Raw genomic sequence first — 53,578 nt, forward strand, 5'->3', positions numbered from 1 at the left:
TTCTCTCCCCCAAAAGCTTACCTGTAATGTTTGATGACTTTGGCTTCCCAGCCAGAGCTTCCAGGTAAAGCACAGATCTGATTATAGAGAAATTGAGCTTCTAGATTTTCACCCATCGCTGTTATTTTTGAAACTCCCACACCTTTAAAGGGTGCCTGTAAGGTATTTACCTTAATCTAGAATGTTTTACTTAAGATCAAATTTCTGTTTTGTGGTTATAGAACTCTATTGGAACAGCTTCACAGAGGAGGAAAAAAATAATAATATGTTATAATTATGGATAAACTCCAAAATCTACAAATCAGAAAATAGTGGCCAGAAACATTGCAGTTTCCCCAGTAGAATAAAAGAACAACCTACAATGCAGTGTGCAGCCTGGTCAGTTTAATCACAAGAACCAATATTATGAAGAATCCTTAAGTTTGCCTGATCTGGGTTGGCATAATTAGTCCCCCACGACTACTGTAAATGAAGCATGACACACAGATTTTGGTATTAGTGTCCAAATAAGCACTGATATTATACCAGGGGCTCACTTATCTTAGGCCCACTACCTAATAGTAATCCCACCTTTATTTGGGCCATTTTTGTCATGGTGAAGAAGGTTGGTCACCAAAAGAAGGCCAGGCCTTTATTTTCAGAATGCTTGAAAACGTTATACTTTATAGTCTTTTTTATTATTTTGTTCTAGCATTGGTAACCATCTTTCGTGTTAGAGCCAGGCTTTTCATTCCTTTTGTTTGATGAGTGTTCATTAGCCCTACAATTTGCCTAAAGTTAATAGTAAGAGTTACACCCTATAGACTTCAAGGAGGTTCACCAAAAATTGCAAACCTCAAGTAAGATTAGCTAAAGTTCAAAGACTTATTCCAGGCATAGTCACTTATCCCTAGTCAAACAAAAGAAGAACTGTGTACCCCAATCGGACCGCAGGCCTCTTTTTTTCACGATTCATTAAAATTTAAGTGTCAACTTATTTTGGCTCCAAGTTTCTCTTCCCCTTGCCCGTCGCATTTCAGTTTGCATGCTTACTACAATGTTGGTCTTAGGGCATTTTAAGGTTATGTTCTACAAAATCCCAGTATTTGGGTTTGCATTTTAACTAAAGTTCAGCTTTTATAAATTTTCGATCAGGCAGGTCAGATCAGTGATTTCCTTTCTGCAATAGTCCCTCCTACCTGCTTGATTGCACCGTGAAACTGCCAAAAATGAGATGAACATGTACAGCTCAGCTTTGGTTGCATAGATACCTGGCAATCCTGGCTTTCCCAGCAGTTGGCGGGACTGAATGAACTCCTGCACACCTGTGGGATGCCCAAAAGATCAAATAGATGAAGAGAAGAAGGAAGAAGATGGCTGCGCCCTGCAATGGAATTTTGGGGCTTAACCATCTTCCCATTTATCATAGATTTAGAGCACAGGGGAGAAGAAGTGTGTGATGCTTCACCCCAGAAATGGCTGTATGTTCTCTTTTCTCACCTTCTATGCTTTGCACCCCTGAATGTCCTCCTTGGGTGAGACGCTGCATCTCCTGGTATGGGGCCACAGGAGAAACATGCCCCGCCATTAGGAACTTTAGACTTACTTTGAGATTTAATTTATTCACTGTAACATAAGTACAGCAGATATGTATTAAGTTGAATGGCATAAAATTGTCCGGTGTTCCACGTTCACTTCTTGTCCCAGAATCCTAAAAGGAAGTTCCCAAATCTCTCAAAAGTGCTTAGCCCACTTCCTGCTCCTCCTCACACCCAGGTGTAGTGCTCTGGTCATTTTTTCATTATATGGCTATTATATGAAATCATTTACATGGAGTTTAGTTAAGTTTGAGACAAGATTAGAGAGAGACTGACCCAGGACAGAGAAAGTGATGAGATGACCCAGAAATGAGATTGGGATTATTGTCATATGTTTAAGGTAGGGCAATAGTTTAGCATTGCTTGCTTGTATTGGTGATTTCTTCATTGTTTCTCATCAGTGCTTGTTTGCTTCTTCATCTTTCTGTATACATATTACACCTTCATATTGTGTATTTGCCTGAACTCCCTTGAAAGCTGCTGGTTCAGTAGTGACATTCACCAGTAACAGATCCTGTAGTAACATGAAGAAAGCCAATTATGGATGTCTGACAGATTTCTGAAACTCAACCTGGATAAAACAGAACTCATCATCTTCCCCCCACGCTCAAATTCCAGATCTCCCCGACACATTCCTAACTGGTAACAACACTGGTATTCATCCCTCCCCTCAGGCACGTTGTCTTGGTGTCACCTTTGATTCTGCCCTCCTATTTACCCCCCAAATTCATAACATTTCCTCTTCTTGTCGCTTTCATCTGCGCAACATCTCCAAAATCCCCCCCTACCTGTACCCAGAGACCACCAAACTCCTTGTACACGCTCCCATCGTCTCTCGCCTGGACTACTGTAACCTCCTCCTCTGTGGTATTCCACTAACCCGACTCTATCCTTTACAAACTATTATGAATGCTGCAGCCAGACTCATCCATCCTTCCCTCCGCTCCACTACTGCTGCATCTCTTTGCAGGTCTCTTCATTGGCTTCCATTTCACCTGGGAATCAAATTCAAACTCCTGAGCTTTGCCTTCAAATCCCTCCACAGTTCTTGTCCCACGTACCTTTCTGACCCAGTAAAAAAAAAAAAATACTCCCCTAACCGATCTCTTCGCTCCTCCAATGACCTACTGCTGACTTCCTCACTAAAAACCTCCTCGCACGTACGGCTCCCAGACTTTTCGAGAGCCGCCCCAAAGCTCTGGAATGGTCGTCCTCGTCCTATTTGTCTTGCCCCCACTTTCTGCTCTTTTGAAAGAGCACCGAAAACCCATTTTTTCACACTTGCCTACCCATCTTCTTCTGTCTTTTGAAACCGTCACTCTTCCCCCCACTACATATCTCCCCTCCAATTGTGTGTTACTTCCCCCACCTCCTAGATTGTAAGCTCTTCGGGGCAGGGTCCTCTCCACCTGTGTCAACGTCTGTATTCGTCTGTCATTTGCAACCCCTAATTATTGTGCAGCGCTGCACAATATGTTGGCGCTATATAAAACCTGTTTATTAATATTAATAATAATAATCAGCAACAAGATCCTTAGTGAGAGTGATAAGCAGATTCACCAGTAACAAGTCTTTCTGTGACAGTAATAGGGAGATTCACCAGTAACAAATCCTTCAGTCCAAGTGATAGTGAGATTCACTAGAAACAAGTCCATTAGTACAGTTATAGGAAGATTTATCAGTAACAGGTAGTTACTTAGTGACAGTGACATTCACCAATAACAAGTCTGATAGTGACAGAAAGATTTAGCAGCAGCCAGACTCTTTGTGACTGTGATAGAGAGATTCACAAGTAAGAGGTGTCTTGTAATAGGTCCCATAGTGACACTTACATTCACCAGCAGCTGTTCCCTTAGTGACAGTGATCCTCAACAGTAACAGGCCCCTCAGTAACAATGATAGGAAGATTCACCAGTAACAGGTTCAGTGTCACAAAGGCAGGGAGATTCACCAGTAACAGGTTAAGTGTCACAATGGCAGGGAGATTCACCAGTAAGAAGTCCCTTAGAAACAGGGATATCAACCTGTAAATAGTCTTGTAGTGACAGGGAGATTCGCTAATAACAAGTCCCTAATGACAATGATTGGAAGATTTATCAATAACAGGTCCCATAGCAACAGTAGGGGGTCTCTTAGTGACAGTGACGTCTATTAATAACAGGTCCAAAATTTATAGTGATCTTCACCATTAACAGGTCCCTTAGTGACAGTAATGGGGAGATTCACCAGTAACAGGTTCCTTATATACAGTGAGAGAGAGATTCACCAGTAACAAGTCCCTTAATGACAATGAAAAGAAGATTTAGAAGTAACAGGTTCCTCAGTGACAAGGAGATTCATCAGTAACATGTATCTTTAGGACAGTGACTTTCACAATTTCCTTATTGACATTGACATTCACCTGTAACAGGTCTTGTAGTGACAGGGAGATTCACTAGTCCCTTGTTGACAATGATAGGAAGATTTACAACTAACATGTCCCTTGCTGACAATGAGATTCACCAGTAACAGGTCTTGTAGTGACAGGAAGATTCATTAGTAACACTTTTTGTAGTGAAAGGGAGATTCACTAGTAACAAATCACTTAGTGACAATGATAGGCAGATTCACCAGTAATATGGCCCGTATTGCCATTGACATTCACATGTACCATGTCTTGTAGTGACAGGGGGATTCACTAGTAACAAGTCCCTTAGTGACAAGGAGATTCATCAGTAACATGTCCCTTTAGGACAGTGACTTTCACAATTTTCTTATTGACATTAACATTTACCTGTAACAGGTCTTGTAGTGACAGGGTGATTCACTAGTAACAAATCCCTTAGTGACAATGATAGGCAGATTCACCAGTAATATGGCCCTTATTGACATTGACATTCACATGTACCATGTCTTGTAGTGACAGGGGGATTCACTAGTAACAAGTCCCCTAGTGACAAGGAGATTCATCAGTAACAAGTCTTGTTGTGACAGGGAGATTCATCAGTAACAGGTCTTGTAATGACAGGGAGATTCACTAGCAACAAGTGACTTAGTGACAAGAAGATTCATCAGTAACATGTCTTGTAATGAAAGGGAGATTCATTAGTAACAAGTCTCTTAGTGACACTGATAGATAGATTTACCAGTAATATGTACCTTATTGACATTGGCATTCACCTGTAACAGGTCTTCTAGTGACTGGGAGATTAACTAGTAACAAGTCCCTTAGTGACCAGGAGATTCATCAGTAACAAGTCTTATAGTGACAGGGAGATTCACCAGTAACACGTCCCTTAGTGACAAAGAGATTAATCATTAACAGGTCTTGTAGTGAAAGGGAGATTCATTAGTACCAAATCACTTAGTGACAATGATAGGCAGATTCACCAGTAAAATGGCCCTTATTGACATTGACATTCACCTGTACCATGTCTTCTAGTGACAGGGGGACTCACTAGTAACAAGTCTCTTAGTGACAAGGAGATTCATCAGTAACAAGTTTTCTAGTGACAGGGAAATTTACTGGCAATAAGTTACGTAGAGACAAGGAGATTCATCAGTAACATGTCTTGTATTGACAGGGAGATTCACCAGTAAGAAGTCTTGTAATGACAGGGAGATTCACAGATAACAAGTACCTTAGTGACAGGGAGATTCATCAGTAACAGGTCTTATAATGACAGGAAGATTCATTAGTAACAAGTCCCTTAGTGCTAATGATAGAGAGATTCAGTGGGAAGAAGTCTTGCAGTGACAAGGAGATTCATCAGTAACAAGTCCTGTAGTGACAGGGGATTCACTAATAACAGGTTACTTAGTGACAAGAAGATTCATCAGTAACAGGTCTTGTAGTGACAGGAAGATTCATTAGTAACAAGTCCCTTAGTGCTAATGATAGGGAGATTCACCAGTAACAAGTCTCTCAGTGACAAGGAGAGTCATCAGTAACAAGTGCTGTAGTGACAGGGAGATTCACCAGTAACAAGTTCTCTGGAGACAATAATATGGAGATTCACCAGTAATATGTGCCTTATTGGAATTGACATTCACCATACACAGGTCTTGTAGCGACAGGGAGATTTACTAGTAACAAGTCCCTTAGTGACAATGATATTCACCAGTAGCCACTTAGTAGACCCCTGTTATACACATCGTCCCCCCTTGCCCTCAGATACCCCAATTGTGTGGCAGGAAAGTGGAGGAGTCACTCCGGCTGCTGAAATAAGACAAAATAGACAGCTGGCATGATCTGCAAAGAGTTAGAGGGGGACCTAATCCAGAGGGCCAACAACCTATTGCCAGGTCGATCCTGGTGATGTTAGAAGCCTCTCCTTCACAAGAAGAATTTCTGCCCCCTTTGCCCCCGAATCTCTACATCCTTTTTATTTCCAATAGCGCTTATATCAGTTGTGTTTACACCTGCCAGCATGGACTGATGGGGCTCCAGTGGGCAGATCTCTGTATTTGGGGTCCCATCCAGTTACTTGATGCACATTGGGGGTGCAGAGGAAAGTAGTGGCATTGTTTATCAATACCAAATATAAAAACAAGACATTCAAACAGATTTAATGCACACAAACAAATATAATCCCTGATTTGTCGTAACATATAAAAGATGAGGTTGTGTTGAGAAAGTAAACTTTAAATATGTCAATCCTCAATATAGCATGGGTCCACAGGTACCCCAAACCCAAATTTATTATAGGTGACACTTAGCTCATCTATAGCACACTATAGCTCATCAATTGTGGGATAACCATAATAGCCCAGGAATCAGTTGTGTGTGGGTACCTAATATCTGTGAACAATTGTCATTTTTACACCCAGCACATTTGTATTGGTTTGTGCATGGGGTCAGGGGAACCTTTATTTATTTTGTTATTTGCTTAGGTTCAGTGCATTTTTTGTTTATTTATTTATTTTTATCACAATGTTTGTTATAGTGTAAATGTAAAAATAAAAAAAAATGTGGCTTTCTTTCCATCTTCTTCAAATTACTGTATGTTGAATTTCCATTTGTTGAATCGTGTCCGTCATTCTCTTATTCGTCCACCAGGTGGTGCTGTTTGACCTATTTTACATTCATAAATACAGAAGAAAAGAAGTCAAACTCAATATAGACAAGGAAACAATGTAACAATTTTTAAATTGAAAACGTTGAAAAACAAATTTTGTAAATTCTTCTTAATTTTAAACATTTTTTGCTGCCCAGTTTATTTAGCATAACACTTTAAAACTGCTTGCAAAACCTGGTAATGTAAATTAAGTTACAATTTTTTGGGTTTTAAATGTATTTTTGATACAGTGAAAGCAATGTAAGTCCTGTTTTTTGTTAGGGCTTATTCACACTGGCATTGAGGTTGTGGTGTGCTTACGGCTTCCTCATGCTAGAAGACGCTTGCGCAACAGCCACATAGCATATTAATGGGATAGGTATTACAAAAACTCATGGCTGCCAGCTGTCACATGTGCAGACATTGCTTCTTTTTGAACTAGCACTTCCATGAAAATGTTTAAGTAGTTGGCATTGTAGAATGGGCGTGTGATCCTGCCCTAATGTTCCTTCCTTTTTGATAGATCCTAACCCACACATAGGTCCATAGATAAGGTCATACAATGCAGGGGCAATAGTTGGCTGCTTGTTTTGACTCTCACACAGGACAGAACATATGTATAGTAAAGCATTCCAATAAGCCTTTTTTAAGGTTGGGCTGTAAATATAGCTGCAAAATATAGCTGTAATGAGCTACATGTGAGTAACATTATTTCTAAATACTTATAAACTCCAAAGTCACCTATGAACATGTTTGCAGGTGTTTGGAAGAAGAAGAAGTTTGCTAGAAGTGTTTGTAAAGGTGGGTTCAGAACTGCCTTGGCATTGAGCAATCCTGCATGGCTCCCAATTGCTGGCACCTTGTTCTCTCCATTGGCTACTTCTCCATTCTTTCCACTTACCACCACACTAATGTACTGTAAGGTATGGATATAATATTTATTGTAGGGTTTCCAGAAGACCTGAGTTATATCAAGGGTTCCCCTATGTTAAAAATGTTGAGAAACTCTGCTTTGTACTGACTATCTAATTCATTATACTGGCACAAAAACTGGTATTCTTCTTTGTTTTGGTACCTTACCGTGGCTGGCCTTACCCTATTTAAAAACACCTGTCCCAATTCTTTATACTAGCAATGAAAACTGGCCTCTTTATTTAATCTGTTGCCAAAAGCTGGTTTAAGCTTATTTAATATGATCAAGAACAGCCCTAAATCTTCATAATGGCACCAATGGCCGGCCAAAGGTTAGCTCCTTTCTTAATTGGGCACTATTGGTGGCCTCATTCTGTAGATAAGAAAAAATAGAGTTTTTTTTTAGGTGAGATATATTATTGTATTGTATCAATGATAATTTTCTCATACACATATCTTGCCTAAAAAACTCTCTTTTCCTTATCCATTACTATCTGGGATTGGCAAAATGCCCTATTAAAGAGCATTAAATTTGAATCTATTTATACGCATTTCCACCACTCCAAAAATAAATACCTGTTCTGTTTTGGCCTCATTCTCTAAACTGAAAGCTGAGGTTGTCCTCTTCCATTATACTGGTACCATGGCCTTGCTTATCATATATATTATCATAAAGGATGTTCCTATGCCGAGTGTCTTTTTGAAAACAAAGGTAGGGTTGGGTTATTTAAGGCCACCCTGGCAGATATCATTGTTTACCCTTGAAGCACACTTGTCAGGTGGGTTCAACTTCTCCCTACCATTAGGGATGAGCGAGAATGCCTCTGACATTCTCGCGAAAATTTCCCAGAACTTCCGATGGGTCAGCGAAATTTCAAGGTAATGATTTCGTGAATTTCACTAAAGTGCAGGTTCCTTGGGTTGATAAGTACAGCCCGGGGAGCCTAGGAAACTGCGGTCACAGTGAATTGTGGACACGCGAGTGCCTCCAATCAGCTGTGACTGCAGGAGAACTCTCAATAGAGTTTCTCCATTGAGAGTTCATCTTCAGTTTGGCGAGAACAGGACCTTGTGGCGAATCACTAGGCCGTTCTCGCTTATTTATTCTGCGAGAAAGGACTAATTCGCTGCAAGATTGAAATTAAAAATTTTGCTCGCTCATTCCTACCTTTTGGCTGGCCACACCACCAGGAGAGCTCTTTTGTTCTTTACCTCTTTGTCAATATTGAATGGCCCTTCAATGATGCAGAGTGCCATTGATATATTGCAATATTTTGCTGCAAGTAAGGAAATCATGGTGATGCCTTCCTTGGGGTGAGCCCATGATACTCTGCACCCACAAAAAGTGGGTCAGTTGATAATGGGCCCTATTCAACCCTAAAGAGAACCAGTTTTGGATCAGAGATTAGTGCACAACATAAGAGATGGATAGTATTGCAGCCAGAGATGTTTTTTTAAATGCTGGGGTACTTAAAAATACTTTGGAATAGGGCTTAGAGACAGAAATATTATGCAGTGCCATCTGTATTGTATCTCAGTTTAGTACCAAAAATTGTTAACATGTTTTCAGGATACATAAGGCACAATAAGTTCATTTTACAATAAGTCCAGCCACGGGATGTTATGTGGGCTGAAACGTTTCCTCTTCCTTAGAGCAACGGTGTTTTGTTGATTGAAGATTAATCATTCAGTACAAATGGGAAATAAACATACCCTAAGACTGAAAATGGATTAAATGACTTTAGAAATGTCATTATAACAGCTATGAAAACATTTTCTTCCAATTAGAGTTTCCTAAAAACGAAACAAATGACTTTCTTATCTAAAGGGAGTGTGTAGAACTTTATTAACTATGTTTTTTTATTTGTTTATCACGGTCAGAAAACATTTTCAAAAATATATATTTTATATTTGCTTTGCCAGGCAGCAGATGGTGCTGTGAGCTTCTTTTTACATGTTTTCCAACTACTTATAACATGTTCATACACAAGTGAACAGATATATCCTTCTATCCCAAACCTTAAAGGCAAATGTTTGTAGTGGTGAAGTTAGCAATGTACACAGACGCAGTGGCTATCTGCTGTCTACAGGTAAAGAGCTCACAGATACTGTATACCTTTCCAACTAAAAAAAATGAGTTGTAACCACATTTTTAGATTGTATTTCTACAATGTATTTGTAGCCAACAGTGTTTGTTTTCTGGGAATTGTTCATATGTAAGCTTCTGTAAGAGAACAAGACCCAGCTGTCATTTTGACAGCTGGCTCAGGGTCTATTTTTGCAGGAGTTGGAATCATTTATAATAATACAGGAGCACCAACAGGTTGAGCCCCCAAAGTATGCAGCGCCGGCTTCTTTTGTATATCAGCTGCCCCTGCATAAATATGAACAATTTAGCAGGCTCTTTTATCACACCTGAAACACAAACCAGAACCAGGCTGTCAATATGACAGCTGCCCCTGGAGGGAGCCAAAAGGAAAATAAAGTCAATGTACCGTATATTTTTGGTAGCAAATCCTTCTATTATTATAGTATAGTATAGTAGTAGTATAGTAGACAAAGCCCATCAATAATGCAGTGTATTGAGATCAAGGCTTCACCAAAGAAAGTCTTATGGACCAACACAATGGTACAACCACACAGGTCATGGTGGTAAGGGATAAAATGAACCAAAAAACCTACTTACCTAGCATACATTCAGATTCTGGAGTGAGCATTCAGAAAACTTGTTATAAAAGTCCATGCATAGTTGCAATATCCTGTGCACGAACATTACCATAAATTATGGATAAGTATTACATTTTGAAATGTGATTATTCTGCATGTCAATCAATCCATTGGGTCCATTGACCTTTGAAATCTATCATTATGTGTTCTGCAAGTTTTCACGGCTGTTTGGCATTCTCTTCTGCACAGATTCCACTGCTGTCTGTATGTAAAATAAGCGTCCTCGGTGTGGGTGTCCTGTTTTTAAAAAATAACCTCTGGTAATCAAAATACATCCAAACAATAATACAATAATTGTATAATAATTACATATCTGCAATCATTACAGACACATAGGCATGTACACACCTGAGCAAAGCATGTGCCAATTCAACTCAATGCAAAGCAATTGAATGAAAAAGATCCAGAAAAAGATCACTCCAAACCTCATTGATGATCAAATACTGTACCTTGCGGTGAAAAAGAAATTATATTTATGATTCATTCTGACCTCAACAGTCTTCCTTATGGTAAAAAAATCTGTTGATCCTGACAATAGGTCCATTATTTTTCACACTCCTTGTTAAAAGGTGGCCATGTGGATATAAGATTTGCTTCAGAATGAATAGCATTGTCCATCTGTGGGAATCTTAGGGCTCTATTTATAAATGATTCCCCTGTCAATTCACTCTAGATTCATTCATTATTTTTGCTTACACCAATGGCCTTTCCTATTTTGACAGCTGAGTCATTTTGAGCTTGTCCACTAGATGGCAGAATAAGTAATTATTCTTAATAGGAATCGGAACCATATCTCCAAAGCCTGCAAACATGGGCTGTGGCCCCCATTCATTCCTATAGGGAATTGAACTTTGCAAAGCTACTGCAGGGTAATATTTTTAATGAATTATATACCATAGAAATGAATGGGATTCAAAAGAAAAGGCAAACATTCACACAATGAAAAAACTTGTGACTCAGATTCATGCATAATTTTCATTGAATAGATAATTGTATATGCATATGTTCTGGGGAATAAAAAACAATTTACACATCTGCAGATTTCATCAGAATTTAAAAAGGAGACATTGCCTGAATCATTAATCTGGCTAAGGCCTTAACCCTAAATTTGGTGCAGTCCAATGTGATAGATTGGAATTGACCATCCAAAGAATAACATCACACAAATCCCTTGGTATGGCCCTGGGGCCCCATTACTGTGGTCCCAGTGATTTTTGGCCCTCTTATTCTTTGGATGACAGCTTACAGAATATGGCTATGGTTTCCATGTAGATGATACCTCCATTGGTTGGATCACGCAGTGCATCTACTTGGGGTAAGAGCAGCTCAAATAGGACAACTTGCATTAACAAAAATATATTGGATCTGTACTATATTCTCCTATTGATGCATATTCCTTTGGAGATGCAATCATAAAATCAGGATTCATATTGGTATTTATATTTATTTGCCTGACTGTCTGCTTTAATATACTCTTGTGCGGCTGCTTTGGGAGCCTAATACATTTATTCATTCACAACACTCAGCATCTTGGATTTTCATTATTTATATTATATGCAATGGTGACATGGATACAACATGGATATAAATTCCCCATTGCAAGTCACATGGATATATCAAATCTTTACAATGCATGCACTTTGAATTGTCAAATGTAATTATTTATTGATGTAAGCTATTTATAAGCTGGAGAAGATACCGGCACTGGTTTGGCTTTTGGCCACCAATATATATACATTTACTATTTATGTATTTTTATATTGATGATTTTTATTTTAATAAGGATGAATGATATACCTGTTTTTTAGATATTGTCCCATTAAGTGCCTCAACATTTTGATTTGATTTTCTGCGTTTTATTGGGAGTGGTGCACTCAATTAATATGTCGTTTTGTAGGAATTTGAGGACATTGAGTTCACAATTTGACCTGTGTATAATATATTATATTAATATTCTTCAACACAACTGCAATCTCAGAGCCTTTACATTCTTTTCTTCACTGTTACATTCCATCTATTTGCAAAATGGTGCCCTAGAATAATGAGAGGAGATATAGTATATGTATACAATAAGGGGAACAAGAAACCTTTGTGTAAGGTCAGTACATTGGAACACAAAAATGTTTGAATACTTGGAGGTGCACAAACATTATAGAATATATCATCTGACAGCTAGGATAATGCAGAGCATGAATACAGAATAATACAGAGCATATATACTCTGGAAGAGTGACATTTCTAGTATGCTAGATATTATTTTAAAAGAATTTTGCGTTTTTTACTATCACAATTGTTAAAACAAACACACACAAAGACCACAAAGTTCAAATGGTAAAAAATTCAACACACATTTTTCATAACAGCTGATCATCAAACTCAACAAAAAGGTGAAATGGAGAGTTTACAATGATACAATAATAAAATATCAACCTGATCTTCAATGCAATTTGTGCATAAAATGTTGTCAAAAGAATGTTTGCAAAATGCTGTGTAATCAGTTCTTTTATCTTGATATATCCAGGGGGTGTTAGGACTGCAGGATTCTACCTACTAAGCCTACCTAAGAAAGGTTAACACTCTTGTTGTTTCTGTATCAGTATGAGGAACAGATTAGTCAATGACAGGGACTAAACGACAATGACGGATGTTGTTTTATCTTGGCACGGCTCTCAGGTTATTAGAATAGCTTGGCCCAGGATATCGATACACCAGCAAAACTTGGCCACAGGACTGAAAATCCCACACATCTGTGTCAATATTCCTAATTATCCTGTGAATATAAATTAAACCTTTAAAACACTAGAATTGCACTGATTCGTTATTGTAATGGGGCAATCTTACGTTTCCATATATAATTCTAGGTACATGGCATGGCAATGGGGACTACATGTGTCCCATCATACATAAACCTGTATCCTAAAGAATTAGAAAAGCGTCCGGTTGCAAGGGATGATTGGACAAAGGTCTTTTGTCCTTATGAAGTCATGGCACAGATACGTAGACGACTTCCTTTTTTTGTGAACTAGCAACATAGTTGAATCACATGACTTTTATCATTGTTAACAATTCTATTTGAATTGTTATCAATGCATTTTTTAGGAAAAGAAATAACTATGGATGGATTTGTTGATGGATTTTTTTTTTTGCTGTTTTAAGATTTTTACTGTATTTTTTTGTGCCTTTAGGTGCCCATTGGACTTTCTCCTAAAGTTAGTCAGATGGACAGCCAACTAAAGAAACTTGCACAGCAGGTTGACAATGCTGCTGCTATTTAAAAGTTAGTATCCTAGCACTGTTATGAACATTCTTGTTATGAACATTCACCCAACTGTTACAGAGCTGCTACCATTGCAATACTAAACCCAGGTTGCTTTGGTGGCAGTGGGAATTATAGCTGGAGAGAGTTTGCAAATGTTTATGTTTTTTTTTACTTTATATAATGTAGATCCATTTAAATAAGCCCTTCTCAGCCTTTTTTAACATGGGGAACCCTTGAAATGTCTTTTGGAACTCTTTCCATAACTGCTGTATGTTTCCTGTGCCCACTTTTGGGGTTTTCCCCATATTTTCAAATTCATGGATATAGGGGACAATCTCTTTCATATGTATAGTTGTAATGCTTTTGGGCTGTCATAGCATGCGGAAAGGGTGATCTGATGACCCGATGAGGGAAGAATATTGTGGTCTGAATAGTGATTATCCCCAACCCTTGCATTTTTTTAACCTCTGTAAATATGTTCTGTATCTGACTTCCTCTTTCATTATGAAATAGTGAAATATTAATAAGCCAACACCCTTAAAGTTATAAGTATTAAGAAAAAGAAAGAAAAGGCAAGGTCTGTTTGGCTTTAAATCAGAGATATGTGTATTAGATATTAAATCACATATCATACATGTAGTGTATACAGTCTTGTATTCAAATATATGTATATGTCATTTTTAAATACATTCAAAAAAATATTAATTAGTTCCCCTATATAGAGTAGCATCCGCTAAACAAAAAATCTCCTAATGCTCAGCCCATAGATTATTTACTTGGTTTACAAGTGTGAGCATAAGTTCAATAGTGTATAAGCAGGTTATCTTGTTACCCAACACGTTTCACCAATAGGGCTTCCTCAGGGGAAGTAGAGACAGGTAAGAAAACTGTTGTAAAAAAAATTGCATGTACAAAACATATCAGATGCACATATTAAAAGACATATATTAACTAAAGCAATCTTTAATAGTGTGAATATGGATGTTAACATGTATGGTGTAGACCAGATACAGTGGTGTCATCCTTAGGATTTGTTGAACAATCATATAACTTTAGTAGTCTAATGCACATACAGTACAGATTAAACAAACATTTAATCTGTTTGTTTCATTCCTAAAGAGTTTCTCAGCAAATAATCTTCAAAAAAACAATTACTCCATCTGTTATAGATCCCTCCAAGGCATCGGGCATGCTAAAACAAATTACACATTCCCATGTGTTGACACAGAAGTAATAAAACTTAATGCAAAACTTGTTATTTCCTTTACTGAAACAAAAAAAGAAAGGGTCAGTGTCACACTTGGGCACACCGCCACCAGGGGGTGCTAAGGCTTGCACAAAAGTGGTGTGAGCCCTGAGAAGGGCCAAGGTGCAGCGTCTAAGCAGCAACCAAGTCTTCTCCCGAGCCTCTAGTGGTGAGGATGTTACGCTGGTTATTGCCGGGTTGTAGTCCTTGGGCACACCAAGGTGGGCAGGCGGATACACAGTACCAAAACACAGGAGAGAAGAGGCAGAAGAATTGTCAAGGAAGGCCGGGGTCAAGGCAGGTAGCAAGCAGGAAAGGTCAGGTCACAAGCCAGGGGTCAAATATCAGGGATCCAGGAAATAAACACCAGTGACACAGGGGCCACTGCAGACACAGGGAACACAGCAGATACTGGAAGCAACAGGAGGCACAGGTGACAATAATATCCACAGACAGATAGGAACACTGGAACAGCACAAAGGAATAGGCTGGGAAACAACAGACTGAGCAACAAAAGGTTAGCACAGAGGCTGGACAGGAAACACTGAATTAGGCAACAGGTGTGCAGGAACTAGCTCATAAAGGTAGGGGGCTCTCCACTAGTGGAGACACATTGCACGAATACTGAGTGCTGTGTCTGAGCCAGCTAAATAGCCAAGGATTATTAAGAGGCTATTTTCTGATTGGCCGGCGGATTGGGCAAAACTGATCAAGCTTTAAAGCGTAGGAACACTCAAGGTCAGAACTGCCCGCATTCGCAGGAGAGAGACGCCTGTGCTTTGGTGAAGAAGAGGTAAGTGTGACATTCAGAACTGCGGCTACATTTTTATCATGACCCAATGATATCTTGTACCTAGGGAAAATTCCGTTCCAAGAGGGCTGGATGGTTGGTACATAGGGAATAAAAAGATAGTTGGGATAAAAAAAACTTATATTTTCCTAAATTTAATTTTTATACTTCCCAACTTTATAATACATGAAAAAGAGAAACTTTTAGAGTATACTTTTATGTATTGATGTCCCCTTATAAATGCCTCCACCTCCCATGCCATTCTAAATACTTCTCTCCCCTCCCATTACAGTGATCTTCACGGTGGAGTTCTGTCCGGTGCAGGACAGCCTTTCCAAAAATGCTCCACGGCCACTGCAGGTCAGCTTTTTATATATATATCTGTACTTTTATTAGGTTTCCATTGGTTTCCTTCCTTCCCTTGACACATCCACAGAACAAATATTTATTTTTTATTTTGTCTTACAAAATTACATGTATTACTAGGAGGATAAGCAGAAAAACAATATATTTAATATTATTATTATTATTATTAATATTATTATTATTATTATTATTATTATTAATAATAATCAGAATTTATATAGCGCCAACATATTACGCAGCGCTGTACATTAAATAGGGGTTGAAAATGACAGATACAGACAATGAAACAGGGGAAGGAGAAGACCCTGGCCCAAAGAGCTTATAATCACACCTTATCTAATGGTGAGATTTCACATTTTTATTTTAAGCTGTGACCCTTATAAAACTGTGGAATTACATGAAATAGCTCATTGTGAGGTCAGATAAATATCTTATACACTAGATTATATAGAAGGAAATACCAGCATGAAATTATAACACAAAGGAAATAATTTAAATTTAATTAAAAAAAAACCCAAATGACTATCGTATCATATATAATATATCCCTGTTATTAAAACAGCAGTTTTTGCTGCAATATTGATCTTCAGTGCAGAGCTGTCGCCAGCAAATGTTTTTCCTTCCACTAGATGTCCTTAGTCTAATATCCAGCATCACCTTTCCTTGTCCTTATTGCTCATCATCCATTTCCACTCTGCATAGCCTGTCCTTGAAAAGCAGCCCTGTGATGGGTTGATTTCTCTGGGTTGGAATAGAGAAGAAAGGTGGAAAAGGATATTGGTTAAGCAATTCTATCACTTTGTCCTGAATGAGCAAATCAAAGGTTTCCTTTAAAGTATTAAAAATGTAAAAACATTTATAATAGTCCAAGGTTTCAGTTAGACAAAGACAGTTACGAGGCAGGCACTGCTGGGTTGGCTTTTTAGGTAAACCACAGTGCTCTGGGAGTCCTTAATCATAAAAGGTGCTGAATCAGTAACACACCCTGAAAGGATGCCCAGACTAATCTGCCCTTTCTCTCTCAACCTTTTGGTGGGCAAGGAAGGGGCAATCTGGTGGATGACCATTTGCAGCAGCATTCATTCTCTTCATATGTGTGACATTTACTACAATGCAGTTTCATGAGTCTAAACCTGAAGGCTATATTGTCATATATTGCAGCTTAACCAGTCTATAGATGTAGCATTTGCATTAGTTTTCTTATCTCAGGCCTTATTTTCTTTACTGTAACCTGGTTAGTTATCTCTCTAAAGCCACAATGAGGTGGCTACAAATTAAGACATTCTGAATGGAGCATGGATTGTAGCCACAGGCATAAAGGATATGCAGGTCTCTGAAAAGAAGAGAAGACATGTATGATGACTAAGAGGAAGGAATGAAATAGTAATACATTAAAAAATTTGATTTCTTTTTTTATTACAACAATATATATGAGGTAACACCAGGACAAGGTACAAATGAATACATTTATTAAAAAAATTTTTACAACAAAGACTTACATCAATGTATACATATAATTTACATATATACATATATACAAATCATTGAAACAGTGTATACTATGTATCATTTTACATTTTGAATCAGTTAACAGGTCTGAAATGACTCCTTTCTTCAGGACCACAAATTTGATTGGGTTCCCGTAACGTGGTGGCATTTTTATTTAATTTTGAAGATATTACAGGGTCCAATTGAGAATGTTTTGTCATTAGATATCTTCTCTTTTCTACATCTAGGCCTAAAGAATTTCTAAGGATATCAGGCACAATCCCACCTCAACCAGCTCAAAAAGTACACGGAATACTAGAACTAAAGAGCCCTTAGGGAATTTGTCATCTAGCTCCTTTGGGGGTCCTATTCCCCAAATCTTTTGGGCTAACAAACAACCCAATTCTGTGGGGACCCACCATGCTGGGGGTCCTACTGGCCTAACATTGTCCACAAGCTAAAAAAAAGTTTCGTCCTTTTAAATCTTTAGTAAGCCGAGGGTCAAGCTGGCCCTCAAGAGAATCTGAGCAAACCTCTAGTGGGGGGACAGTCATTTACCCCACAACTTTTACATTGTGCCCTCTAGTGGGCCCCTGCTGTCTTACAATTAAATACAACTGAGTGCATTCTGGTGGGCCCTCATTCCCATTAACGTCTGTAGAACCAGTGTCCCCAGTCCATCCCGTGAGTACCCGTTTTGGAGTCTGCACTTTTCCAGCATTTATTCTTCCTATTTATTCTTTGCAAGTCCTTTGCTATGACCGGTTTCCCTACAGACGCTGGGCCAATTAAGCTTACTTCATGTATAAGAATTTTTATATTCATTTTTCACCTGAAAGCCCAATTCAAGTATTAAAACAAAATACAGATTTATTTCTGTGACCTAATTAGGTAGATTATGATTCACATCCTGTCCTTGTAACTCCAGGGTAGGAGAGATTGATTTTTTTAAAGAACAAATTCCAGAATTGAAAGATGATGTTTGATTTTCAAAATCTTTAAAGTTTATCCAATAGAAAAAAAAATAGGATGAAGCAATGATTAATGGCATCCAACAACCCTTCTCTTTTATGTTTTTAGGTGGCTGCACTCATATTGGCTTGACCCAAAAGTCCCAAAGTCTTCCAAAGGGTCTTCCAAGGTGATTATGGTAATTTACACCTAATTGGCTGCATGGATACACCAGGCCTAAAAAAAATGTGGCTCAGTGCTCAAATTCAGTCAAGTGGACTTTGTAAATGTCCTTTTGTGCAAAATTATCCCTCACACTTGGTGTCCTCGAATTGGGGTCGATCGTGTTGACTGCCCATTCTCCTCCTGTAAGTTACCTGAGAAAACAAAAATAGGACAGACTTAGCTGACTTTTTGGAAAAAAGGGGCTCAGGGGGTAAAATCTATTAAAAAGTGACTACTATAAATTTGGAGATGTTACTGCAGTACTTTCTTTTTACCACAAGATGTCCTCAGTCTGCAAGGCAGAATGGCACCCAATTTCACTCAACCGAGAAGACTGACAGGAAGGTGGGATGAGCCCACCCCCGAGGAGATGTCTCCTTCATACTCTACATTCACTATGGGGCAGGAAGAAGCTTTGACTTCATTATTTATCCCTGGGTAAAAACTGAACAGGACCCAGTGGGTTACAGGATGTGACCTGGTATACTGCCGGGGTGACCTTTACGGCAAAGACAGGAGCTCAGGGGCTGGACCTTGGCTTGGATTGTACATTTCCTAGCACTATTGAGAAGCTCCCATGTCCTTTATGAATGGGTTCTGACACATTCGTTTACTGAACCCCCCCCCCCCCCCCCCCTCGGGCACTGACCATATACCAGAACTCCAGGTTTCTACACATTATTTTTATGTACAGTGAATATTTCTATTATTTTAACCTTTTTACTTTGTTCTAAATATTCCCCAATGTTACAATGTTACAATGTTATTCCCCAATGCTAGACTCATTTTTATAGCTCCCTACCCAGTTTTTTAACTGTTGTCTATGTTTCCCTTAGGGAAATTTACCCTCTGGGTTTGTGCTAGTGATCAGCAGGTCTAAAATTAAGGAACAGAAGAGGAATATTTCAATGGGGACAGCTGTTATGGAGGAGATTTTCCATCACTTTTTTAATGATTTTCTCCCACTTCCTTAATTCTCGCATTATATTTGTTTGTTTCCTATTAATTTCCTATTGTGACAATTATGCACTTCCAGCAAGTGGCCACTAGGTGGAAGAACGAGCCATTGTTTAAATTGGAACTGAAACAAGAATTGTAGAGAGATTCGACCATCATTTAACAATTGACTGGGTAAATAATTTATAGAGCCCTATCTAAAAAAGTGTTATCTTTAAATACCCTTTTAAATCTACTTTTTTTTAGGTCTTACTTACATAGGAGTTGTTGTCCAGAATTGCTGCGATCTAAGGAAAAATTAAAATGTCTTATGAACTCAGAACACTTATTTTTTTAAATTGAATTTAAACTGCATATCCTTATTGTAATCTATATTGATTGTTGATTTTGAATTAGAGATTTGATTTGATTTGAGGTATATACATTTTTTTTATATTGATGGAATATATATATGTATTTGTATTATTTTTTTAATTTCCACTATAGGCTTTATTTATAAATGACTCCCCATCAATTCGCTTTAGATTGGTTCAAATCTTTTGCTTATACAAAAAGCATTTCCTATAGTGACAACTGTGCACTTTTGATGATTGGCCAGTAGGAGGCAGTATGAGTCATTGTTTTATTAGGAAATGAAATTAGAAGTGTAGAGAGATTCAGCCATCTGTCAGTGAATTTCAGAGGACTTGACTGGGGGAATAATTTATAAACAGAGCCCAATAACCTTATTGTATTCAATAATATGTACAATATTTCAATACTTACCCCTGTTTTGGCAATAGATGGAATTTCGACGACGGTACAGGATATACAGAGCAAAACTAATTCCAATGAACAGCACACACAAGATTGGGATGATGGTTTGTTTGGTGGGGGGGCCTTCATTTGAACCATGAACTGCTGAAAATAAAAAAGTTCAATCAGTGAAAATTCTGTTATGGATTACGAATGTAACACATGATATCCATGCATTAATTAGTATAACATGCACCTGTATGATGTGGGGGAGGGTAGAAACCTCTCTATGTATTGCTGGTGTGCAGGGGTGGTTTTAGATAAAATGAGCTCCTGGGCAAAAATAAATGGCGTGGGGGGTCAATAATGTACAGAATTTTAGCTGTCATTGGTTATTCTGGCCTTCAAAATTCCTTTCATTAAATCTGCCCCTGCAGCCTCCTCTTCAATAAATCTGCCCCTCCAGCCTCCCCTTTAATCAATATGCCCCCCCAGCCTTCTTTTCAATAAATCTGCCCTTCCAGCTTCCTCTTCAATAAATCTGCCCTTCCAGGTTCCTCTTCAATAAATCTGGCCTCCAGCCTCCTCTTCAATAATTCTGCCCCTCCAGCCTCCCCTTTAATAAATCTGCCCCTCCAGCCTGCCATTCAATAAATCTGTCCCTCCATCCTCCGCTTCGATAAATCTGCCCTCTTAGCATCCCCTTCAATAAATCTTCCCCTCCAGCCTCCCCTTCAATAAATCTGCCCCTTCAGCCTCCCATTCAATAAATCTGCCCCTCCAGCCTCTCCTTCAATAAATCTGCCCCTCCAGCCTCTCCTTCAATAAATCTCCCCCTCCAGCCTATCCTTCAATAAATCTGCCCCTCCAGCCTCCCCTCCAAATATTCTGCCCCTAGAGCATCCTCTTCGATAAATCTGCCCCTCCAGCCTCCCCTTTAGTAAATCTGCCCCTCCAGCCTCCCCAGTCAATAAGACTGCCCCTCTAGGCCTCCCCTTTAATAAATCTGCCCCTCCAGGCCCCTCTTCGATAAATCTTCCCCTCCAGCCTCCTCTTTGATAAATCTGCCCCTCCAGCCTCCTCTTTGATAAATCTGCCCCTCCAGCCTCCTCTTCAATAAATCTGCCCCTTCAGCATCCTCTTCAATAAATCTGCCCCTCTAGCCTCCCCTTTATTAAATCTGCCCTTAAGGCCACTGAATTCTGTAGTTGCAGATACTTACCAGCAGAGGCACTAATGTCAGCTCTGCTTCCCCCTTCCAGCAATGACGTACAAACCTAGTCTGTCCTTAGATTCATGTTAAAGAGAACCTGTCACAGTTTTTGATTTACTTCCTTCCCTTGTGTTTTCACAGCAATACCCCACCTCAGACAAGCCAACATTCACTGGTTGTAAATTTAGCACTGAACATTGGAACTCACATTCTAGTTTCATCACGTCAGCTGTAGTGCAGTTCTGTATCTCTCCCTGCACGCCATCTCTTCTATAGGATGCACAACAACTCATTTGCATGTCCCTGGTTCTCTCCGCCAGTTTTAAGGAATTTTGCAATTTCACGGCGCCTTCTGTCAGTTTGTCAACAATTTCAGTTTGATGAATTTTCCTGTCCTTGTCCATCCAGATGATTGTTAGATTTTGGGGGTTTCTTACCGTAAGATCGCAGGTTATTTTATCTTGGCTTGATGAGATCTCTGGCTTGCAAGCTTCTCCTAGGGGGAACCAATTAATTATCAATCAATGGGAATGCAAACAGCACAATCCTTGTTGCTGCCAGAGCTGCGACACTGCATTCCCTCAAAGACCCCCAGGGAAATGCAGAATCCAGACCTTGCCTCCCCCAATGTTCATCAAATCCACCCCAAGGAATCCTCTTCACTTGGTCACCAAGGGTAATTTTTTCTAAGGGTATGCGCATGCCAAAGGCTGCTTTTCGGACTTTGGCAGTAAACTGTAGCTTTTACCGCATGCTTAACCGCAACCACTCCCATTCAACTGTATGGAAACAGTTGGGGACAACTAGCGTGCATTTGAGTGTGGTTGCGGCACGGTTCCTATTGCTTTTTGCCATGTGGTGGCTTTTCCGCTGTCACCGGCACCACAAACACATTGACAACCTGTGCAAACTTGGCAGTTTTGGGCAGTAGTTTGCACCTGGGAGCATCTGATTGAAAGGAAACCAAGGAGACCTCTTTCAATGTCTCTTTGCCCATGTGTACCATCTTCACAATGAAGGCTAGATTAGACGGGTGGTGAGGTTGCAGTGCCATTACGGGTGTCTGTGGGTGAGATGCAACATGTACGTACCATCCATGGGGAATGAATGGGGGTGATACTGATCGGCTTTATCAAGAACCAGCACAATAATTGGTTGGTGAGTTCGAGCAAGGTGCTGACTCCTGGGAACCACATGAGAATGGGGGACCAAGAGACGGGAATAGTGGGGAGGGCACACCTTCTTCGGGACCCCCGTATAGGCTCTCCCTGCGTCATGGATAGCCTTCACTATTATCGTGCCCCCTCTTCTTTTTTTTAAGCTTACACCCCTGCTTGGAGAGATATTTTAGAAAGCAGCAGGGGCCCACCAGTGGTCACTATAGGTCAAGCTGAGCTCAGAATGGGGGAAGGAGAAGCAACACAAAGAACCAATTATTTCACAATCGGCTGCTCCATCACTGTTCATTCACAGTCTGGGGGCGGGTCTTTGACAGCCTGGTTGAAAGGAAGTCACTTGACCGACATTGGCTTTCATTTAACCCAGAGCACTGAGGCCCTCTAGTGTTCAGTTTCCAACAATCAAAATTCCCTGAGCTCACACTATTTTGCTTTTCCTTACCTATTACATTCACATTGATTGATGTCACATCCTTCTTCCCATCAGTTCTATCAACGAACAGATTATATTTTCCCTCGTCCTCGAAGGTGGTTTTCTTTAAAACTAGGCGAATTTGTCTTCTGTTGTTCTCAAAGTTGAAGCAAATCTTTTCGTCTTCTGAGCAGTGCTGATTCACATCTTTCAAATCATTGATCTTCAGTAATGTCATTTCTTTTTTTTTCAGTTCTACGCTTCTGATTGTGTGGTTTGAATTACATGTGAAATGATCGTCACATTTAGGGACGATATCTTTATCTTCTCCACATTTAACATCCACTTTGACATCTAATAAAGAGAGGAAATGGGTCAGATCAGTGGAATCTGCAGATATGGTGCAGTGATGGACGTAACCAACAGTGGGCTCCTGTGCACAACTTACCTGCCCTGCCCCATCCCCAACTCATTTCACTTGGGGGCCCCCAAGAATTGCTTTCACTACCGTATAATGACTTCTGTGCTTTATGAAAATTTGCCACTAGGTGGCAGAGTGCTCCAAAGCTTTAATATACATTAGAGAGAGCAATGAATGGAGATTTGAATGCATCTGAACGAAAAATCAGCTGCCAGGGGAATTCATACATAGACCTTTCATGGGGATAAAGTCAGATAAAAGTTTTCTTTAAAGCAGAATTATAACCATTGTTCCCCAAATCCCCGGGTATCGCTGGAGTTTCTAATGGTATGTTTGGCAAATGACAGAGAACAGAAAACAGGGGTTTATTGTTAAGAATTACATAACATTTTAAGCACAAAAGAAAACTTACTTTCACTAAACATGCCCAGTTCCACGAGGGAGAAGAATAAAATCAAAGTGTATCTAAAAGGCATTTTGCTGGTTTCATATATTGAAGGTCCTGGAGAGATAAAAAAAAAAGAAAAAGTCAAAAACATTGTGCTGATTATACATTGTTCTGATATAAAAAAGCTGTTATAAATAATTCATATTAAAAAAATTACAATAACGTATACATTTTTTTTTTGATGAGATGGATTACTTGTGTGCTCTAAATGTCACTTTTCTACTGCTGGCACATGTAAGTGCAGCAAAGACAGCATTGTCAATTCTTTATGGTAAATTAGAACAATAAAATTTTTCCAAGTTAATTAAGACGTACTGCAAATCTTTGCCCAACATTTACTTTGAGAAAATAATAAAATGCTAAAAATGCACTGTAGTAGCAAAAGCAACCAGATCATACCTTCAGCTCCTTCCATTGGCTCTCCTATCACTGGATAGAGTTGAAGCTTTACACATTATTCATACCTAGATTTTATTCCTGTTGGCCCAACATTACAATGGGTTGAGCTGCAGATAAAATTAAGTTTTGAATGGCCATTGGAATGCAGTATGAATCCAAATAGACAAATCTGAATGCAAACCTCAGTATTATTTGGGTAGGTAGGATTCCCAAAATAAACTGGAGTGAACAAAGGTTGTTGCAGCTTCCATTATTACCTACTGCCGTTATAACTGAATGCCGGTCCCATCAGGTCCCACTAGACCTTACCAAGCCTTACCAGGTCCCACAAGGTCTCGCCTGCTCCCATCAAGCATCACCATACCCCCCAAGCCTCACTAGGCCCCACCAGACCTCACCAGGTCCCACCAGGTCTCTCCTGCTTCTATCAAGCTTTACCATACCCTACCAAGCCACACCAGGTCCCACTAAGCCTTACCAGGTCCCACCAGAATTCACCAAGGCCCACCAGGTCCCACCAGGTCTCTCCTGTTTCTGTCAAGCTTTACCATACCCCACCAAGCCTCACCAGGCCCCACCAAGCCTTACCAGGTCCCACCAGACCTCCTCAAGCTCCACCATATCCCACCAGGTCTCTCCTGCTCCCATCAAGCCTCACCAGGCCCCACCAGACCTAACCAGGTCCCAACAGGTCTCTCCTGCCTCATTGAAGCTTTACGATACTCCACCAAGCCACACCAGACTTCACCAAGCCACACCAGGTCCCACCAGGTCTCTTCTGCCTCTAAGAAACTTTACCATACCCTACCAAGCCACACGAGGCCCCACCAAGCCTTACCAGGTCCCACCAGAATTCACCAAGGCTCACCAGGTCCCACCAGGTCTCTCTTGCTTTTTTTGAAGCTTTACCATAATCCACCAAGCCACACCAGGCCCCACCAGACTTCAGCGAGCCTCACCAGGTCCCACTAGGTCTCCCCAGCTTCTGTGAAGCTTTACTATACTCTACCAAGCCACCCCAGGCCCCACCAAGCATCACCAGGTCCCACCAGAATTCACCAAGGCTCACCAGGTCCCACCAGTTTTCACCTCCTCCCACCAAGCTTCACCATAACCCACCAAGCCTCACCAGGCCCCACCCAGCCTCACTAGACCCCACAAGCTCCCACCAAGTCTAACCATCTTTGTATCCCTGGTTTTGTATCCCTGAGTTGTTTAGAGAAGTGGCACAGCCATTAGGTGCCCCTGTCATCTCATCAGACTGCCAGGTATGTAAAAATGTGGGATCTGGCTGCTAATTCCTTATTCTTCTGGGCTTGTGGTATAAAACTATTCTAATTTTAAAGTTTTGTGATTTCCTAAAAACTGATCAAATCTTTTAGAACTTCATATTAGGTTAGATTATAACATTCTGTGTGTCCAGTGTTGTATCAGAGAAGTAAATACATGCTATCAGCACATGCTACTACTAACTGTGCCCTAGGCAAATTCCTAAAAAGTTGCTGCATGCAGGTATGTGTGGGTTCTTGTAGGTTCCCTCACCTTCCTATGTATAAAGTAGAACTCCAAATACAAAGAAAATAACAATCTGTGCCCCCTTCTACATGCACTATGTTCTGCTTGTTTGGTCTGTGTCCTTATACTACTCCATACTATATACTGACACTCTTAGACATTGCAAGCAGAATTATATGTGTACTGGGGGTATAAGCTACACATTTGTATTGTAAATTCAAGCCCGGAATCGCTCTTTTTACCTCCAGAGCCAATATGTTTGCAATCTGCACCAGGCATCAATTCTGCTGCTGATGCTCAGCTTAAGTTTTTGTCAAGTCAGTAAAACTGTGCATGTGTTGAATCCTCTCCAAAGTCACTCTTTCCAAGAAATCAGGGAATAAATTGGGGAAGTTGTGGGTTTTTAGTAAAACACGAGAGCCTGTTCCTTCAGTCAGCAATGGTTTTAGACAAAAAACGCAGGAAGAAAAACCTGTTCTCTGCCTTGCTGTGTGCCATGGCTGTATAAACCTCGGAACTGGAGAGACAGGTATACAAACCTTACAAATCTCATTTGTTGGAATATTTAGCTGACTTCACCTATTCAGTAATTGACATAACTCTAACATTTCTTTTCTCTTCTCTATTTGTGGAAATCCCTATATGTAACTTGGTTTTAGAGTTGCAGGTTCCTGGAAACTTTTAAACAATCAGCTGTTTACACAAAGATATTTTTAGTGGCACTAAAATCCCGAAATGGTGCTGGAACACGGCAGGAAATACGATATGACCAGGAAAAGATAAGCAGCCGCACCGCTTTTGTCATTCCCCTTTGCAGAGGTTTCATCTTTAGCATTTCACTGAAGCCGAATGCTGTTATTATTTCCTCTTGCCAGTGAACTGCAGCGTTTCCACAAAGGCAGCCCCATAAAGAATGAATAGGGGCAGCTGCCAAGAATACAGCTGCTGGTTCTTTAAGAATTAGCACTTTGATGTCAGTGAGTGGCTGGGCCGCGCGGAATAAGTCTGCACCCGTTCTGCTATCTCTGACAATACCATCATCATCAATGTCTCCACCTTTGTTTAGGGATCAATCAGGTTCATATGACCCCACTATCATACTCCATACACCACCAATACTAATTTACCAAGCATTATAATATTATTGTGACATCATGGCCATAACTTCTATACATTAGCTCAGAGGTAGACAAACTCCGGCCTTTAGGCCAGATGCAGCCTATCCGGTAGTTTGTTCCGGCCTAACGCCCCCTGGCCGATCCAGCCCAATCCTGGATGGCAACCAGCAGTGGAGCTGGAAAAAACTACCGGAGCTCCAGAGCCGCCTGCAACTATTGAGCCTCCGTGTTGTGGCTCTCTTTCCTATTTACTGCGGCCAGCATTAACACTTCCACCGCCGGGGTAAATAGGGAGCATTCTCTCTCCTCTGTATGCATTGCGGAGGAGAGGAATTTCTCTTCAGGGGCCGTTCCTGGTGGGGGCAGAGCCATTAGGGCGGGACTGGAGAGAGCCCGGCCTAGTGTGTTCCTGCATACCCCTGAAATGGTCTAGTGGCCAAAAAGTTTGCTGACCTCTGCATTAGCTGAATAAAAAACAAAAATAATATGATCACAACTAGTAACTCATAAGACACAACATTATTCCTATCTGCAGACACGCAATTATTAATATATTGACTCCACCAGAAACATATTCGCAGACATGCAAGTATTATTATATTGACTCCATAAGAAGTATATTCGCAGATTCACAAATATTAATATATTGACTCAACCAGAAATGTGTCCGTAATAATAAATTAAGAACACTTCTGCAGACACATAATAATTAATATTATGACTGAACCAGAAGCATTTCCACAGACAGATCATTATTAATTATAATATTATATCTAAACAACTACAAACATGTCTGCAGACACGCAATTATTAATTTATTGAGTCCATAAGAAGTATATTCACAGATACGCAATTATTTGCAGGCACACATTAATATATTGAGAAAACCAGAAACAAGTATTATATATTGACCCAACCAGAGACAACTGCGCAGAAATATCAGTATTAATAAAGTAAGACAACGAGAAACATGTCCGCAGACACAGAATTATCAATAAATTGAGACAACCAGAATCCTAATTATTATATATCGATTCAACCAGGAATAAGGAACAAGTCCACAGACACACAATTATTTTTATTCAATTAATATAATTAGTCATTAGTATTAAATTAGCCATAATATTATTTATATATTAAAACAAGCAGAAACATGTCTATAGAGACATAATCAGTACTATATTAAAAAATTCAGACTAATGTCCCCAGAGAAAAAATCAGTACTGTACTGACAAAACCAGAAACATATCCACAGCAACACACCTTGTACTATACCACAATAAAGACCAGACCATGTCATCTTATGTAAATCAACTTTAAATGTAGTCAAAACATTTGGAGGAGGCTGTGATGAGGAACATGCCCCAGGTGAAATATTTACCTGTAGTTTTTCCATAAATGAAACTGAAAATACAGTCATGCAACCAAACACGTTTATAGAAGATGATTACCCTTTTAAATGTATTTTTAGGACTCCAGCCAAAGTTGTCAGGCGGCTATAAAAATGCATTTCCTGACCCTATGTGATTTACAACATATTTTTGTACCTTTGTTACATGTTCCCTCCCCACCTGGACTTTTTCGTGTTAAATTACATTTAGTACTTTTTTATGAACCTGCCTTGCTCAGTAGATCATTACATAATCATAAAGTTCTTTACCAGCTGTTATTGCGGTCAACAGTCCAAGTTCAGGTTGATAACATAGAATAAAAAAAACTACTGTGATAAAGGGGATTTCTAAAGAGCTTTCAAGTTTCACGTATCATGTGTAACATGTTCTCACCTGTCCCCCCTCCCCCAGCAGTGTTGGTGAAAATATTAGGTTCACAGAGTTTGCATTTAACTTTGCAGGTGATTTAAAAAACACAGTCAATCATGCTTTAAAAAATTTTTTTTCTCTTATTGCATATTCCCACAAATACCCCAGACTCCTTTCCCCAGTGATTTAATGTCAATGCTGTTCTCCGGGTCATTGCAATAAATTTAGAAAATAAGCAAAATAGTAAAAAAATCTGCATTAAAGTGGGGATAATAAAACACAAAAATTTTAACAATATATTAAAGGGTGGCTAATCCAAATATTTAATGAAAAAAAATTATTTTTAATTTTTATATACTTTTTTATTAAATTTTATTAAAGGGAACCCTCTTCTGTCTTTACTACGTGGGCATACGTAGAAGCTTTCCTAGAATGTAAAAAAAGTGCTGACCTCAGGCATTTGCATTGGGATTGGCATTTTTTACATTTTCAGGTGAAAACATATCCCGAAATTAGAAGAATATGGTGGAGCCCGTTGGTGAAAAAAAGAAGAAATCTGGGATGGCGCGGGACCAGTTGGAAACAGATTGCGCAGGGATTGAGGGCTCTTTGGAAGTAAAGGTATTATTAGTTTTTGTAATGAAAGTCTAAATTTCCGGACCATCTCATGATTATCCCCAATCATCAGCCCAATATCCATGTGGACCATTCTTTACATTACATTACATTGCATTATGCAATTGCTGGCCATAAGGCTGCAGGATTTTGCTCACCGATAAGGCAACCATTACATGTGAGCAGGGGAGTGGCAATAAATGATCCAATTATTTATTATATTATTATTAATATGAGATTTTTATTTATATTTTTTAATATATATTATTTTTTAATATATTAATATTTAGCAATTGTACTAATTGAATTATGGCTTTATCATGACTTGGATAAATGAGAATGTATCGGCAATCATTTAGCAATTTGGTTCTGGTTTGTGAATGGACTGGAACACCGGGGGTCCTAACAATTAATAAAGGATATCAGTTGAGGCGCGGCCAGGGGTGGGCATTCGGAGGTGCAAAGTGTGGTACTACAGGACGGCCCTGGACCCTCCTCAGCCAACAGGGACCCCCTACTGTTGGCTACGTCCACCACTGAGTTCACCTAAACGTTCTGTGTTTGCCAAACCTGTTTCAAGTCAAAAACTTATCCAAGGTTGACAATGGCAGTTACTCAGTTACAGCCCACTGCCCTCAGTTACACTCGAATGAATTAGGCTTAAAAATCCTGCTAATTCATTTCTTTTTTCAGGTTGATTTTGCAATCAAATAAAATCCATGCAGCAACAATACCAACCAAAGGGCAACCCTAGGAAGAATGAGACCCCAGTGCTGCAAGGCAAGGTGCAGTGAAACTCCTCTGAGAACATCCAAAAAGTCCCAAGGTCCTTTCTAAATTTCCCTGAACCTTATCCTCTTTTTATCCTAATATTATTATATTGTTAGCTGGTTGTCATTTCCTTCAACAGAGGTTCAAAGGTCTATGTTCATCTTGATAAAGGAAAAAACACAACAGTGGTGAACAGGTGCTTCCTAAAGCACAAGTCAAAGAGAAAGCCAGCTTATTAAATGCAATGCACCAATCTAAAATATTATCTCAGCGGGGGTGAGAGTAACTTTACCTATATATATGTATACATTACAGACATGTTACCATTTCAGAGAAATCGCAGTCTTTGTATTTAGCTATCTTTCAGCTCCAGTTTGCTTTTTTCCCAGGCTGATATGATTTTATCAGTCTGCTGCAGGCTGGAGTGAATGTTTTCACAGACTCCTGTCTCTAGCAGCAAGACTGCAACAACATAACTTTGTAGCAACCACAATCAGGTGGCTGATCTGTGTAAGACATTTGTTAAAACAACCAGGATTGACATGATAGCATGCAGAGCAGGCATATTTATCCAGGAAGAAATCCCGACTGCGGATGGCTTACAAAAGATATCACTGTTGTCCTGAGAAGAAAATCATTTTCAGGTTTTTCTCTCAGCAGCTCAGCTCCAACTGCTTCTCCTTCCCAGCAGTGACTCTGCAGCTCAGCTCACCCAAATCCCTTCAGCTTTCTATTCATAGCAGGTGATCTGCATGGGGGCTGCAGGGTGAGCTAAACTACTGAAAGAACAATGAACCATATGAACCAAGATAACATAATGTAGCAGTTTAATAAATGATATTACATTATACAATTGTTTTCTGACAAATCAAAGTTTATTTAACACCAGATGTCTTCCCTAAACTAACAATAATGTTGCAATGTAACACTAAAACTAACCCTACATCCTAACAATAATTTACATTCTAATACCTAAACTAGCATCTCTCTACCAGGGTTCCTCCAGGGATTGCTAGGGGTTTCCTCAGTAATGAGCAATTTGTGTCCCTGCAGGTCAGTTTCGGTGACCCCAATGATCTTTTTAGCTACCATATGGGGGACATTATTCTCCAGGGTGAGCAATGTATGAGGCATTCTTCCCAATGACCAACACACTAATATACTGTACACTATGGATATAGTAAGTATAGGAGGGGTTTCCTGAAGACCTGAAAGTTATTTCCCCATGTTAATAGGGTTTAGAAAGACATCTCTAGACCTTCTAACACTAACTTTACTCCCTACCCCCTATGACTCACTCTACCTTCTAATTCCATCCTTATCTCTTAACTTAAACTCTGCCTCCTAATACAAATATTGATTACTAACTCCAACTTTACTTGCTTTAAATACCTCATTTCTGAGAACTGGTTCTTCCTCTCAATCTAACCCTTCCCTTCTAACATGTCTCTTAATAATAAAACCTTTTTCTTACCTGCAGACCCCTTTGCTTCCTTTATTGAAGAGGAGAACCATGTTGAGGGACAGAGCCTCATCCCCACAACCCATGCCCAATGGTCTACATTTGTGCTTTCCAATTTCTTTCTTGTGCAGACCCCTATGCTCCCTTTATTGATGAGGAGACCTATGTTGAGTGGTGAAGCCTCGTCCCTACAACCTGTCCCCAATGGTTTACGCATGTGTTCCCCATTCCACCTTCCTGCAGACCCCCATGCTCCCCTTAATAATGACAAGACCCAAGTTGAGTGAGAGAGCCTCATTTAATAATAGCTAAATAAATCTTTAAAAGTTTCTCACATTGCCCATATTTTTTGGTGACAACACGGAATTGAGTTTGCATAAACTTCACTTCCATTGTCTATTGGAGAAAGCATCGCCATTTGCATATTGGGCCATATGTCATGATTAAAAAAGAATAGGTACAAAAATAAACACATGCAAAAACAGGTACAAAAAGTAAACTTCATGTTATTTTTCATCAGTAACCTTCCTGCTTGGATTGTCGTCATGTTACCGAGTCTTTCTTATCTGGCATCTTCCTGCTGTGTTTTGTTTTCTGAAGTTGGCTTAACAACATTTTTGAGTGTTTTATTTCTTTATCCCAGAGCATGGCAACGTATCTCTTTGATGAAGCAAAACAAAAGTTTCACTTCACAAAGTCTTTTCATAATTATATAATGTGCACCTCATTGCCACAAAAGAATCAGAACGGTTGACTGATCAAACAATAACATTATCCACATTTATTTTCCCGCATTGATTTTGCTAGACAAGATCGTTCTTGTCTAGGGTAGAAGCTGGGCCAATGTGGCTCATTTACTGAAGAATAAGGATGAGCTAGAATGCTCTGGCACTCTCGCGAAAATTTCCTTGAAGTTCTGATGGGCCTGTGAAATTTCCGGACACCATCAGAAATCCAGGAAATCACTATAGGAGGATTACGGCGGCTGCATTCATCGATGCAGCCGTGGAAATCCTCCTGTTAGTAAGTGATCCCCGGGCACTACAGGTCAGAATGAGGGCAAGCCCCCATTCTGACCTGACCTGTAGTGCTTGGGGATCTCTCACTGGAAGGAAGATTCTCATGGCTCCATTCATAAAGTCATGTGGCTTGTGTTTATGAACAAACGAGGACGTGGAAAAAATCAGAGGATTTTTCCCACAGCAGCAATCATTCATGAGCAGCCAGTGAGACTCACACTGTATTCCTGGACAGAAAAACTCTATCCAAGAACACATACAACTAGTAAAGAGGTGCAAGAGCAATCGGGAGTGGCGCTGACAGCTCTGCTCCCCTTATTGGTCTTGCAGGTCCCAAAAATTCGGTCTCGCCGGCCAGATTTACAAAGGCCGTTCTGGCCTACATGTTTGGTAAGGGAGAATGGCCCAATTCGCCGCGAGACCGAATTTAATAAATTCGCTCACTCATCCCTACTGAAGAATCACTTCCATTTATGCCTTGAATGCAGGCAACTGGTGGGAGAATGGAGGAAACCAATGTGGCAAGACAAACTGATTCTACATCAGGCACTGCAGAATGGAGATACGATTCATATCAAGATGCAAAACATAGGTGTACAGCGTCTGCCCTAAAGAGATTAGGAGTCAGATTTGGGGATGCCATGAATGTGCTAATTACCATGCTCCTTAGAGTAGAGGAACCAAGGCCTTGTCTTTACCATAATGGCCTCTACACGTAGCAGACAAAAAGCAGTTGCACATCACCAGAACTTCTTCATAACAAACAGGAAAAAACAGCACATAAATTACAATTTCCAAAATCAAGGCCACGTAGGGCAGGTTAAGGCAGAGCAAGAAATGGTTTGTTGGTAATGTATAAATGATCAGCTGCATGGAAACCACAGCCAATACTAGCAGTTGGTTACTTTCCTCTAGTATTTCCTCCTAAAAATATTTCCGGAAAGGGTCTATCTGCAGTGGGCTCAAAGCCAAGGACAGGAGGCTTCCAAAACAGTGAGTAGTAAATAGGACAGAATTCTAGCCAAAGACTTGAGAAACATCAGCAAACTTCATCAAAAATTTCTAATGTTTAGCTTTTCCGGTTTTCAGATCAAAAGAAACATATTGTACCTATTGATTGTAACTTTATTGTTGGAATCCCACCAGCTAACAATAGAAGGAACACTTTGATAGTGGAGAATGTGTATGGAAACTTTTACAGTTCCTTGCTACAGCCAAAAACTGCATTTTGCATGGCCATTGTTCTCCATAAAAAGCTAAAAATCAGCAATAGTCAAAGAAGAGAATAAAAATCCTGCACTGTCCCCTCGGGCTCTATAAGTCATCCAATGTACCTGGGATCTCACCATTTTGCACAACTTCTACTCCCTTTGTGTTTCATCATTATTTGTACAAACACATTATTATTGTTCTTCTGCAAGCTTACTACCTGTGGCTGATTATATTGAGGCAGAACAAGCCCAATAGAGGGGACCAATTGGGTTGATGAAAGAAAATTCACCATTTTAAGTAATTTTCAGTTTTGGGTCATTTTTCTAGGGTTTTTTGTATCCATCTCAATAAAGCTCTTGTTTTTCAGCCATTCATTTCAATAGAAATAATGTAATTAATTAAAATGAGTGTTTAACATAAAAGCCTCCTATGTGTACACATCCAAATGTCCTGAATCTTCAGCTGTGTGCGATGAGATGTGAGCTGCCAATCAAGTGACATTATAGAATTTTCCTTCTATTCTCCATACAAAACAATTGATAGGGAGGTGAGAGAACTCACCCAGGAGGCTTATGGTGTGCAAAAAGGGATGTGCTATGGAATTCACAATTCCTTCAGAAATAGTTAAATTTCCTGGTGGCAGCAGATTTTAAAAACATGCCACAAGTTACCAATGTCAAGGCAATGGGGCGGATTCAATATAGCTCTCCAAGACTATCATGGGAGAACCTGGGTGATCCAGCACACCTAGGATGGATTTTTTAAAAATCATTTGTTATCAGTAACAAATGTTTCCAGTTCTGGAGCAAATCTATTCTAGGTTTGTTGGATCCCCCAGGTTCTCCCATGACTGTCTCTTCTTAGCTTTAATAAATCAGGCTCAATGTGAACCGTACCCCAGTGCCAAATATCATTCTGTGGATGCGCAAGATCTGACACCGGTTGGCTGCAGAAAAATAAGTTCAGATTTAAATGGATTGTCTGCTATTACTGGCCAAGAAACAGCTTAAATACCCTCAATTCCCAGGGGGAAAAAGGTTTTCTTACTCAATTAGGATTAACAAAAAATAAAATGCAAACAATTTTAGCCCTACATCTTCGAAATGATCAGTGCTCATAATGGGTTACATGGATGATGCATTAAAGCTGAATTATATTTTATATTACAAGTACACTGCTGGGTAGCAAACTCCAGACAAAATGTTACATTCTATTTTTAATGTAGATGGCTTGAGCTTTTGCTGAGATCTTTTTATATCCCATTGCACTTATTGTGAGTCATTTTTATAAACTTGCATTGCTCTTTTCTTTACAGAAACCTACAGTCTAATAGCTCTATGAAAGGGATGCACATGGAGGTTAATTTGAGTAAATAAACAAAATAGAAATCCACAATGGCAATTGAAGCCTAAATGAACTTTCAGTTCCAAGTAACTACATATATTTCAAATGCATAAAAAAATCCTAAACTTTTGTCTTCTTTTTAAAGTAGCCTCAGCCTACGTAGAAAGCCTTCCCCTGCTATCTTGTTGTAAAGAGGATCCCTTAGCCGCAGTGTGGAAACAGCGGTCTCTTTGCAAAGATCTGACATGTGAGGCCAACCTTAGAGCTTCACATTTTCTTGTTCTGGCTCAGTAAATGGTATATTTGACCTTTGAAAAAAGATCACTGCTCCACTTATAGGGCAAAAGTCCTTTTCTGCAGTTTATGAAAGCGGACAGGTTTTTTTAACTCAAAAAATAACCATTATTTTGAACTAATAACCATAAAACTGTTTGGATGCACCTGGAATATATTATTTATTGAAGGTCAAAGTACACAATACAAAACATGTAATAATATTGATTGAGATGCCACGTTAGGGCACCATAACTATTAGGAACCAATAAACCCAACATGTCAAACATTGTTAGATGCACAATTTCACGGGAGCACTTAAGAAGAGCAAACTAATACTGCTGAATGTATTTTAACCTGTTTCCCTTTATGGGAAATGAAAGCAGAAGTCCAGAAGTAATCATTGTAAAGTTTAACCACAAGGGAATAATTGTATCCCATGTTGGAACCCTTTAGACATAGTTGATCTAGGGGAAGGCAAAAAAAGTTCAATTTGCTCCAACAGGGAAAAAAATATTTCCTGATCCGTTCATAGTCTGTTCATATTCCATTACCACTTTCAGAATTCATATACCATTAGCTGTATGTTTCTTTATGCATAAAAATTTCAATCTAAGTATTAGGCCAAATGAAAAAAAAGGCAGCTATAAAAAGAGAACCCCCCCCCCCCCTCCACCTAATAAAGAAACAGTGACTGGTGTTTGGTTGTTTGCCTTTGTCCTATTGAGAATAATAAAAATGGCATGATAAAACTTTATGAAGTTTGTTCCATTGTGCGACCTTTACCCAGTCTGTAATTAATTTGGTTGCTTTTCTCTTAGAAACCAAAACTATCTGAGCCATGGATTCATTGTATAAAAAAGCATGTCAAGCAGAAACATTAGTGTTGTAATTACTGGTGGGGGGTGAAAAATAGAATTAAACCTAAAAACTCCAAAATGTGTGCAAGATGCTGAAAATTCCATGTCCAACATAACTATGCAAGAGAGGGAATACACAGCAAAGTAATGGACAGGAAAGTGATATTTATCTAGTTTTTCTGCACATTAAAGTTACTTTAGAGGTCAATGAGGAAATTCTGTAATAAAACAATTTTGTAGAGCTTTTCTGCAGCGGAGGAAATGCAAAGATAATAGAACAAGCTTGTGTTCTATAGATTCAATATTACAACATTGTAACTTGATAATCACATTCTAGTTCAGAGGGGTATTTTTGGGCCGCATAACTATTGCAGTTCACTAGTCTTTAGTTATTTAACAGCTGCTTGATAAACCAAATGTTGGTTCCTTGGTTATTTCTGAAACAAATTGGCTTGGGTTTCCTTCCACATTCAAAAAACATGCAGTTAGGTTAATTCCCTATAGTACAGCACTGCGTAATATGTAAGTGCTATATACATACTGAATAATAATATTAATTATATATAATATTGGACAAAATCACTTTTTTTTGTACAGCTTGATGCAGCATCTTAAGGCAGTCTACTGTTAAACCCCATCCAAAACTTTTTACAAGCAGTTGTAATTGGTTGAAAAATATTTCTCAGCCATTTGGAGTACAAGAACAGAAAAGCAGATATGATGCATTGTGACCAGTGCAAACCCAACTAATGGTAATTGCATACAGCAAGCATTTGCAAACCCCATGCAGTCCCCCTTGTGAATGCACCCAGCAGTGGTTGGAAGGGAGCACCCGGAAATCTAAACCCAGCTTTAGTGATGGCTGCTATTTTAGCTTAGTTTAGGACAAAAGTAAACTCAACCAGGAAAAGTTAACAGTATCAGTCAAGTCTGAAATATTCATATTTAATGTAATGCCTCAGGCACTGGCCCTGATTAATTAAAGCTCTCCAAGCTTGGAGATGATACCCTTTTATCAGTGATCCAAAAAATCTGGAATGAATCTGGTCCGGTAATTAAAAACATTTGCTAACAAGAAAACAAATGACTTTATGAAATCCATTTTAGGTTTCCTTAATCTACCAGGTTCACAGATGAAAGCATATCCTCTCCAGTCCTGGAGAGCTTTCATAAATGAGGGAAACTGGCCTGATTTATTAAAGCTCTCCAAGGCTGGAGAGAATATACTTTCATCAGTGAAACTGGGTGATCCAGCAAACCTGAAATGGATCTGGTCCAGGATTTAAAACATTTGCTAGCAAAAAACATTGAAGAAATCCATTCCAGGTTTGCTGGATCGCCCAGCTTTACTGATGAAATGTAGTTTCTCCAGCCTTGGAGAGCTTTAATTAAACAGGGTCACTGTGTCAAAGCACTCAAGTGCTGAAATGCATTCACTGATGCAGAAGGAGCTTAAAGTATGTAAACATTGCATACAATAGATATCATATGTCAAAGGGGCCAAAAAAAGGATAGTCGGAGGACAACCAACCAGTAATAAACCCGCCTGTGGTCTCCTTGCAACTGACATTTCCCCAATACGGACTTGCTATGCTCTGTTCTCTATGGGGAATTGGCAGGGCTTTGCATCCTCAAGTCATATTCTCCAGCAAGGAGAACAATGAGCAACACCAACCAAACTTCTCTCCAAAGCTCCTTAGATCTATCACCGCAGGTGTCCCTGTGCAGGACTGCCCGGGCACCCACACAGTATCAGAAAGTGCATTGTTGTTATTCAGGAGTCATTTTAGGCACATTTTATATGATACTAGATTGTAAGTTCTTCGGGGCAGAGTCCTCTCCTCCTTCTGTGTCGCTGTCTGTATCTGTCTGTCATTGCATCCCCTATTTAATGTACAGCGCTGTGTAATATGTTGGCGCTATATAAATCCTGTTTAATATCAATAATTTTGCTTGAACCCAATGTTATTCCTAAATGTTCCTTATATAAAAACAATATCTGTGTACATTGTTTGCAATCTGAATACAATATCCTACAACCTTTCCCAATTTGTTGAGCTGCTGCATTAGCCTGTAGATTTGCTTTGGATTAGTAGAACTTTGTTGTTTTGGCAGGAAATTAGTCACTAAGTATACACAACGAAGTCTGTGAATAGCTGAAAGGAGAATTTGTTTTGTTTCTTTTAGTTTTGCAGCATTTCTCTGACAATTATGTCATGGTAGTGTTGCCTTTGTCTCACCTTGAATTGATTGAAGGGTCAGCTGCAGCTCAGACTCCCCCAAGAGTTGCTCTTCCCTACTGCACTTGCAGAGTTTTCCTTGTCCTGTCCGTATCCCTGAAAGTTGTGGCTGCAACTGACTTATCTACTTTAGCACGCGTAGAGTATTTAAAGCTGCTTTCACTTTCTCTTTGTTTTCCTAAGCTGTTATATCTTACTGTAGAAACTCAGTCTTCCTTATCCCTTGAGGCTAAACTGTTTACTCCAATGACATTCCTTGCAAAATCTGACAAAATGATGATGTTTATTGGCTCCATTTTTATTCAGGTAACAATGGCCAAGAATTTCCCTAGGCTAGGTACACACGTGCAATGGTTTTCGTCCGATAATGGTTCTCAGACGAGAATTTGGTGTGTGTACACTGCTTGTCGTCTATTGTCCGAACAACCGTCCTGGTGAATCCACAGACGATGGATGACGAACGGTCGTAATGGAAGTGTAGGGGAGAGAGCGCAGCGGAGTGCTGCTCCATCGTTCTCCCCCTCCCCCCTCCATGGAGCAGAAAAGGCACTGTATGTACAGCACTCGTTCATGCATCATGCAGTCGTTTGTCGTTTTGTCGACAATTATTGCACGTATGTACATTGCCTTAAACCATTCTGCACAATTTTGCACCATTTGCTGCTCTTTTAGGAACACTGTATCAGATTCCCATTGACTTCAAATCTCAAAAGGTTCACAAATGTTTGGCCAAATCACAAGCAAACCAGTTTAGACAATCTGATAAAGTTGGTTAGACTTTGGTTAAGACTGTTTTGTGCATTATTTGTGATCTGACTGCCATAATCTGCAGCCTCCAACATAGTATGTCAGTGTGTTGAGCTGCTGGATTAGCCTGCGGGTGGCCTGGATTTGCTTTGGATTAGTAGAATTTTGTTGCCTTGGCTAGAATCATCTGGTAAAGTTGGTTTTAGTTTACCATGTCACGTCCCAGACCCCATAACCCAGGGGCTGTTGTAGAGATGAGAGCCTCACCCCTAACTATGGCCCCCCCCAATAATTGGGCAAGAAGGCAGCCAATATGTGCACCAAGAGGTGGGATGGGGGCTGCAAACTTATTTTACCCCTTCTTTTCTGGCCAGCCTTGATCCAGGTGGTTCTGGTGATCCCACAAGTCTCCCAGACATCCCCAGCAATTGGGGTGACATTACAAAGTTCAGGAGCATTGCAGTTAAGTGCCTTAAACTCCAATACAATTTGTTTTGTATACAACCATTATGGGACTTTCAAGGTACATATCATAAAATATATATCTTAATTAATACAGATCCATAAATAAGGCACTTCTTCTATTACAAAGTATTTATCAATGACATCTCTAAAAAGGGACCCTGGTGTTCCCACGGCTCTACCAGACATCCCCAGCAACTTTGGTGACATTACAGAGTTCAGAAACTCTGCAATTAAATCACAAAGTGCCTTAACCTTCAATTTATTCTTGAAAAATTCTTAAAAAAAACCCCTCAAAATTCTTTTACCTTTTTTTAAGAGAAGCAAGTCTGGACATCTTTAAACAATCATTATGACACATTCAAGGTACATATCATATAATCTCTAACGTTACAAGGCATATACCAATGCAGCTTGTACATAATCCAAACATAAGACGTTCTCCTGCGCGTTTCGCATATATTGTTTCTTTGGACATTTCCAATAAGGATGAGTGTACCCAGATATTTATATTTTACTTCTGATTTGTATCTGCAAAACATTTATGAAACATTTGCATTGTTTAAAATAAACTGTGGACCCCATGGGGGGGAACTGTATATATAATATTTATCATTGCAATTGCCGTTATTTTTGTTTTTCTTTCTTGGCTTCATTATGGGTGCATCTCAGACATTTCTCAGACACTTAATACTGATATAGTATATCTGGAGAACACCCGACAGCATGCCGTGCCTATTATCCACCCACACGCCGCATGGTGTGGGTAGATAATAAACAAGAGGCGCTTTAGGTTTCTGGTGCTCTCCCAATGAATTGTTGTATCAGACAGCATTTACTGTAAATTACCAATTTTGATGATGTCTCAGATACAACCATATTGATTTAAGTTTGTAACACAAGTGACAACAGATCAGGAAGACCCCAATGATGACAGGGTGACGTCACGATAAGAGACAGCTACAAAATTAGTTGTTGGCAGGCTTGGACTGCAATGGTGGGTCAGTTCTGGAAGAGACCTCATGGACCCAGACAATAAATTCAGGTCAAAAATGATTTTAATGTAAAACTTAATGCAAATATTAAAAGAGAAAAGTAGAGAGAACAAACGAGAGAGAGATGGAGAAAGAGAGAGAACAAAGGAGAGATCAAAAAGGAGAGAGAAAAGGAGAAATAAAACGAAAAAGAGAGAGTAGAGACTTAGTGAGAGGTATATAATAAATATCTATTACACAGTTAGAAAAAAAAGTTCACCCTTTCATTTGTATGGTTTTACAATTCAGAACATAATAAAAAAACTCATCTTATCGTACTAAAATGATTTAAGTCTAACCTCATGTGTAAAACAACACCCAACAAATTCCACAATGTCAATATTTATTTAACAATAAATGAAGCTGAAATTGGGACGCCATGTGTAAAAAAAACTATGTACGCCCCATGATTCAATACACCTGTAGAAGCAATAACTTGAAGTTATCTCTTCCTGAAAAGTAAAAAAAAAAAACGTCTCCTAGCCTCTTATTCTATTCTACAAGGTTTGACTTGCCAGCCCCATGTATGCTAAACATTCACCATACGTGTAAGAAAAATTGAAGAAAGAAACTGGGTTTGTTTTGGCAATAGGGTAGGATATTCAGTGAGTTATATTCAAATTCACAAAAAACACAATTTATAATTCAGTAAATGATTGAAACAAATAAGTGATATGGTCTTTCCCCAATAAAGATACAGTGGGGTGTAAGACCATCAGTCTAGACATAAATGTCCCTGATACTTAATAATAGAAATAACGAGCAGTAGAAAAGTGGTAACGTCTCGTGCCCCAACGCATTTCACTAACCGGCTTCCTCAGGGGATCTGTGAGACGCATTACTTGACTGTACACAGAAAAATAATGACATGCAGCATATATGATTCATAGAATATAGAATAGGGTAACATTTTCACATATATTCAAAATTAATGAACAATCAGGTATTGTTATCTGTTATATACATATAAAGTTATAACCAGAGCATAACATTGTATATATACTCAGAATTGTGGTTGATTATTTATCTTATATTTAGACATAGTAATATTAGTTGCTATTGTACCATTCAAAGGAAGAATTTATATTAGTGATCATAGTTGAGGATGTAAAAAATATGTAATATAATAGTTTTAGTATAGTATATAAATAATGAATGCTTGTACTCACTGGCCCTGATTTATTAAAGCTCTCCAAGGCTGCAGAGAATACACTTTCATTAGTGAAGCTGGGTGACCCAGCAAACCTGGAACTGATCTGGTCCAGGATTCAAAACATTTGCTAGCAAATGACTTTGAAGAGATATATTCCAGGTTCACCCAGCTTCACTAATGAAGGTGTATTCTCTCCAACCTTTGAGAGCTTTAAAAAATAAGGCCCAAAGTCAGAGAGTTGGAGGGATTACTTACGCAGGCATTAGTCAGGTCAGTTGGTGCTAGGAATTACAGTTTACAAACTCAAACTATAACAATGAACAAGGGGGGATAAATGATTAATTTGAATGTACTTTAGAAAAAAGAAAAGAAACAAGGAATGTTACTATTTACTACTGCTCGTTATTCCTATTAATAAGTATCAGGGGTATTTATGTCTGGACTGAAGGTTATCTCTTCCTGTAGACTATCAATCTCTCACATCATTGTGGAGGAAGCATTTCTTCGGGGTAAGGTCTGGACATTGATTGGGCTATTGTGACTCCTTAGTTTCTTTTTCAGAGTTTCTGTTGTAGATTTGCAGGTGTTCTTGGAATCATTGTCCTGTTGCATGACTCTTTGGCCTTTGGAATCACACAGACGGCCTCACATTTGACTCTAGAATACTTTGGTATACAGAGTTCATGGTCAATGACTGCAAAGTGTCCAGCTCCTATTGCTGCAAAGCAAGGCCAGATCACCACATCTCCACCACCATGCTTTACAGTTAGTATGAGATGTTTGTATGAGATCTTCACCAAACCTGGCACAGTGTATTTTGGCCAAACAACTCTACTTTGGTCTCGTCTGTCCAAGAACATCCATACGTCTGTTAGTTCAGCTGAAATCGTCCAAATCTAAGCCATGCCGCCATTTTTTTTTATTTTTGGAGAGAAGCTTTCCACTGCCAACCCCTATTCGTTTGGATAGAGGTATTCACACCTGTTGATGATCACCTAATCATTGCACTATTAGCAGCACCTGTCTCCTATGTACCTTCTTAGTTCCCATGGAAGTGGTGAAGGTATACTTAAGTTTTTATACTCGTCTCTGTTGGAAGTGGCACAGTGTAAGTGTCATGTGTTGTTGAGATTGTATTTAGCTAATTTTAGGACCTGCTATGGGCCAGGTGATGTTTTATTAGGTCCTGATTACAAAACCTTAGAATTAAAAGAGAGTGTACTTTCTTTTTCTCCTGTAAGTGCATATATATGGCTCTGGTCTGGTGCCAGTGCTCACTAGATGCCCGTCCCTGAATCTAACACCAAACTTTTCACCTATACAAACCCCTGCTCAGCCTCAGGAGGGAGGACAGTTAGCCTTTCCCAGAACACGGTTTCCCCAAGATTTCAATGCACAAAGAATGGAGTCTGGGGAACAACTGACAGAGGACCAGCAGCCTATAGATAACATAATAATGGAGAGTCCAGCAGGGGCAAGTGCAGAATATAGAGCCAGGGGTCATGCATGGGTAATGAGTCCATCAGGTATCCAAGATGAGGTATCCAAGGGTAAAGATTAAGCAGAGTCAGGGTCACAGGCAAAGGTTAGTCCAGGCAGACGACAACCACAAGGCCAGTAAACAGGTCAGCAACAGTAAATCAAACAGATCAACACACCAGCAGCAAGCAAGTCCAGGTTAATGCCACAACAGACAACTGGATTGTAAAGTCCTAGCAGCCTGTGGCTGGGCAGGATGAAGCCAGGGACTAATCTGCTCCCTAAATTCCCTTCAGCTGTGCACAGTATGTGCTGGGGATGCTGAGAAGGCACATCTCAGTCTGCACGGCTATAGGGAAGCTGGGGATGCAGCAAGCTGCTAAGCAGAGGACAGACAACTAATTCCTTTGCTCTCCTTACTGCTGCAAGGTTCATGGCCGGAGAGAATAAAAAATGTGTGATACGTTGCAGTGGTGCACAGCGCGGGATCGGTTAGATACGTGTATCCTAGGAGAAGGAAGTCATTTCCGATTATGGATTATTTCTCCAAAATGATCCAGTTCTCTCTCTCCCCATTAAGTCTTAAGGCTCATTTATATTTGTGTTGTACACTCAAGCACATGGATTCCCACGTGTTATGTCACATGCTACGTTAGAAAGGTTTACACTGAATAATTACATTTATTTCAATGTAACATTTTCTTTTACATTTAGTAACTCAAAGGCAGACGGAGGAACCACACGGAGTCACCCACTGTACCACCCGATTCGGGTAAGCGCAGGTATCGGTGGGTGGCTTATTTGCGGGGGGGGCCTTATTTTACATTTTTCTCTAAAAAGGGGGGGCTGTCTTATTTGATGCCCCTGCCTTATCATCGGGGAAACACGGTATCTCTTAACTCTGTAACATGCTTTCCAGCACAGTAATATTCTGATACATTTGTTACATTTTTCTTTTATCCACTGCAAGAAAAATGTAACAAATGTATTATATTACTGTGCGTGTTACAGAATAAGAAATACTTGCGTGGCATCTTCTCAATGATTGCTCATGCAACCCTTAATAGTCCCTAAAAATAACCCGAATTCTCCCACCAATGACTTTAATGGTGTTCGAATTCGTCATTCAATCACCCGAACAATATCTCACTATTCAATTGAATATCTGTCGAATCGAATAGTGAGATATTCGACCAACACTTGTTACAACTCATAGATAACTAGGATATGGAATGTTGCTTTTTTGACTATTCAGAAATTATTGGAAACAGCAACCAAGGTGTAAAAAAATACAGAATTGGGAGTGAGCCTATAAGGATGGAGATGAAACAGGTAGAAGAATTTATATAAAAAAAAGATGTGTTATAAATGACTGAATAATTTAAACCCAGAATATTCCCTTTTTTTCACCCACAAAGAAAGAAAATTACAAAATGATTGTCTGAGCTTATTCATGACGCTTACCTGTTTTTTTTTTTGTAATATTATTATCTTTATTTTGCTTGTGCTAATACCTAAGATAATCATCAGGTGATTCAATCCAATATTTGTTCTTTTAAAGCAGTCTGATCACAACATCTCCACTCCCCCGTTCCCTCTTTTTTCATAACTTTTTATTACTTTTGTCTTTATTGTCCAGGTAAAGCCAGACAGGTATTCTAATTCTGTCTTACTCAATAAAAAGGGTTGTTTGCTTGATTTATACTATAAGCTCTATATTTTACAGTCAGGACACGGTTTGTTTTGGCCACAGTGTACAGCTTCTCACAATAGGGAATGTGGGGAAATCAAGGAAGGAGATAGGTAAAAAAGTGTGCCTCTGTACAAGGGCCCTGTACCCCCCTCAGCCACAAGAGGGCCCCAAGACAGTTCAGTGCAGGGGCCCCAAGACAGTTCTGCAGACCCACTGTTGGCTACATCTGCCACGAAACTCAATAGTTGGCTGTCCATTGGCTGTTTATTAATATTCTCTCTATTCATCCTGAAGATACTCTTGCTGTATATTGTTATATAACATACATTTATCTATGAAGACTGTCAATGCCTCAGTGTCATCTCAGTGTCCACACTTTTTTGCCTGTATGACAACAAAAGTATTTTATTTAGACAATAATTTAAACACGTGGGGGGGTAAATTATAACCGTGAGTCCACCTTTTACAACCTATTCACAGTCTGGAGCCCACAATACTCCATGAAGTTTACCTTTCCTAACACATTAGAAAGAGCTCTGTGATTGGAGGACAGCCAAGTCATGAATTTTATTAATTAACATAATAACGACAACTGTAAATGTATCCACCAGCTTCAGACTCCCATTCTACATCCAGTGCTTTATAAACATGCCTATATAAATAAATAAATACACATATATATAAAAGGATTAATAAAACATAAAGTTGTTACAAGGTATCGCGATGTAAGATTGCATTGTATGTAAATAGTTTTGTGGAAGTTTGGCAATTGTCCTTAACAATTGCAATAAACCGAAACTAAAAGTGATGCTTCCTGTTTTTGGATTTTTTCATAAGCACCTAAAACCATGAAAGGTTTATGGGAATTGGACGTTTTCCTAGAAACATCCTGTGAATAATTCCAAAAGTTGATGAAGACTTTTACCTGATGAGCCAAACTCCACCTCAATCCCTTTTTTCGATTTAGATAATTGTACTTCTTCAAAAAGTTTGGTTTTTCCAGGAATTCATAACAAATCTGGTGTGTCCATATAAAGAGATCTCCGGACTGCAGCCAAACGCACCTCCAATCCAAGCCTGAAGGTGTAATGCATCTCCTTTCAACTCAAAGAAGCTCAGAGGTGGAATGTAGGAGGGGCTTATGATGACAAATGCAGCCTATGGCTATCACTTAGGAGAATTACCTCCCCTTGCCACTAGATGCTCCACCTCCTATCCACCCCCGAGCTTCGTTGTGTAGACAGGAGATGCTATTCATATTGTTTATAATTGCCATTGTGGAATTGAGGGGCACTACATCACACTGGGCAGATCTCTGTATCTGGACATCTTAGGCAAGGGTTTAGTTTAGTTTTTTATGCACATTTATGCATTCTTTTTTTGTGCAGTTATCCTGCTCTATGCAAATTGGAGAACCAGTTGAACCAGAATGGCAGCTCCTGCAAATGCTTCCACTCAGCTCTTCCCTTCCTCTATGACCCGTTTACCGAAAAAAGTAAAATGGCCTACCCTAAACCCATGCTCCTCACACGTTTTACCTCTAAGGCTGCTTCTCAACCAGGGTTTCTCCAGAGGTTGTCAGGGGTTGGTTGAGCAATGAGCATTTTGTTCACCAATGATGACACCAATAAGGTTTTTGGCTCTTTTAGGGTGGCAGCCTTCCCACTGGCCAGTGGAACATACAGTATTATACAAGGGGTTCACTGAGCACCTCAAAGTATTTTTAAGAATTCCCCCATGTTAAAAAAGTTAAGGAACATTACTCCAAGGTGAAAACACTGGTCGAATTTCCACTCAGACGTCTATATGTGGCAAGGAGGCCATCCTTAGCTTTTAAGCTTGGATTTATTCTACTCAATGCCAGTGAAGTGGTGGTAGAGCAAAGGTATGTGTAGCTATGGGGTGGTGGGCCCAATAAAGTGAACCTGTTGAGTTGCCAGTCGTGTTGCCTAAATTTGCTCCAGTTGGGTTCAAGATCTGTTCTTTCTGAGACAAATTTACAGATTGGGAATGCCTGCAGAGTAGAGACTTAGCATGCCAGCCACTTAGTTGGTGAGATGAACAATAGCTGCTGGCCTTATAACTCTACATTGTATTTGCAATCAAGCCAACTCCAAAGGCCAACAATAGTTGCCAGGAATAGGCAAAACACAACTTTACTGATAGAACTTTGTGAAATAATTATGAGCTTCAGTTGTTGCTGTGATTTATTGTTTAGGTGTCAGGTTAATCCCTTGAATCCACTGACCCAAAAAAAGCACAACATAATGAATAACTGGTTTGCCTTCTTGTTATCTGCCATTGAATAGCTTTTAACAATCAGCCCCAAACACTAAACATTCAGTTTGGTTAGTTCTGCTCTCTGTGTACATTTGCTCGCCAGGCTACAAAAAGCTGTAAGGGAAACTGAACATTTTCATAAGCTAACAGTCATCAGGGCCCAATACGGTGGTAAGTCTTCTCATTGGCTGGGGGCCTAATAACCAGCAGCCAATGAAAATGCCCACCATAATTTTTAATAAAGCTAACCCTGTTGTAAAGAAAAATTAGTAACAACAGTGAATCAATGTAAATTAATCTAAATGTAGTTTATTATGTGTTTGGGATGTTAAGCTTTGGCAAAAACATAACATTAACTCTGTTCATCCAGACCTTGTTCTGATTGAGCCTTGTCCAAAAAAAAATTGATGTAATGAAGAAGAAAAGGATTGAAATATTAGAATTGTACACAATATCAGGATTTTAACCCAGTACAGAATGGGTTAGAAGTAGAGGGCTTACTGGTGGTAATAAATTCAATAGATAGCATACCATGACAATATTTAGCCATTGATGAACAATTGATCAATGCAATTAAAAAACAGATATTAGTAAGATGTCCTATTAGTAAGAAATCCAATAAGTTTGAGCATGAAGTAGTCTTTATACCCAACGCGTTTTGCATACAATGCTTCTTCAGGGGAAAAAGGACAATGCTGGCCTTCAAATTAACTCACAAACAAGAAACTCCTGCTTAGTCAGGGGAATATTGGTCACCAAATAATCTTTGGGGTTTCATATGGAATGGAGTATAGCAATCACGTTTTGACACAGGGCTTTACCATAGCAAAGTGCAATCGCATCAAACTTTTCATGAAGTTACTTTCATACAAGGAAGTTTTGGTTGTTCACATAGCAAAATAAATTATCATCTTGCAAAGAAAACAAATCACTTATCTTAGTGAATGTGGTGAAAATTCACTTTGCAAAAAATAACTGTGCAAGGAATTCAAAAAACCCAGGATTTTTTCTTGCACATGATTGCTTAGATGAAGTCAGCGGTGTATCATCTCATTCACTAGCCTTGGTGAAATATCCCTTGCAAGCTGAAAGGTTTCTATTCCTTCAGTCAATCAACCCCATTGGGTCATATATACAAGGTTCCCTAACAAATCTGATTGAAGGTATTTTTTATGTTTTATATGCAAATATTTATCATACAAATTATTATCAATCATTCTAAACACTCACAGGAGAAAGACCCCGCTTGGGGGGGGGCGCACTGGCCAAAGCCGCGGACCATGTCTCCCGTACAGATTTAGAGCCGGGTTTAGAGCCGTGGGTGGGTTGGGTCTCTAGATACAATCCACCCAGGCTAAGACCTGCAATGGGAGAGTAGCCGGCTTCTGGCATCATGACGTCACACATCTGAGGGATACGCGGCTCCCCACACATGCGTGGTCCGGAGTCCGTAGATTTAGTGGTCTGTGAGTTTCAAGGTTGGGGACCACTGCCTTAAATGATCAATCCTTCTAAAAAAATGATTGTTGCATTAAACAAGTTCATTGTTCGGCTATGTACAATAATTGTTGCTGCAAACGAATGACCGTCCTGGTGTATCCATTTGGGAGATGATCATTTGCTCTCTATTGTGTGTACAGTCATTCAGTGATCGTGGATGGTTCTGCGGTACACGTCTCTTCCTGCATGCATAATCTAAGATCTGTCATTAAGTGTTCATCTTCTAACGACACTTATTGCCCGTGTGTACGTGGCCTTAGTGGTGCAGCCAGCAGATCCCAGACTTTGGAGCTTCTGCATGTTGTTGTATCTGCCCTGAATATTTGTTTTTCACTGCAAACAAGAATCTGCATTGGAAGCATTTATTTCTTTCTGTATCTGCTCTGTTTGCGTTTTGACATCTTATTGCAAAACACAAGGTGTGACTGTGGAAACTTGGAAGTGAACCAAGAAGAGAACAACAAATAAGAACAAAAGTATAAGTAAAACTATAATAAACATTTTCGCCCCTCTGCTGTTCTGATTCGGGTTGCATTGCTCGGCAGAAAAGCTTATGATCGTTTTTGGCCTTGCATTTGTTTGATTTTAATAAATGGTCTGGGTTCTGAAAAGCAATATTTTAGTATTTGTGTTTTTGAGTTTTAGATCATATGTGTGTTTCATGTACACCTTTTCTTAACACAAATTCATTGGTGCACTGGGTTGGATTAATTGGTAATGACATCTCAAACATTACTCCCGCGTATTGCTGTGCTTGCATTAGGTTTGCATGGAATGTGCTGTGTTAATGTGTGTGCATTGAGTAAAACAAGTTGTACCCCTATAGTGTGAACAATGCTTTCAAAGGTGCAATCTGGACCTGTGAGCTTAGCTGCTCTCGGATACAAAGCAACCTTCTCCTATGTGCCCAGGAGTGGCAAAACTGCACCACAGGTCAATGATTTTGAATGCATTGTGGTTGTGATGTGGTTCTTCTTCCAAAGGAGGAAAAGCAATGTATTTAGTTCAGGAACCACTCCACAACCCCATTGCAGCTTAATGCAAACACATGCACAAGAAGGTTCACAACTTTCGGTTGGTTTGGGATCCAGTTGGGTGCTATTGCTATACAGTAAACCACTCAGGTGGTAAATAGTCCAAAGGGTTTGTTCCCTCTATGGCCAAATGCTGTGGTTTTGGAAACCCAAAGGATTGTCATTCATGCTGTTGGTGTGTGTTACATTTGGGCACCCTTTAGTGCACCATTACATAGTGCACTGGTACATAGTGCATAGAAACCTGCAGCAATGGAATGCGGAAAGTTGGATTGTAGTGCATTGGCAAAGGGCATTTGGGATGCCATTAAGAATAATGAATAAAAATAATTGCCAACCAAGCACACAAACGCATACCATGTACATTACCTACGGCATGCTTTCCCATATAGAAATACAGAGTAAACTTAAACCTGAATTAAACTATACTTTGATCACCAGTTCTTGGATGTGATGAGTGCATTACATTAATTCCTGGAGCTCTTTATATTTACCTGGTTATTCTGCCAGTATTACACCTCTCGTCCTAGGATGACAACCTTTACTTACTGTTCACTATCAACGAGCCATGTTGTCATTCAAGGACAGAAGGCTTTATAGGACTACAGAACTCCTGCGCCTTTTTGCCATAAAACAGAGAGGAGATAAATTGGGAACATGTCATTCATAACAATGCAGCAAAGAAAATTATCAGCATGCAAGATTATTTTGTAATCATTGAAAAGGTATAATAAAAAATACATTCATTTGGTGAATATAACAGACCATAAATAAATACCTCTAGGTCTGCTGTGCACAAATTGATTCAATTGATAAAACTTTATTGCAGATTCTTCTGTTCTTTATCTCGTCATACATATTACACTGTGATAAGAAGCCTTATGACCCCTGATGCCCCTTTAGATGTGCAGCACCTTTCAATTCCTCCCCAAGGACATACAGGAAAATATTGGAGACATCTCAAACTTGAAATTCTCAAGCACTGTGCAGACATATTTGTTAAGCAATAAACCAATTATGGTCTGGCAAGTTTTTTCGGCAAACACAGAGCAATTGTTGTAAAAGAAACTGAAGTATTATGATGTGGTTGTTGTGTCTGGCTATAAATTGAAACAATAAAGAGAACTGAACTCACCTCCCCTCGCTCCATCGCCAGTGCCAACATCCTTAGCTGATCTTCATCTGGGTTCGGGTCTTTGGTCGTCTTGCATGGCCGGGCCTAAATGATGCAACATAAGTGCATGGGAGATCATTCATTCTCATAAGCTGGCTATGTCAGAAACCTGCACTGAGCTGAGCATGCCATGGCCTTTATACAGTGGTGGGTGCAGGCAAAAGTGTGCCCGTGCAAAACTGATGAGTGGGGCTCCTGTGCACAACTGACTAGTAAGTCCTTCCCCCTGACACCCCACCATGATGAGGTGTCCAATATGGAGATTGTGAACAGGCAGGCAAGTTTGTTTTAATGCACAACAGGCATTGCCAGTCTCTTTTTCTACCATGAACCTGCATGCTACCTTAGAATCAGATTTATTGTATTGTCATTTTATTATTTATATACTGTCATTATGCTATTAAAAATGCTATTGGATAAAGAATCTTGGTTTATATTCTGGTCACACCTCTAGATGGTGCTGTTTCCTCATGTAGACTGTAAAACAAACTCCTGACAATGTTGATAATACTTTATATGAAGACACTGCGTCACCTACTGATGGCCAAAAATTAAAGATAATTTAAAGCGAAACAAAACCACTTACACTTACTCACCTATCCCTGTTCCATGATAGGGCGCCAACATCTTCCCTCTTCTCTAATGAAGAGCTTAGCAAAGTCTGACACAGCTTGGCACCAGACAGGCCAGTAAGAGCAGTTATTGCAGAAGGGACATCACCTTTCCCTTTCTACAATAACTATCTGCCTGAATTTAAAAAGTTTAAAGTGGGGCTTTAGTTCTACTTTAAAAAAGGGAAAAAAATTTAATTTTTTCATGTTTTTTTCCCTTTTTACTAAATGTATAAAAACTAACACACTATGGATGTATTTGTTCATGTACATTGTTGGTATATTTCTATTTTATTACTTTTATATTGATTACTCTTACATTTTGAATGTTTGCAATTAAAACATAGTGTCTCAGGTTTATACCCGAGTTATTAAAATAATACCTAGGTTTATATTCAGGTAAATATGTATTTTTTAAAATTTATTTTAAACAATTGTTTGCACATATTTACCCATAATGAAGGGAGTTTGAGATTCAAGTGACTGATGTTGGCTATGGACTTCAAAATATATTTGTTTTATTGTCCCTGATTTACCTGTTAAAAAAAATCTCTTTTTCTTTATATATTAATATTTTTTATATTCTCTGGGCTCCAGTAATAAAACATGGAAACTGATAATCCCTCAAACATTCCCCAAGTCGGAATCAATTATTGCCATTAAAACATCTAGACCCAGAAGATCCCATTTGGGAAAGTTAAATTATTATTACACAGTATTTATATAGCGCTGACATATTACACAGCGCTGTACAAAGTCTTTAGTCATGTCACAAGGAGCTTACAATCTAATGTCTCTATCATAGTCATATGTATGTAATACAGTCCAAGGTCAATTTTGGGGGGTAACAAATTAACCTACCTGCATGTTTTTTGGATGTGGGAAGAAACCCGCACAAACATGCAAAAGATTCCTGGCTGAGATTGAAACCTGGGACCCCGCGCTGCAAAGGCCGGAGTGCTAACCACTGAGAAACAGTGCTGCCCGTATTCCATGCATTATAAAATGCCCTATTTATTTCTTTTTATTACTCTTTTTTATTTTTCAAGTTTTAAACTGGAATTCTATCTTTTTTCCCCCTTTTTTATCTAGTGGTAAAGTTTTGTAAACTCTGTTAAGTTGTTTTTTTTGTAATTTGCTTTATATTATTTTAAAAATGATATTTAAAGTGTTACAATTATGCTATTGGTTTGTCATCAAGTTATCTGTGTTTTCTTCTATATTAAATAAAATAACTTTACTACTGACATATGGTGGTTTATGGTTGTAGGAATTCCCTCCTCCTCAAATATCAGTAACAGTGCCAAAGTTCAGCGCAGAGGAGCCTCATTCTGCCGTATGAAAATAATATTATTCTTTCATGCTGGGGGTGATTACACTGGCTGTCATGTAATAAATTTATTGCCAAGCATTTTATTTCAGTAGTGTTGTCACCTCTGACCCTCTCAAGTTCAATTTGTCATCCTTGGTGGAGGATCATCAAGAAATGTTGGTATTTACTTAAGACATCACGGCTTCCTCATTAGAGGTCAAAGTAATTTCAAGTTGATGAAAAAAAAGTTAAACACTTCATAGGACATTGCCTACCTTTTAACTGACACATTGAGCGGAATTCACAACAGTTTTTTTCTATGTGCGTGCACGACAGCTGTCATTAAAACGGTCATTAAAATGGCAACACATGCTGTAAAAGTTAAGCTGCCTAGACACTATGGGCTTCATTTATTACAGCTTCTCAAGAATGGAGAAGATTGACTATCATGGGATAACCTGGGGGATCCAGCAAACCTGGAATAGATTTCTTAAAAATCATTTGCTTTTGATTTGCAAATGTTTTCAGTCCTGGACCAGATCCATTGCAGGTTTGCCATATCATCCAGGT

General features: G+C 39.3%; 1 protein-coding gene and 1 long non-coding RNA gene across 2 annotated transcripts; one reads left to right on the top strand and one right to left on the bottom strand.

Annotated features, from left to right (window-relative positions):
• Positions 1–17,360: 17,360 nt before the first annotated feature.
• On the bottom strand, positions 17,361–38,649 carry LOC140325600 (uncharacterized). The gene is made up of 7 exons (XM_072403525.1): positions 38,530–38,649; positions 23,906–23,995; positions 23,103–23,426; positions 21,691–21,978; positions 20,300–20,434; positions 19,792–19,821; positions 17,361–18,729 (listed from the first exon to the last, which is right to left on the bottom strand). Exons 2-7 carry the CDS (start codon positions 23,967–23,969, stop codon positions 18,665–18,667), a joined length of 906 nt encoding a protein of 301 aa, XP_072259626.1. The 5' UTR covers positions 23,970–23,995; positions 38,530–38,649; the 3' UTR covers positions 17,361–18,664.
• LOC140325601 (uncharacterized) lies at positions 25,544–32,610 on the top strand. The gene is made up of 3 exons (XR_011919704.1): positions 25,544–26,384; positions 30,042–30,174; positions 31,600–32,610. It is a non-coding gene; the product is annotated as an uncharacterized lncRNA (long non-coding RNA).
• Positions 38,650–53,578: the final 14,929 nt, after the last annotated feature.

Source organism: Pyxicephalus adspersus, chromosome 3 (genome assembly GCF_032062135.1).
Source record: "Pyxicephalus adspersus chromosome 3, UCB_Pads_2.0, whole genome shotgun sequence".
NCBI lineage: Eukaryota > Metazoa > Chordata > Amphibia > Anura > Pyxicephalidae > Pyxicephalus > Pyxicephalus adspersus.

What these genes read in the sequence shown, in the direction of transcription:
- LOC140325600 (XM_072403525.1), bottom strand. Translation starts at nt 23,969, where the DNA reads ATGCCTTTTAGATACACTTTGATTTTATTCTTCTCCCTCGTGGAACTG. An exon ending in TGACGTGATGAAACTAGAAT is followed by an intron (nt 20,435 to 21,690) that starts GTGAGTTCCAAT and finishes TTTTATTTTCAG; the next exon opens with CAGTTCATGGTTCAAATGAA. An exon ending in TTCTGGACAACAACTCCTAT is followed by an intron (nt 18,730 to 19,791) that starts GTAAGTAAGACC and finishes TTGTTTTCTCAG; the next exon opens with GTAACTTACAGGAGGAGAAT.